The following is a 70,681-nucleotide window of genomic DNA, read 5'->3' on the forward strand; positions in this document are numbered from 1 at the left end:
CAATGGTTGCCTGGGCCCAGAAGCAGAGAGGGAGAATGACTGCCGAGGGGCACAGAGGAGCTTTTTAGGATGACAGAAACTTGTATTGATTGGCGTCATGATTATTAACTGATGCTTGCATCTGTCAAAGGTATGAACAGTACATGTGAAATGACTGCAATTTACAAAATCTAAATTATACCCCAATACAGTTGATTTTAAAAACAAAAACAAAATATCAGTGTCAAGAACTGAGACAACGGGTCCATATTTAAATAGTCTAAAGAGCCTTTATAACCAGATGTGATGAGAGAAACTTGGTAAATGTGGGCTTGAAAAAAAATGAACAACCAAGACAGGTGCTTTGGGAATAACTAGGAGAATTTACACAAGACTGGGTATTAGATCATACTGAACACTTTTCAAAATTTCATATGGTTGTGTAAGACAATATTCTTATTATTAGAAGATGATTACTGAAATATTTAGGAGAGGGGACTTCCCTGGTGGTCCAGTGGTTAAAACTCTGCACTCTGCGATCCCTGATGAGGTAATTCAATCCCATTCACCCCAACAAAGAGTAAAGATCCTGAATGCTACAACTAAGACCCAGCACAGCCAAATAGATAAATAGAAATAGATAGAAGTAAACATTTTTTTTAAAGATCATATGACTCTGCTACTGGAAACTCTTCAATTGACCCCCACTGCACTAAAAATAAAATGCAAATATCCTCCCAGGTCCTTCCTGATCGATGTCTTGCACCACTCTTTCAGCAGTTCCCTGGCCTTTCTGCTCCTCGAACATGTTAAATTTCTTCCTCCCTGAGGACCCTTGGAATGTTCTTCCTAAAGATCTGCACATGACCTCTCACCCTTGTCGCACAGGTGGAGAGGTCTGACAGAATGTGGTCCACTGGAGAACGGAATGGCAAACCACTTCAGTATTCTTGCCTTGAGAACCCCATGAACAGCATGAAAAGGCAAAATGATAGGATACTGAAAGAGGAACTCCCCAGGTCGGTAGGTGCCTAACACGCTATTGGAGATCAGTGGAGGAATAACTCCAGAAAGAATGAAGAGATGGAGCCAAAGCAAAAACAATACCCAGCTGTGGATGTGACTGGTGATAGAAGCAAGGTCCGATGCTGTAAAGAGCAATATTGCATAGGAACCTGGAATGTCAGGTCCATGAATCAAGGCAAATTGGAAGTGGTCAAACAAGAGATGGCAAGAGTGAACGTCGACATTCTAGGAATCAGTGAACTAAAATGGACTGGAATGGGTGAATTTAACTCAGATGACCATTACATCTACTACTGCGGGCAGGAATCCCTCAGAAGAAATGGAGTAGCCATCATGGTCAACAAAAGAGTCCAAAATGCAGTACTTGGATGCAATCTCAAAAACGACAGACTGATCTCTGTTCGTTTCCAAGGCAAGCCATTCAATATCACAATAATCCAAGTCTATGCCCCAACCAGTAAGGCTGAAGAAGCTGAAGTTGAATGGTTCTATGAAGACCTACAAGACCTTTTAGAACTAACACCCAAGAAAGATGTCCTTTTCATTATAGGGGACTGGAATGCAAAAGTAGGAAGTCAAGAAATACCTGGAGTAACAGGCAAATTTGGCCTTGGAATGCGGATGAAGCAGGGCAAAGACTAATAGAGTTTTGCCAAGAAAATGCACTGGTCATAGCAAACACTCTCTTCCAACAACACAAGAGAAGACTCTACACATGGACATCACCAGATGGTCAACACCGAAACCAGATTGATTTATATTCTTTGCAGCCAAAGAGGGAGAAGCTCTCTACAGTCAACAAAAACAAGACCAGGAGCTGACTGTGGCTCAGATCATGAACTCCTTATTACCAAATTCAGAATTAAATTGAAGAAAGTAGGGAAAACCGCTAACATTCAGGTATGACCTAAATCAAATCCCTAATGATTATACAGTGAAAGTGAGAAATAGATTTAAGGGCCTAGATCTGATAGAGTGCCTGATGAACTATGGAATGAGGTTCGTGACATTGTACAGGAGACAGGGATCAAGACCATCCCCATGGAAAAGAAATGCAAAAGAGCAAAATGGCTGTCTGGGGAGGCCTTACATATAGCTGTGAAAAGAAGAGAGACGAAAAGCAAAGGAGAAAAGGAAAGATATAAGCATCTGAATGCAGAGTTCCAAAGAATAGCAAGAAGAGATAAGAAAGCCTTCTTCAGCGATCAATGCAAAGAAATAGAGGAAAAGAACAGAATGGGAAAGACTAGAGATCTCTTCAAGAAAATTAGAGATACCAAGGGAACATTTCATGCAAAGATGGGCTCGATAAAGGACAGAAATGGTATGGACCTAACAGAAGCAGAGGATATTAAGAAGAGGTGGCAAGAATACACAGAAGAACTGTACAAAAATGATCTTCACGACCCAGATAATCATGACGGCGTGATCAATCATCTAGAGCCAGACATCTTGGAATGTGAAGTCAAGTGGGCCTTAGAAAGCATCACTACGAACAAAGCTAGTGGAGGTGATAGAATTCCATTTGAGCTATTCCAGATCCTGAAAGATGATGCTGTGAAAGTGCTGCACCCAATATGCCAGCAAATTTGGAAAACTCAGCAGTGGCCACAGGACTGGAAAAGGGCAGTTTTCATTCCAATCCCAAAGAAAGGCAATGCCAAAGAATGCTCAAACTACCACACAATTGCATTCATCTCACATGCTAATAAAGTAATGCTCAAAATTCTCCAAGTCAGGCTTCAGCAATACATGAACCGTAAACTTCCTGATGTTCAAGCTGGTTTTAGAAAAGGCAGAGGAACCAGAGATCAAATTGCCAACATCCGCTGGATCATGGAAAAAGCAAGAGAGTTCCAGAAAAACATCCATTTCTGCTTGATTGACTATGCCAAAGCCTTTGACTGTGTGGATCACAATAAACTGTGGAAAATTCAGAAAGAGATGGGAATACCAGACCACCTGACCTGCCTCCTGAGAAATCTATATGCAGGTGAGGAAGCAACAGTTAGAACTAGACATGGAATGGCAGACTGGTTCCAAATCGGGAAAGGAGTACGTCAAGGCTGTATATTGTCACCCTACTTATTTAACTTACATACAGAGCACATCACGAGAAACGCTGGACTGGAAGAAACACAAGCTGGAATCAAGATTGCCGGGAGAAATATCAATCACCTCAGATATGCAGATGACATCACCCTTATGGCAGAAAGTGAAAAGGAGCTAAAAAGCCTCTTGATGAAAGTGAAAGAGGAGAGCGAAAAAGTTGGCTTAAAGCTCAACATTCAGAAAACGAAGATCATGGCATCTGGTCCCATCACTTCATGGGAAATAGATGGGGAAACAGTGGAAACAGTGTCAGACTTTATTTTTGGGGGCTCCAAAATCACTGCAGATGGTGACTGCAGCCAGGAAATTAAAAGACGCTTACTCCTTGGAAGAAAAGTTATGAGCAACCTAGATAGCATGTTCAAAAGCAGAGACATTATTTTGCCAACTAAGGTCCGTCCGTCTAGTCAAGGCTATGGTTTTTCCAGTAGTCATGTACGGATGTGAGTTGGACTGTGAAGAAGGCTGAGCGCTGAAGAATTGATGCGTTTGAAGTGTGGTGTTGGAGAAGACTCTTGAGAGTCCCTTGGACTGCAAGGAGATCCAACCAGTCCATTCTGAAGGAGATCAGCCCTGGGATTTCTTTGGAAGCATTGATGCTGAAGCTGAAACTCCAGTACTTTGGCCACCTCATGCGAAGAGTTGACTCGTTGGAAAAGACTCTGATGCTGGGAGGGACTGGTGGCAGGAGAAGGGGATGACAGAGGATGAGATGGCTGGATGGCATCACTGACTCAATGGACGTGAATCTGAGTAAACTCCGGGAGTTGGTGATGGACAGGGAGGCCTGGAGTGCTGCGATTCATGGGGTCACAAAGAGTCGGACACGACTGAGCGACTGAACTGAACTGAACTGACAATATACAGTCTTGATGTACTCCTTTCCCGATTTGGAACCAGTCTGTTGTTCCATGTCCAGTTCTCTCTGTTGCTTCTTGACCTGCATACAGATTTCTCAGGAGGCAGATCATGTGGTCTGGTATCCCCATCTCTTTAAGAATTTTCCACAGTTTTTTGTGATACACACAGTCAAAGGCTTTGGCATAGGCAATAAAGTAAAAGTAGATGTTTTTCTGAAATACTCTTGCATTTTCGATGATCCAACGGATGTTGGCAATTTGACCTCTGGTTCCTCTGCCTTTTCTAAATCCAGCTTGAACATCTGGAAGTTCATGGTTCACATACTGTTGAAACCTCGCTTGGAGAGTTTTGAGCATTACTTTGCGAGCATGTGAGATGAGTGCAGTTGTGCAATAGTTTGAGCATTCTCTGGCATTGTCTCTCTTTGGGACTGGAATGAAAACTGCCCTTTTCCAGTCCTGTGGCCACTGCTGAGTTTTCCAAATTTACTGGCATATTGAGTGCAGCACTTTCACAGCATCATCTTTCGGGATCTGAAATAGCTCAACTGGAATTCCATCACCTCCACTAGCTTTGCTCATACTGAGGCTTTCTAAGGCCCACTTGACTTCACATTCCACAATGTCTGGCTCTAGATGAGTGATCACACCATCGTGATTATCTGGGTCATGAAGATCGTTTTTGTACAGTTCTTCTGTGTATTCTTGCCACCTCTTCTTAATATCTTCTGCTCTGTTCGGTTCATACCATTTCTGTCATTTATCGAGCCCATCTTTGCATGAATGAGCAAAGTAATGTCTCTGCTTTTAATATGCTGTCTAGGTTGGTCAGGGATCAAACCCATGCTCCTTGCATCCCTGCATTGGGAGTGTGGAGTTTTTTAACCACTGGACCACTAGGGAAGTCCCGTGAACTTACTTTAATGAGCAAACTTATGGATTTTGCTTAGTATCTTACTCAAGCCTGGTGCAAAATCATAAAATTGCCTTCACTTTATAATTTTTAAAAAATAATTTTATTTATTTATTTTCAGCTGTGCCGGGTCTTCGTTGCTGCCTGTGGGTTTTCTCTAGTTGCAGCCAGCGGGGGCTCCACTTCGTTGTGGTGCACGGGCTTCTCATTGCAGTGGTTTCTCTTGTTGCAGAGCATGGGCTCTAGAGTGCGAGCTCAGTAGTTGTGGCAGAGGCGCTTAGTTGCTCCACAGCATGTGGGATATTCCGGGCCCAGGGATCAAACCCATGTCCCTGGCGTTGACAGGCAGACTCCTGTCCACCGCGCCACCAGGGAAGTCCAAAATTGGTTTCATTTTAATGTCACACTCCTGTTCATTTGTTGACCTTATTTTCTAAAGCTACTGGGTGACTTTCATTTCCGAGTTTTTAAGGTTACTATCCATCTGTATGCCTTTACAGAAGCAGTGATACTTTCTGCCTAAAGTACCCTTGCTACTTGTTCTCTGGTCAAAGAGTGCCTCCTTCATCAAGTTCAGCCTTCTCTGCGAAGCTTCCTTTCTTCCTTTCCAGAACTTACACAGGACTGGGAAATAGACTCTTGGAGGCACAACAGAACCTTGTGCACCAGAACCCAGGGGAAAGGAGCAGTGACCCCGCAGGAGACTGTCCTGGACTTGCCTGTGGGCGTCCCAGAGTCTCCGGTGGAGGCGTGGGATGGTGCTGGCCTGCTGCAGGGCTAGGGGCACTGATTGTAACAGTGCATGCAGGGATCTTTTGAAGGAGGTCACCATTATCTGCATTACCTCCCCCACAGTTTGAGTGAGTGAGAGAAGTCGCTCAGTCATGTTCGACTCTTTGTGACCCCATGGACTGTAGCCTACAAGGCTCCTCTGTCCATGGAATTTTCCAGGCAAGATTACTGGAGTGGGTTGCCATTTCCTTCTCCAGCGGACCTTCCCAACCCAGGGATCGAACCCTGGTCTCCCGCATTGCAGGCAGATGGCCCCCAGGTAAATAGCAGGGAGGGAACACAGCCCCAGCATCAACAGAAAATTGGATTAAAGATTTACTGAGCATAGCCCCGCCCATCAGAACAAAACCTAGTCTCTCCCTCAGTCAGTCTATCCCATCAGGAAGCTTCCATAAGCCTCTTATCTTTCTCCATCAGAGGGCAGACAGACTGAAAACCACAACCACAGAAAACTAACCAATCTGATCTTGTCTAACTCAATGAAACTATGAGCCATGCCGTGTAGGGCCACCCAAGATGGACAGGTCATGGTGGAGAGTTCTGACAAAATGTGGTCCACTGGAGAAGGGAATGGCAAACCACTTCAGTATTCTTTCCTTGAGAACTCCATGAACAGTATGAAAAGGCAGAAAGATAGGACAATGAAAGATGAACTCCCCAGGTTGGTAGGTGTCCAATATGCTACTGGAGAACAGTGGAGAAATATCCCCAGAAAGAATGAAGAGACGAGCCAAAAGCTGCTTTTATTGCACCTTAGATCTTGGGAATAACCTGTGGGTAAGGAATTCTTTTCCCTCAGCAGTCTGGAGATGTCATTAGGTAGCTGCTGGCATCTGCTACGCTTGCTGTCAGTCAAAGTATCCTTGTTTTTAGGTACCTGTCTTTCTGGTGATGCTAGGCTGCTGATATTCTGTGGTTCTCCCTGCTATGTCTGTGTGAGGACATATTTGTATCTATTCTGCATAAGACTGGGTGTGTCCCTTCAATCTACATGCTCATCTTTTGTTTTCCCTTTTATTACTGTGACTGTATCCTACATTCAAAACAGTGCATGGACTGTACCGGTACAGTTCAGTTCAGTTCAGTCGCTCATTCGTGTCTGACTCTTTGTGACCCCATGAATCACAGCATGCCAGGCCTCCCTGTTCATCACCATCTCCCGGAGTTCACTCAGACTCACATCCATCGAGTCCGTGATGCAATCCAGCCATCTCATCCTCTGTCGTCCCCTTCTCCTCCTGCCCACAATCCCTCCCAGCATCAGGGTCTTTTCCAATGAGTCAACTCTTCTCATGAGGTGGCCAAAGTACTGGAGTTTCAGCTTCAGCATCATTCCTTCCAAAGAAATCCCAGGGTTGATCTCCTTCAGAATGGACTGGTTGGATCTCACTGCAGTCCAAAGGACTCTCAAGAATCTTCTCCAACACCACAGTTCAAAAGCATCAATTCTTCGGCGCTCAGCCTTCTTCATAGTCCAACTCTCACATCCATACATGACCACAGGAAAAACCATAGCCTTGACTAGACGGACCTTAGTCAGCAAAGTAATGTCTCTGCTTTTGAATATACTATCTAGGTTGGTCATAACTTTTCTTCCAAGGAGTAAGCGTCTTTTAAAAGTAGTGAAATAAACACCTGGAGCCACCAACCAACTTAGGAGACAGAGCTTCCTCAGAATATCAGAAGTCCCTGTGTGCTCTCCCTGACCACACCCCTCTGCATCCTCTAAGAGGTATTTGTACACCTGACTTTTACATCAACAATTCCCTCGTTTTTCTTGAAGGATACACCACAATCGTATGAGTTTCTACTCAACACATCGTTTAATTTTGCCTATTAGTCTGGGACTTCCCTGGTGGTTCAGTGGCTCAGACTGTGGTCCCAATGCTGGGGGATCTGGGTTCGATTCCTGGTCAGGGAGCTAGAACCCACAAGTCACAGCTAAGAGTTTGAATGTCAAAACAAAGATCAAACTTCCTGCGTGCCACGACTCAGCCAAATAAATAAATAAAACTAAATTTTTTAAAAAGTTTCAACCATTATTCTACTCTGTATTACTATAATCATATATTCTCCATGCTTCTGTGACTCTTTACATTCAGCATAATGCTTTTGAGATACATTCTTGTTAATACAAGCAGCTGTAGTCCACTTAAACTACTGTGTGGTATTCCATTATATAAATATACCAGGAAATAAATATTTATGTCACAAATAGGTATATGAATAAATAAATTTACCATTACACACAGCCCTATTCTGATGACTAAATTTTGCTCTCAACATCCATTTTTGAAGGAGGCAAAGATTTCCTAAACAAGACACAAAAACTTTGGTAATAAAAGAAAAAAATGACTTCAGTTGGAAAATATTAAAATGAAGACTCCCATTCATCAAAGAGACATTATTAGCAGATTAAAAATAGAACCTACACATTGGAAGAAGCATTTATAATATATGCTCAACAAAAGACTCACATTGTGAATAGGGAAAAAAAAACCTTCAAATCGATAAGGAAAAGAATATTTCATAGAAATAATAACAAAAGACTTGAACAGAAACTCAACAAAAGAGGATAGCCAATAAATATCTGAAAAGTTCTCAACTTCATTAGTCACCAGGAAATGCAAACTATAATTTTAATGTGATATCATTATACACCTACCAAAACAGCTAAAGGGAAAAATACTAAATATTGCAAGGATACAGAGCAACTTAAACTCCCACCTACTTCTGATTGGTATGTGAATTTGCAAAACAAGTTTCAGAAAACTGAACATAAACTGAATAAAAGCTTAACATGCTTTCTCCACAATTCAGCGATTCTACTGCTAGGTAGAGATAGGTAGAGACCCACCAAAAATGTATAGAAAGATTATATTCAACACAATCTCACTCAAAGCACCAGAAGGTTATTTTGTAGATATCAACACATCAATTCTAAAGTCTATATGGAGAGGCCAACGACTTAGAAGAGCCAACGTGAGGTTTAAGGAGAACAGCAGAATTGGAGGACCACACCACCTAGATCTGAGGCTTATTATAAAGCGGTAGTAATCAAATAGTGTGCGCTTGGTGAAAAGATAGACAAAAAGATCGATAGAACAAAACGGAGAGCCCATAAAGAGACCCACACAAATATAGTCACCTGACCTTTGGAAAGGGAGCGAAGGCAATTCAATGGAGAAAAGACAGTCTTTTCAACAAACGGCGCTGATCAGCGGGACATCCACACGTAACACAAACAAACAAAGAATCTAAACCCAGACATTATACCCTTCACAAAAATTGCCTCAGAGTGGATCATATACCTAAATGTAAAATGCAAAACTATAAAACTCCTAAAAGATAGCATAGGAGAAAATCTAGATGACCTTGGGTTTGGCAATGACTTATAGATTCAACATCAAAGGCATAATCCATGGAAGAAAGAAAGGTAGTTGAACTTCATTAAATTTTTAAAAATAATTTAAACATTTTGTTTCCTGTTAGAGTCCAGCCAGTTAACATGACTGTGATAGTTTCAGCTGAACAGTGAAGGGACTCAGCCATGCATATCCTTGTATCCACTCTCTCCTCAAATCCCCTTCCATCAGGCTGATCAGAGTTCCCTGTGCTATATAGCAGGTCTTTGGTGGTTATTCATTTTAAACATAGCAGAGTGTACATGTCGGTCCCAAACTCCCTAACTATCTCTTTCCCCTATCCTTCTCTCCTGGCAACTATAGAACTTCATTAAAATTTAAAACTTCTGCTCTGTGAAAGACACTGTCATGAGAATGAGAACATAAGCCATAAACTTGGAGGAAACATTTGCAAAACACATATCTAATAAAGAACTGATATCTACAGTATGCAAAGAACTCTTAAAACTAAATAAGAAAACAAAAATGAATGTCAGCTATGCAAAAGGGAATTGCCTGGCAGTCCAATGATTAGGACTCACTGCTGTCACTGCTGGGAATTTGGGTTCCATCCTGATTGAGAAATTGTCCCACAAGCCACTCAGTGTAGCCAGAAAAAAAAAAAAACTTGAATGAAAGATCTGAAAGGACACCTCATCAAAGAAGACATATTAATATAAACGGCAAATAAATATATGAAAATACCATCAACATCATAGTCATTAGGGACTTGCAAATTAAAACAACAATAAGATATCACTGCACACTATTAGAATGCCTAAAACCCCAGCTACTGATCACCCCAAATGCTGGTAAGGATGTGACGTGACAGGAACTGTCACTCACTGCTGATGAGAATGCAAACTGGCTCAGCCAGGGACTTCCCTGGTGGCCTGGTGGTCAAGAATCTGCCTTCCAATGAGGGTACAGGTTGGATCTCAGGTCCACAACTAACAGTCCATGTGCCATGCAGTGTGGCAAAAAAACTGTTCAAGTCCATGAGCCTGTAAAATTCATTTGTTTAAATCATCTACAATGATTTAGCCTTCTCCCAAGACTGACTTGGAAAATTGCCTTAAATTAGCGTTATTCTCACTGTTTCAATTGTTGTTTTAATCACTTCAGTCGTGTCTGTCTGATTCTTTTGTGACCCCATGGACTGTAGCCTGCCAGACTCTTTTGTCCATGGGATTTCCCAGGCAAGCATGCTGATTGCTTTTTTGTATTATAAAGTCATTTTATCTCAGTTATGATTTTATTTTCATTTTAATGCTATGACTTTGTTGCAATTTTCTGAAAAAGCTAATTTCAAACAAGGATTACTTTCTCATTTTTATAATCATGTTCTTATATCCTGTAGAAAAATATTGTCTGAAATGTGAAGAAGTCTTTTCTGATCCGAAAATTTAAGAAAACCTTTCTTTCTATAAAACGTTACATGCTTGAGCCAAAATCTCTCAGGACCCACTTTATTCTCTGTGGGTAGCAAACCAAGAGAAGTTGCATTTTCTGTCTTGATGCTGTGTCTACACAATTTGCAACTGATTAAAATGAATAAGCACTCGTGTGTGTGTGCGTGTGTGTGCGTGTGTGTGTGTGTGCGTGTGTGTGTGTGCGTGTGTGTGTGTTAGTCGCTCAGTCATGTCCAACTCTTAGGGACCTAGTGGACTGTAGCCCACCAGGCTCCCCCTGTCCATGGGATTCTCTAGGGAATAGCATATACTTTGGGGAGTTTTTCATCAGAATTAGTAAATTGCATTCTGTTATCCTCATATAAGGGGCTTCCCTGGTGACTCAGACAGTAAAGAATCTGCCTGCAATGCAGGAGACCTGGTTTGATCCCTGGGTTGGGAAGATCCCTTGGAGGAGCGCATGGCAATCCACTCCAGTATTCTTACCTGGAGAATCCCCATGGACAGAGGAGCCTGGCGGGCTTCAGTCCATGGGGTTGTAAAGAGTCAGACATGGCTGAACGACTAAGCACACATATCCTCATATAAACCTTCAAAAAGACACCATAGAAACAAGCGTTTTGTGAGTGATAAATGGGAAAAGGCAGAACTCCCTGCCCAGTCCATGTTTAAGATGAACAATGAATGATAAAAAATGATAATGTGGAGTGATAAAAAGGGAAATCATTTTGTTGAGGAAAATTTTGGGTGGAGCAGCAGATCTGACAACTAGGACAATTGCTATGTGATTTTGCAATTCAGTTCTCATTCATTTCTAAATTTCTTTTCCTCTGTCTCTCTCTCTCTGCAGGATGTGTAAAAGTGTTTCAATAGCAAGAAAGAGTCTTTTAAATAATTGAAGCAAAATGACACCTGTGCCTCTTTGCGATTCATCCCACTATCATCTGTGTCTGTCTTTGTTATCTCTGGAAAGACAAACACCATTCAGGAACTAAGCCCGGGTTTGGAGAGCTCCAAGGATAAGCATCAACATGCCTGAAGTTATCAGAGAAAGAAAACACAGAGAGGGGGCCTCACACTGGCCACCAGCATATAGATTTGAGGTTTAAATCTACTGCTCACTTCCCTGGCATTTCCCCAAGCTGGCCCTTTGAATAACTGCTAAATAAGTCCAGATAATTGTCAGGTAACATGTTACCCCATACCTGATGGCCACTGTTAGCCAACTTTATATTTAAACAGACATATGGAGAAGGCAATGGCAACCCACTCCAGTACTCTTGCCTGGAAAATCCCATGGACAGAGGAGCCTGGTGGGCTGCAGTCCATGGGGTCACTGGGAGTCGGACTTGACTGAGCGACTTCACTTTCACTTTTCACTTTCATGCATTGGAGAAGGAAATAGCAACCCACTCCAGTGTCCTTGCCTGAAGAATCCCAGGGACAGGGGAGCCTGGTGGGCTGCCGTCTATGGGGTCGCACAGAGTCGGACACGACTGAAGTGACTTATCAGCATGGTAGCTCAGCTGGTAAAGAATCCACCTGCAATGCAGGAGACCCTGGGTTAGGAAGATCCCTGGAGAAGGGTAGGCTGCCCACTCCAGTATACATGGGCTTCTCTGGTGGCACAGATGTTAATCTGACTGCAACGCGAGAGACCTGAGTTCGAACCCTGGGTTGGGAAGATCCCCTGGAGGAGGGAATGGCAACCCACTCCAGTGTTCTTGCCTGGAGAATCTCCATGGACAGAGGAGCCTGGTGGGCTACAGTCCATGGGGGCCCAAAGAGTCGGATACGACTGAGTGACTAAGCCCAGCACAACACATAATGGTTTTTAAAACAAAGTGTTTTCTTCACACAGAAAGAAAAAAAGATATTCAACCTTAATTATCTGGGTTCTGGCAGTCCCCAGGGACTAGGAAGCAGAGAGGGGTGGGGCCGAGAAAACACCCTCAACCCTCAAGTCCAACACGTGGCTGGAGTTTCAGAGGTTCCCCCACCCCTGGCTCCAACACTGACAACTGTCAGTGGGGAGTTAGGAGATTTCACCACCTAACAGGCTGACGGACCGTGCACATCATGGGTCTGTCTGCTCAGACCCAGTGTCTCCTTGGATGACTCCCTGCTCACTTCCCCTGTCACAGCCTCGCCTGCTGCTGTGCCCTCCGGTGCTATGCCGTCATTCAGAGCAATTAACAGGGCATCTGACGCACCGGGAAGATCACGGGGAGTGTTGTCAGGCAGAAGCCCCATCAGCTGCCAGCAGCTCTGCTCTGCTGGGAGGGTTGTGATTCACGAGGGAGGGCACCCAGCCTGGCTAAGAGAACTGGGAGTCGGTGTGTTTGCTCTGCTTTCCACTGCACAGGAAACAGGGGCCATGCCCTGCTGCCCCAGCCCCCACCCCCGCCTGGCACACAGGCAGGCCTTCCCTTCCCCGGAGGAGGAGGCCCAGGGCTCTGCCTCTGCACTCCTGTTACTACCCCACTCATCCTTCTCTCCATTCCACCTCTCCCTCCAATATGAGGGTAGAAAAGTGGTGTGTGGAGGAGCTGGGAGGCTTCGAGCAAATGCTGAAAATGTATTTGCTCCACTCATGACGAAGGTTGGAAGCTGGAAGGAGCATAACAAAGGGTTATGAGCATTCACCGAGTGCCTGAAGCTGGTAATGGATAACGAAGTGTTATACGCCCGGCCTTGAGGTGTTCGAAGGCTTCATTCTGACCACCTGTTTCTGAGAGCAAGGACTGTTGTTTCATGATAAGACTCCCTTTAGAGTTTCCCCAAAGCTATGTTATGGCTTGGGCGATGGGAACTGTATTTTATGCTTGAATGCTTTAATGTTTACCTGGAATGGCTACGTGCAAGTCTGCCTTATGCTCTATTCCCTGAGAATTATAAAACTGTGCAGTTAGATAATAAACTTTGTCAGTCCACTAGAGGCTGTCCCTGAGTGTCCTTTGCAGAGTGCGGTTCTCCGAGCCTTACAGTGGTGTCTGCCTGCAGCCCTGGGAGCTTTTGTTGGAAGGGGCCGGGATTGGAAAGTGTTCCTTCTAGCGCATGTCCAGTCCAGCAGTCCTCACACTCCTCCCCATCAGTCACAAATTCCTTCTGAAATTCCTCCAGGCTGGAGCAAGACCCAGCAGTGTCCCCCAAGCAGAGTCACTGAGAAACTACAGAGCTTCTTCAAAAGGCCAAACCCTACGCTCCCGAGAAGGGTTATGCCTCCCCAGTACTTTCCTGGTGGTCCAGTGATAAAGACTTCATGCTTCCACTGTAGGGGGCGTGAGTTCAATCACCAGTCAGGAAACTAAGATCCTACAAGCTGCAGGGTGAAACCAAAAAAAAAAAAGAGGTGGAGAGACCTAGATGCTAGCCAATTGTTCAGTCGCTCAGTCATGTCTGACTCTCTGTGATGCCATGGACTGCAGCCTGCCAGCCTTCCCTGTCCTTCACTAACTCCTGGAGTTTGCTCAGACTCATGGCCATTGAGTTGGTGATGCCATCCAACCATCTCATCCTTCTCCTCCTGCCCCCAGTCTTTCCCAGCATCAGGGTTTTTTCCAGTGAGTTGGCTGTTTGCATCAGGTGGCCAAAGTATTGGATCTTCAACCTCAGCATCAGTCTCTCCAATGAATATTCAGGGTTGGTTTCCTTTAGGATTGGGTTTGATCTCCATGCAGTCCAAGGGACTCTAAAGAGTCTTGCCCCTTCTATTTTTCCTTAGTGACAGAACTACAGTATCACTAGGGGTGCCAAAGACACCCAGAGAAAAGTCTACACTTCCCAGCTTCTCTTGAAGCTGTGTGTGACTGAGGAGATACTAATGCAAATATTGTGTAGGACTCTGGGAAGATTCATAAATGAAAGCTAGGTCATGTGGGATCCTCCTTCCTGCTGCCTGGAGCTTAGATAGCTGGTGCTCCACACCCATCCTGGACCATGAGGGAGACCCCGAGGGTGAGAGGTACATGCTAGCTAGAAGGGCAGAAAGAAAATGGTATCCTCAACTCAGATTAGCAATAGAACTACCACCCCAGCCCAAGGTATCCTACACTGGACTTTTTTTGTTTTCATTCATTGGCTTCGTTTTTGAACAGTGTTAGGTTTACAGGAAAAAATTGAGCAGAAAATTCAGAGAATTCCTCCTACCCACAGTTTTCTTGCTTAAATCAGAATTTTGCTTGAATCTGGTACATCTATTACCCTCAATGAAGTAATATTGATACGTTATTATTAACTACAATCCATGGTTTACATCAGGTTCACTCTTTATGTTGTATATACTGTAGGTTTTGACAAATGAGAATGGCAGGGATCCACCATTCCAGTATCATATAGGATAGTTTCACTGTCCTAAAAATCCCCTAGGCTCCACCTGTTCATCCCTCCCTCCCTTGGAATCCCAGACAACCACTGATCTTCTTACTGTTTCCATAGTTTTGCCTTTTCCAGTCTATGCTTAGATAATCTGTAGCCTTTTCAGACTGGCCTCTTTCACTTAGCAATATGTGCATAAATCTCTCCATGCCTTTTTGTGGCTTGAAAGTTCACTTCTCTATTGCTGAATTAGTATTCCGTAGCCTGGATGAACCGCAGTTTATCCACTCATCTCATAAAAGATGCCAGATTGCTTCTAAGGGACTTTTTAAATATGAGAAGAAACTTCCTGTTTATTGAAGCCACTGTCATTTTGGAGTTTCTATTGTAGCCAAAAGTAGTACTCCTAACTGACATGCTTCCATTTTAAGAAAGACTCAACCAAGTTCCAACTAAACCTATGCAGCCCCTTCCAGCCAGGCCGTCCCCCTGCGCACAGTGTCTCTAGACCCCAACTCTGCCTGGGGGAGGAGGGAGGAAACAGCTAAACTTAGAATCCCAGTTCAGCAGAAGCTTGTGGGGAGGGAGACTTTTGGGGAGAGAGGTTTGTGCAGAGGGGACTTCGAAGGAATCCCGTGATGAAACAACAAGTCCTGCTTGCCCTCCTGGGGCAAAAGTGAAGTGTGAGTCACTCAGTTGCGTCTGACTCTTTATGACCCCATGGACTGTAGCCCGCCAGGCTTCTCTGTCCATGGGCTTCTCCAGGCAAGAATACTGGAGTGGGTTGCCACACTCTCCTCCAGGGGATTTTCCCGACTCAGGCAGGCAGATTCTTTACCATCTGAGCCACCAAGAACTTCACTAAATCATAACCAGGACAAAAAAGATGACTTGCTTTCTCCAAACCTGGATTCGTCACCTCAGGGAAGAAGTGAAGTGAAAAGAAGCCCTGAAATATATTTTCCTAACTGGTCAAGAACTAATCTAGCCAGTGTCTGCCCCTCCCCTACCACATGCCTTGCACAGTTGTGGGTTGGGTGGGCGTGTTTCTTCTGGTGTAATCTTCACTTGTGCAAGGCACTGAACAGTGTTTTCCTGGAGCACCTGCTCGCCCTCTGGCAGGTCACTTGCCAGGTAGGCAGGTCTTTCCGTTTCTTCTCCTTCTTGGCTAATGGTTCCTGTCGTTCAGGGAGGAGTCCTTGGCTTCTTACCCGGTCAAGGGATGACCTCCCTGACTTCTAGGTGCTGGTGCTTCTCATTTCTTCTCCAGCTCATAACCCCCAACCCTCCAGACCCTGGGCACCTCTCCAGCTCTGACTGGTACCATCTCCTCTCGAGTGTTTATTCCTGGCCTCGTTTCCACTGGCCTGCCTGGCCCAACCTCGTGTCCTCGTCTCACCTGTCACACCTGACCGCACCAATTCAGGCCGCACTCTGGATCTCAACCTCTGTTTCATCTCAAAGATTGGCTTGTTGAGTCCAGCATGAACGAGGGCCACTTTCCTCTCCAACCAGCTTCCATGCTTACTGCCCAACCCTCCTGAACTCAGACCATTGTCCTATATCATCCTGGAACCAACAGTGTGTCTATACAAGGCAAGGAAGAGCAACAGGTAAAATATTTGGGAAAATAACACTGGTAGTCTCTGCAAGACTTTTCCCAGCAAGGAGGGGAAAGGATGCCAAATGAGAGCAGACACTCTTGGAAGGGATTCACCATCATTTATCAATGTCCTATTCTATTTGATTAAGCTCTACACGACAGCCAAGGGATAAAACACATTAGAGCATAAACGATAGATATGAAGACAAGCAGAATCATTTAAAAGTTAATCTCAACAACAATAAAAATGCAAATTTCTTGGACACCTACTTTGCGCCAGATGCCTGTGCATTTACGCATCACTTCACTTACCCCTCACACAAATTGCTTGAACCGAGGGCGGAGAGGCTGGGTTCTTTGATCAAGTTATAAAGTGGTGGAGTGGGAATTCGAGCCCAGATTTATCTAATCCGAATGTGGGCTAGTTGCTGAGTGACTGAAACCAGCAAGAGGCCCACAGAACAGGGGGACTTTCCTGGCTCAGTCTCACTCTGATCGGCTCTGTGCTCCAAGTATCCAGAGCCTGTCTACAGAGGAGACAACTGGGATGCTTGTTAAGGAAAGGAAAGATAGCGCTAAGTCAAGTCCGACTCTTGTGATCCCATGAACTGTAGCCTGCCAGGCTCCTCTGTCCATGGGATTCTCTAAAAGCACATCAAATGGAGCTTCCCTGGGAGCACAGTGGATAAGAATCTGCCTGCCAATGCAAAAGACACGGGTTTGATCCCTGGTCCAGGAGGGTCCCACATGCTACTAAGCCTGTGTGTCACAACTACGGAGCCAGTGCTCTAGAATCCGTGCTCCACAACAAGAGAAGCCACTGCAGGGAGAAGCTAGTGCGCCCTAACTAGAGAAAGACCACACGCAGCAACAGACCCAGCGCAGCCAAAAACAAAATAAATGATTTCTTTAAGTTAAAAAAAGAGCACTCTAATGAATGAGAATGTCTGGTGTTGGGGGTCCATGGATCCAAGTTGAGAATTTCTGGAAACTGCCAATGATGGAAATTTCAAACTGTTATTTCTCCAGACCCCAGTGGAAATGTAGACAGCTGTCCTCCTGATTCAGAGTGGCCAAAGCATCCAGGTGATGCTCAGGATGCGATGGCACAGGGCCCCCCAACTTTCAGGGTCCCTCTGCTGCCAACTACTGCCTGCCCACCCACTCCGGCTTCCATGATTGAAAAAGGACAAATGTTTCCCATCCCTTGGGATTCCGTCCTGGAGGCTTCATTTCCACTGACTTCTCTGACTGTGCCACCTCTCCCCCTGCCTTCTCAGTGGGGTTTTATGTGATACGGGCTTTCTCCTTTGTGAGGGGCACCCCAGTCGGCCCCCACTGGTCACTCATGCAGACTGAGAGGAGCTAGCTGCAAAGGACTTGTACATAATTGCAGACTGAGAGCCGAGGAGTCACCTCTAATCCTGTTTATCCTAGCACAAAACAGAGGTTGGGGGAGGGCTTTCCAAGATACTGAAAAGACACAGACTAGACGCCCTCTCTGCCTTGACCCTCTCTCATGTCAGCCTGCAGAGGGTCAGCTCCTCAGCTCCCAGGGTGAGGTCTGCCCATATCCCTGCCATCTGCAGCGGGAGGTGGCGGCACACGCATGCACACGTGCACACACATGCATCACACACACGTGCATGTCTGCACACACACTTTGGGGATCCTGCTTCTGTGCTGGGCTGATGCCTTGGGGCACATCAGCTGCTCTGCTGCCCTTCCACATGGTTCTCAACTCCACTGCAATCCACAGCCTCCACTGGACATTACCCAGGGAAGAAGGAGTCTCAGCACTTGTTATAAACCATTGTTAGCTATGTTTTTGGTACATTGTGAGTGCTATTCCTTTCCTTTGTGTGACATGTTTTCTGCTATCTCCCCAGTCACTTTGAGCACTATTGAAATTCCTCCTTTGTGAAACTAAATAGCCGGAATTAAATTACTTGAGGTGCTCCTGTTACAGGCATTGATCTGGGACTGTAGAAGATGTTTTGCCCAGGGGTCCCTGGTTTCACCATAGTCATTGTCAGTTTGCACCAGAACAGTGACTCCCTGACTCAAAACCAGCTGGGAGCTTGAACACCACATCACATTTCATGCATTTTACTGAAGCCTAATGTGGACCTGCTAAACATCCATTGGCAATACAACAGGAAGGTGTCTACTGGGTCAGAGTCCTCAAGGGACTGAGCCAGGAGGCATGACTATTCCCTGGGTGAATTCAGCTTGTTCAAAAGGCTGTTTGAACACTGCCAACACTTGAATATTTTGGAATTGCTTTCCCAACTGGGTGAAAAAGAAGAACCCAATTCTGTAACTATACACAAATACTACTCCCTGGGTTTACCATAAGATCTTTGGTTTCAGTGGTAAAGGACCCACCTGCCAATGCAGGAGACATGGGTTTGATCCCTAATCCAGGAAGACCCCACATGCCGTGGGGCAGCTAAGCCCGTGTGCCCAACCACTGAGCCCAGGAGCTGCAACTGCTGAAGCCCGTGCACCCTGGAGCTCGTGCTTCACAACGAGAGAAGCCACTGCGGTGAGCAGCCCACTCCCTGCAACTGGAGAAAGCCTGTGGCAGCAACAAAGACCCAGCACAACCAAAAATAAATAAATAAAATTATTTTTTAAAAAGACCTTCGGTTTGAACTCAAAGTCAGATTCTAGACTCGATAGGTAAGTTTTTCTTGCTAACCCACGTGACGCTGGGATGTCCCCGGTGGTCCAGTGGCTAACACTGTGTGCTCCCAGAGCAGGGGCCCAGTGTCAATCCCTGATTAGGGGTCCAGAACTCGCACGCTGCAACTAAGACCTGACCGCCACACAAACAAAGACAAATGAATAAACTACTCCACATCGCCAAACGAATCCATATGCCAGAAGAGAAAAGACTCAAATCAACCTCGGTCTGAAGAAAACATTCGAAACAGCTTGTATAGAAAGTAGTACAAGTGGTGAGCTACCTTTGGGTGTGTGGGTGAAATGGGGTGGATAGGGACAGAATGAAGTGAAGATATTCAGATTTCCACTTTATGCTCTTTTATAGTTTTACATTTTTCTGAACTACATAATACACCTGTTTCAAGAAAATAAAACTGGAAAATTCTGTTCCACCAGGTATATTTGACTCTGGCCATCTACATACATGTGGTAATAGTGGTAAAGAACCCACCTGTCAATGCAGGAGACAGAAGAGACACGGGTTCAATCCGGTTAGGAAGATCCCTGGGAGGAGGAACTGGCAACCCATTCCAGTGTTCTTTCCTGGAGAATCCCATGGACAGAGGAGCTTGGCAGGTTGCAGCCCATAGGGTCGCAAAGAGTCAGACACGCCTGAAACAACTTAGCATGCAGATGCATGATATACTGCTATCATCACATTATAGCACCCAATAAGCCAGCTTAATGCCGATGACTGAACATCGGATGGCACAAAGCTCTTATTGTTTGCACAAGGTGGTGTGTAGAGTGGAGAGAGCGCGGGAACAGTCATTAAAACAAGGCTCTGATTCCCGTGCTGCCACATTCTAGTTATGTGGCCAAAACTGGTAGTCTTTCTGAGCCTCGGTTTCCTCCCAAAAGTGGAAATAATAGCTTCACTGCCTAATTTACAGGCTCCCTCGATGGCTGAATGAGGCAGCAGCCATGAAAAATGTCTGCAGGCTCCAGAAAGATACACCAAAGCAAAGGTCAGTTACTAACAGAAATCCCTCACTTCTAAGGAGCTGGCATGTGGGCAGCCGGTCAATGACACGGGAGCCCAGCTCCGTCAGTCCTGAGGCTCCTGCTCCCCTTCTCTCCTGCCCGGTGGTCAGCAAGGAGGGATGAAACAAGACCACGGATGGCAGAGAACATTCAACCAGCTGCAGGGGTGGGGGAGTGGTGGGAGGTGGCATGGCCCCAGTGACATGGACCCTGCACGGTAGGGCCTCATGGGATCCGAGCAGGTCGGTTTGGCCTCTGCCACAAGCGTGTAACACTTGGATTGCCAACCCTCTTCCGGAAGAACTTATACAAACAACCTCTATCCTTAATGCTTGCATTTAAAGGAATATTTACAAACATCAGACTTCTGATTCCCGGACAAACTCAGCATCAGCAAGATCATGTTCTTGTCAGGGCCAAGTGGCCTCATGCACTCATCTCTATGTCCAGTCTCCCAGCACAAACAGAATAAGAACACATAAAACTCAAATAAATTGAATCGACCCTTGGCAACCGTCTACTCTCCTGTGACCTGGGTAGTCCCTTAGCCCACTTGTGCTGTAATTTCTGTGACTCTAATCAGCGTTACTAAGAGTAATGGAGGCAATGAGCAGTTCAGGTTTCCCCCTTCATTTGCTCAACTCACTTCAGAGTAACAACCAAGCACCTACTATGCTTGGGGCCCAGGGAGGAGGCATGAAGGGGTCAGAGGAGGCTCCACGGAGGAAGGAGAATGTGTGTCTTCTCTTGCAGGCAGGCTAGGACCTTGATGGGCTGGAGTTCCACGTGGAAGGAGCACACGAATGTGGGCCTGGAGACAGAACAGACAAGCCATGTTTAGGGTCGATGAATACACAAGGTCTGGTAGGAACCAAGAGAAGATTATGTCAGGATACACAGATTGCCACTCTAGACGGGCAGGTAAGACTCGACCGTGACTGACAAGGGAGGACCCCACCGCCTTCGATAGGCTTGAAGTCAGCCTGCAGAGATCAAGCAGGGAGGCCCAGCGGCCTTCCTCCCAGGGGAGAGGGTGGAGGGAGGGAAAAGAACGATGCTGACGGGCTGCTCCGACGACAGTCTGCACACGTTTTCCCCCATCTGGAGTCTTCCATGGCTCCGGATCCTGCCCATCCTTCCAGTGGGCGATCGGATGTGTGTGTCAGTGTGAGGAAAGTGATGCCTGTTTTCGAGCATCTAAATCTGTCACCAGCTGAATGACTTCACTTGGAATCCCTTCATGGAATGAGTATTGTTTTTACTCACACAGATGCTCCTTTCAAATGCCGGAATGGCTGGGAGAAGAGAGAAGCTGACTCTGGGGCCAGTGATGGGCCTCTGAGACCTGAGCATCTGTTACAAGCTCCTCCTCCTAAAATACAATCACAGGTAAACATGCTGGCTTCTTAAAGTGCACTGGGGAATGCGGACAATGAAGAGGGGGAATGAGGAAGGGGTGCTCCCAGACTGCACCCATGGGGTGTCGTGAGGACTCATGAGTTAAACTCTCCTCAGTCCTAATTGTCTGATACAGCCGGTCATTCAAGCAACGAGGGCCTTTCTGTTCAAAATTGTTGGTCAGGTGCCTCCTTCTTGCTTGTTCACGGCACTCAGGGTTTTCAGCGCACCCGGGAAAGAGAAAAGGGAATCTTGTAAAATGTTCTTTTTTTTTTTTAACCTTCTGAAGCATGAAATTAAAAAAAAAAAAAAGTGGTCTGCTTTGCGCCAAAGGAACCACGCCTTCAGAAAGATTCAACGATGCTGTTCAGGTGGTCATGTTGAGAGTCTGAAATGCTACTGAAGTATGTTATTTTCTAAAAGTGACTTTGCCAATAAATGTTGGGCTTTGGACAAAAGAACCTAAAAGTATTAGAGCTGGGTTAAAGGAGACGGGCAAGACATGACAGCTGAATAACATGATGCGACTGGATCTCCTGCCACAGGGAAAAGACGCCATAAAGACATGACTGGACGCTAACTGCATCCTGGTCAGAATTGCAGTGAGAGGCCTCTGCCCTGGCGGTTCACACGCCTCCTCGGGAGCTTCCTGGGTGAAGTTGGAAGAAAGAGACAGACACCTCAAACTGGTAGGCAGCAGGTTTAATAAGCAAGGGAACTCACATGGAGTCTGGAGCGGCTGCAAGACAACAAGATCTCCGCCCTGCCCTCGAGAATCTTGAAAGTTTACCCAGAGGCCTCAGCTGGGTGCTGGCAGACACAGTCCGTTGGTCTGGACACATCACTGTCTCAAGGCTAAGTCCCCTGCAGCTTCTGGGAGGAGGGAGGACAAGCAAAGGGCACATTCCAAGGACGGGGGCGGGGTGAAGGACCTCCAGTTGCCCAGGGCCAGCTGTCGGGTCAAAGCAGAGGTCACATCTTCCTGGGGACCTCCTCCAGAACTGCACCCTCGTGATCAGCTCTCACAAGCTCTCGTGCCCTCTCTCCCACAGTGTGCCCTGCACGGTCAGTGAGGGTCCCACTAACCACAGGTGGCTCCTCTGGAGGCAAGCCGGCAGCTTTGAAGGCAGATGTCACTGCAACCATGCAGGCACGTGCAAGAGAAAGCACGGATTAAGACAGTCATTGCTGGAACTTCCCTGGCAGTCCAATGGCTAAAACCCCATACTCCCAATGCAGGGGACCTGGGTTCAATCCCTGGTTGGGGAACTAGATCCCACACGCTGCAACTAGATCCTATGTGCTGCAACTAAGACTCGGCACAGCCAAATCAATCAATCAATCAATATGGCCTTGGCCATCGTCACATTTACCTTTAAGGTGGGAAACCCTCTGCACGCTCAGTCACCATTCAGTGGGTGCAGGGGCTTTTGCCACCTCGGTGTCAGAACCCCTACCAATGTCTGGAGTGAGCCTTCACCTCAAAGGTCTGGGTGGGACGCAGGGACCACCTGCCAAAGCAGATGCTGAAAACGCCAGATATTTTCTTGGCCTCTGTCTAACTGTGCAGCCCCCGTGGTTCTTCTCTAGCTCACCCAGTGATTGTGTGAGTTACTTAAAAGCCTTTTAATGCATCCCTGCCAGTGCCACCTTTTTTTTTTTTTTCCAATCAGCCAGAGTCTTTTCTATTGTTTGTAAATGAAAACCTTGACGGGTGTACCATGCAATAGTCAAGGTCAAATGCTTCATCAGGAGGATGGTAGCAGCTTCCAGGGGTGCCTGCAGGGGGATGATTGGCTTTGAATGAAGTACAGTACAGCCATTTTCAAACCAGAAAGACTTGGACTTGACTCTCAACTGTGCCACTCTACCTGCTGAGAGGCTTATGAGAAAGTTAATGAACTTCTCTGAGCCTCATTTTCCTCATCTGTCAAATGGGGGTGAAAACAATGAGTTACTCTAATAGAATCATTGGGAGGATTGAATGAGTGAGTGTACCTAAATTTCTATATGTGATTAGCTAAATTTCTCTATGTGTCAACTTGACCAGGCCATGGGGTATCCAAATATTTGCTCCAGCATTATACTGGGTGTGTCTGGGAAGGTGTTTCTACATGAGATTAACATGTGATTCAGGAAACCGAGGAAAGCAGATTGCCCTCCTTGGTGTGGGTGGGCCTCATCCAATCAGTCGAAGGCCTAGATAGACTAGAAAGGCTGATCCTTCCTGAAGTAAGAGGGAACTCCTTCCAGCCTGACTGCCTGGAGCTGGGACATTCATCTTTTCCTGCCTCTGAACTCGGACTGAAACATTTGCTCTTGGATCTTGAGACTGGCTGTTTCAGGCTGGAAACACACCATCAGCACTGCTGAGGTCCCAACTCGCTGATGGCAGAACTTCTCAGTCTCCACTATTACATGAGTCAGTTCCTTGTAATAATAGTCATGAGAGGGACTTCCCTGGTGGTCCAGTGGCTAAGATTCCATGCTCCCAGTACAGGGGGCCTGGGCTGGATCCCTGATCAGGGAACTAGATCTCACATGCTGCAACTAAGAGCTTGCATGCCACAGGTGAAGATCCTGTGTGCCATAACTAAGACCCAAATAAATAAATATTGAAAATTATGATAATAAATACAAATACATCTTTATCTTGTTGGTTCTGTTTTTCTGGAGAACTCTAATACCATAATACATGGAACACAGTGCATATTCAGTAGTTATGGTAGGTAATTGTTGTTTATTATCTTATTATCATGCTACAAAGATATAACCAGCACACAGATCACTGATGGCCTCTCAAACATTGGGGCAGAAGCCTCATGTTTTCTCCATCTGGAGAAATGCATTGGCCTTTCTTTTTAAACCTTTTTCTTTTCCCTCTTTCTTGCCCCCCACCCCAGCAAGTACACTCACACTGAGTTGGGGCGGGGAGGCACTCTTAGCCCCCACTGTGCACTTTGAAGCTCTGCTCCAGCAGTGAACCACTCTGCAGTGACCCACTCATTGCCACAGCCCCTGGAAGGTGACCTTCAGCTCGCCCCCTCCTCCTCTGCAAGGTGCTAACCTCCCGCCTCCTGGAGAAAAGAAAGCACGTGAATCACCAGGGCTGCTGTGGAGGTATCTCCTCCAGGTGCCCGTCAGAGAAGAATCTGGGGAGAGAACACAGCCCTGGGGCCCACACATGTTGGCCATGCCCATCACCCTGGCTCCCACCCACGGCCCGAACCCCCACCCCCACCCCTATAACCTTCAAAGCAGCCGCTCAGGCAGGAGCTCTCAAGGGAAGGGCAGTCCTGCCACCTGGATGCAGCACCAGCCTCACCTGCCTCACCAGCCACAGCACCAGGCCAGTCCAGCCCCCTGCTCCTGTGACACCCCTGTCTTCCCTGCTTCAAGTCTGACTTCCCTGGTTAAACAGGAAGCCTGGGGTGGAGTCCAGGAGTCCGGACTGGGATCTTGCTCAGAGCTTTCAAACAGGAGACAGCCTCAGGACTTCAGGGTGCTCGTGGAAATGCAGATTCCTTCTCCAGGGCTTAAATACTAAAAACAGGGTCCCAGGGATTCCCCCAGAGGTGACGGCAGGCCCTACAGAAGGGCAGGGAAGCAGCCTCCGAAATTCTTTCTTCTTCCTGGAGCCAGGCTTCCTGGTTCCTGGCTTAAATGAACTGAGGCCACTCTGTGACTTCTCTGAGCCTCAGTTTCCTCATCTGAAAGATGGGAATGACCATAACAGTACCCAGAGGATTGTGGAGGAAATTAAGGTGCTAGCACATGGTAAAAGATCAAGAATTGTTAGGTATTATTATTGATTGAATAACTGCCCCTCAGCAAACCTTCTTTTTCCCAGATGTGAAGTGGGAAAAGTCACATCGTTCAAAGCAACTACTTATACCTTGTAGAGTGTTCAAGTATGCCCTTTCCTAAAACAACTTCAAAATAATAGTAGTGACAGGGGACTTCGCTGGTAGTCCCCTGGTTAAGAATCCATCTTGCAAACCTCAACATGAATCAGCCATAGGCATACATATATCCCTTCCTTTTTGAAGGTTTAACAGAAAGCAACAAAATTCTGTAAAGCAATTATCCAATTGAAAAATTGAATTAATTAAAATTAAAAAAAGAAAAAGAATCCGTCTTGCAACGCAGATGATGCAGGTTCGATCTCCAGTCTAGAAAGTAAGATTCCACCTGCCACAGAGCAACCAAGCCTGCCCGACACAACTCTTCAGCCTGAGGACCACAGCTCGAGAGAGTCCAAGCACGGCCGCCATGAAAGATCATGCAGGATGCAACAAAGATCCTGCATGCCACAAGGTCTAATAAATAAGTAAAATAAATAGTTTTTAAAAATTAAAAAAAAAACATAAAACAACAACCACAACTGAGTACCTCGTGTATGTCAGACTCTGACAACAACTCTGCTCGACGGGTAGTGTTAGCTCCATTTTAAGGTAAGGAAACTCTTCTTTTTTGCACTTTGCCCAAGTTCCCAGGGGATCCACGACAAGGCAGGGTGTGGAGTTGGTCTCACTCAGGAGCCCACCTGTGCTGCCTCCTTAAGGCAGCTTGGTAACTGTTCTTTGGCAGGAGCTCCTGAATCTTCCCAACTTTTCCTGAGTTATAAATCCATGTGAGTGTTTCCAGGCAAAGTAATCTCTGCTGTTTTTAACACTGTTGTTCTAATGTAAATAGAGTGCTGGTAAGAAATGGTAGCCAGTGTTTTTACAACTTTACGCATTAATCCTCATGGAACAGGAAAGGATGCTCAAAGAAGATGAGTCTTAGTCACTCAGTCGTGTGCAACTCTTTGCGACCCCATGGACTTTAGCCCACCAGGCTCCTCTGACCACGGAATTCTCTAGGCGAGAAAACTAGAGCCGGTTGGATTTTTAAATGAACTTTTTGCCCAACCCAATATATAGGGTGGATAAACAACAAGGTCCTACTGTATAGCACAGGTAACTAAATTCAGTATCTTGTGATAATGGGACTTCCCTGGTGGTCCAGTGGTTAAGACTTTGTCTTTCAGTGTAGGGGACTCAGGTTTGATCCCTGACCAGGGAGCAAAGATCCCACATGCCTCACCCTCAGGACCAAAACAACAAACTATAAAGAAACAGAAGCAATATTGTAACGAAGTCAATAAAAGACTTTAACAATGGTTCACATCAAAACAAATCTTTAAAAAAAAATAAATCCTGTGATAAACCATAGTGGAAAAGAACATGAAAAAGAATGTATGTATGTGTGTAACAGAATAACTTTGTTGTCTAGCAAAAAGTAACACAGCACTTACCTAGTGGCTCAGATAGTAAAGAATCTGCCTGCAACGCAGGAGACCTGGGTTTAGTTCCTTGGTCAGGAAGATCCCCTGGAGGAGGGTATGGCAACCCACTCCAGTTTTCTTGCCTGGAGAATCCCATGGACAGAAGAGGCTGGCAGGCTACAGTCCATAGGATCGCACAGAGTTAGACACAATCGAAGCGACTTAGCACACAATGTAAATCCACTATACTTCAATTTAAAAAATTACAACTTTTTTTTAAAAAGGATGATACCTATTTTGTCCAAGTAGACCTGCTCTGGAGAACATTTTCTTTCCAATTCACCAGAAGAGACACCTCTGACAGTTTGATGGAGGGTGCCCAAAATATCTTTTTGGAGGGTGCACGGGAGACCCTTATAGGTGCTGTGGGGCTGAATTCAATGATGATGACCCGTCCAGTCCTGAGAAAGCTGCTTTTCTACTGGGGTGGAGGCACCTGACGGCGTTCAAACAGGCGATGACTATGTTTCATTTGGGGCCGGCAAATTTCTACTCTGCTGAAATGTCTGCTCTCACAACCCAGTTACCACTTTCGTCCGTTCACTTGCCTTGAGCCCTGGCTAACTTAATGGTGTTTGAAAAAATCATTGTTTGGGGATTTTTTTTCCCCCTAGATCATATCTTTCAAAGTAGCTTGAGACAAATTTCAGCCAAGTCTTTCCAAGTCTCCTTTTGGAGACAGATCAAATGGTAAGGATAAACTATTAACCACACAAAGTATCTTCATGTTTTAAATTTGAATTGGTAACTTTGCATCATGAGCAGTTAAAATTGCAACACATACCAGGGAAAAAAGTTACTCAAGCCCCACATTCTTGACTAAACAGTCATCTGGTCTCTCCTATTTGCTCTTTTGTTCACTGCCGCCTTCCATGGCTATTTACTTTAATCCATTTTCTTGAAAAGGATATTAATAAACTCCAGAATGTCTGTGGTGCCCTTCATCTCAATACGAGCAAACAAATTTATTTTCTTCTGTTCTAATTGATTTATCTTCCCATCATTCAAGTTTGCTTTTTTCATAGGTCGCATGTCAAGTACAGAATGTCTGCAGGATGTACAGCTTAGCCATTTGGACTCTGTCCCGTCCTCCAGAACCTCACTGATAGGCATGTTAATTAAATCATTCTGCAGTTTAAGGGCAGAATTAAAGTCGAAGCTTGACCAGAAGGAGGATGATTGGTGGATAGAGAAAGTGCCAGGAGTTTCAAGACAGTTATGATGGGGAGGGGTGAAGAAGGACCAAGGATGCTTAGGTCCTCCTCCCTTGTGAGGGTGGAGGTGGCCCCCCTAGACTGATGACGACACTTTGGAAGTAAGGCAAACCTTACAAATGTGCATAGACTGTCCTGTCCTCAGCCACCCAAGTTTTCAACATTCTGCCAAATGTGTCAGGAATCCTAACCTCGTCAGCAATATTTCCTCTCTGCCACTGCTAATAAAGAACCTTCAACCATTCTGTACACCTCTTGCCCTCATTCTGCAGAAGTGACATGTTGTTTCATCATCGTCTGCCTTGATTGTCCTGGGCACCAAAAATAATGTAGTCACTCATTCATTCATCAAATATTTACTGCAGCCCCCCCCCCCCAGCCTATATGAAAGGTTTTGGGAGGAAGGAGTAATGAATCTGGAGAGGTGGTAAATAATCCTGATTCTATGCCTCATTATTTTATCCAGTAGATAAGGGGAAACTAGCTGAGTTTTTTCAATCACAGAAACAAGATGATCAGGTTTGGTTTTAGTAAGTTTGTCTGGGTGCAAAGAAAGAAACCATTCTGCCAAGAAACCAGTCTTGTCCACATGCTTGCCTGCCAATCCAGGCAAGAGCTGCAAAGGCTAAATTAAGACAAAGTGATGCTTTAGAGAAAAATAGGAGAACAGACAGACCAGGTGCCCCACTGGTGAGGGTAAGGGAGACAGAGAGGGATGGAGAATTTTCAAGCAACTCCAGGGAGCGTGCACTTACATTGTCAGCGCACTTACATGTCTTTGGCAATACTCAAAGGGAGATTGCTTCTCTAATATGAAGGAGAGGGTAAACTTCCATTTGAATCAATAAATGATAATGTTATTCATGTCATAATTTTTTGGCATCTATGTGCAAGGAACCTCTCCCCTTGAAAATTACCTGGTGTCAATTTCATGCCTGGGGAAAAGTGCCCTAATCAAAGATGTGTGTGGGAGTGCAGGCTCAGTCAAGTCCAGCTCTTTGCGAACCCATGGACTGCAGCCCTCCAGGCCCCTCTGTCCATGGGATTCTCCAGGCAAGAATACTGGAGTGGGAGGCCATTTCCTTCCCCAGGGGATCTTCCTGATCCAGGAATTGAACTCGAGTCTTTTGCATCTTCTGCATCAGCAGACAGGTTCTTTCCCAGTTGAGCCATCCTGCAGCTATCCAAATCCCATTCCTCCTCCACAGACTCTTCTTTCTCCCACAGATTCCTTCTAAACCAATCCCACACTGCGGAAGCCACCAATCAGAGTTCAGACCCAGGGCAAGCTCAGAGCAGTTCTGGGCTCTGGTGCAAGTATGATTTCTATAAAAAGACATTTAAAAACAAGGAGCAAGGTTGCCATTTGCCTTTAATGGAAAAGTGGCTAGCTGTTAGTTTTTAAAAAATCTTTTATTAAAAAAAAACAACAAACAATCTTTATCCAACTTCTAGACAATCACTGTTTGAATTTTCAGAAATACATATACACTTGAAAACCAACAGTCTGTATAAAAATAAACTCTGAGTGTCTGATTAAAAAGGGGGGCCCACCCCCCGCAGTCTTCTCAGTAGCACGAATGCATGGGTTAAAAGGAGACGAGTCAAGCAGCAGTGGTGCTGTGTCTATCCCAGGGTGGGGGCAGAGGGGGCCTTGGCCTTGGAGGACAGAGCCTGCTTGAAGCGCCTCTTGAGGTCCTGCATGTTGGGTGAGCGTGGCCGCGGGACGACTGAGGCTCTCCTCCTCTCTGACCCCAGGCTGTGCAGCTTGCTCACTTCTCTGCATAGATGTCGGAACGCATCACACACGTCTTCATAGTTCTCGCTGGTGGAAACTTCCAGGAACAGGCTGCCCAGCTCATTGGCCAGCTGGACGCCCTCTCGGGTCTGCACCTGCCGGGCATGCAGCAGGTCCCCCTTGTTGCCCACGATGACGACAGGGGCTCTGGAGTCGGGGTGGACCTTCCGGATGTGCTGGTGAAGGGGGCGGATGGCCAGGTAGCTGTCATAGTCCGTGATGGAATAGACCAACAGGAAGCCGTCTGCCCACTGCACGCACTTGGACAAGGGGTCACCCGGCTGCGTGAGGCTGTCCTGGACCTGAAAAGAGCGAAAAGAGCCCGGATCTAGGAAGGCCTCGGTGGGAAGGCACCAAGAGAACATCAAAGCTACCCTTGGAAGAAAAGTTTGAAAGAGAGATCACTAAATATAGTTTTCAGATGCTACCTGGCTTCTGCAGCAGGCTTTTAACATGGAAAGACCCGATTCTCAGGCAGGGTCCCCGCCTGGGTTATTTTCTGAGCTGTTACCCATGCATCACTTTTAAGCTTGGCAGGTTGTCTGTGATGAACCCTGGAGGACTGACTGAAGAAGGACTTCAGTGAGAACTTTCAACTCAGGATGGCGCAATTTTTAGGGAACTAACTTCGAACAAACAAAACTTTGAGCATAAGCCAAGATAAATATCTATTCCCAAACCCATAAAAATATTTTTAGCATGTCCTTCTTGAGAATGTTACAGAAACAAATTCCTTCTTTCAGATCTTCCCTCCCTAGGACAGACAGCAATTAGTAACGTTAATCAAGTTACATTCCTGACAGCTTGCCCAGGGGTTATCTGAATGCAGGTACTGCAGAAACAGCTAGAAACGGGAGCGCTTCGGGGGTCCTCCTGGAGAGAAGACCCTCTCCAGAGTCCCACCCCACAGTTTTGTTCAGGCTCCAAGACTGAGCTCTTACAGAATTCCTGGGACCCCTGTAACCAGTGATGCCCGGGCTATTGCTGCAGAGAGAAGGTAAGCCTGACTCCCCGTTTCTGAGGAGGTGGCCGACAGGAGGGGACAGCCTCTAACGACCTCCTCTCCCCCCTCCCCTCCCCCTATCGTGGTCGGTTTCTAACACTCCAACGACTGGGCCCCACCTGGGGAAGGCCCACCCCTCCATCTCCTGCCACGGCAGGCGGATTCTTTACCACTAGCGCTACCTGGGAAGGCCCCTGCATCTCAGTGCACAACCGGCTCGCGTAGACACCTGGCTCCGCCGTCTGCAAGCGCGTGGGCCGCCGGCTCCCCGCAGTCCTTACCTGGATGCCCCCGGGGGTGTCCTGGATCTGCAGGGAGACCTGGTCTCCCTCCACGTACACAAGCCGCGAGTACAACTTGCCTGGAGGATTAAGGAGACTTGGGTTTTAAATTCTCATACTCTCATCAAGAAAAAAAAAACAAACAAACACAAATATCCGAGCACGCAGCCCCAACAGCGCGAGAGGAATCTAACCTGTATTCGGCTCATAATCGCCGATGAATCTCTTGGTCAGGAAGCGCACGATCATCGCTGAAAAGGAAAGAGGAAAATTCAGCTGCAGGACTAGGGCGAGACTGCCAAAGCCGACCGGCTCAGGAAAGAGGGCGTGACCGGCCGCGGAGCCGCGGGTACAGCGCGCATCCTCAAGGCTCCGCAGAGCCCAGGGCGCGGCCGTGGCCTCCGCAAGTTCTGAGGCGGGTGCGGCCGTGGGTGTGCTACGGCCGCACCGGGCACCACACAGGTGCCCACTGGCTAGGGCCCGGGCATGGATGCTCCGGGGGAAGCCGCGGGAAGCCAGGTGAGCGGGGCGGGCGGCAGGCCTGCAGGCGCGCGGACACGAGTGGGTCTCCCCTGCCCTCCCCCGCTCCGCGGAGAGCCCCCCTTGTCCCCGGGGTACTCACCACTCTTGCCCACGCGGCCGGCGCCCAGCACGGCCAGTTTGATGTCCTTGGGCAGGAGGTAGTCGGAGGAGGACTCGGGGATGGGCGCGAGGAGAAAGTGCCCGGACATGGTGGGCGGCCGCACGGAGCGCGTGCTGGAGCGCGGGGACACCGGTGCGCGGGGACCGCGGCGGCCGGCGCGGCAGGCCAGGCCCGCGGCTTTTAAAGGGCTGGGCGCGCTGGGGGCGCTGCGGCCTCCTCCTCTTCCCGCCCCTTCCCGCAGCGGCGGGCAGGGGGCGGAGCCGGAGGGCCCGGGCGACCGTCACCACCGCGCCGCTGCCTGAAGCTCCGCGCCGGCCCCCGGGCCCTGGAGACCCCGCCTCCACTGCGCCCGCGTCGCCCGGGCGGCCCCTGCATCCCGCAGAGGCGAGCCCTGGGTCACTAGACCAGTGGGTGAATCTGAGATCAGAGTTACGAGCTGGGGCACGAAAGGAAGAGGAAAAAGGCGATCGGCCAGATGTTTCCGCATCAATGGGAAGGATAAACTCCTGTCCAATGTTGCCATTTGTATCGTTGAAAGATGCTGAGGGGCGGCATTATTAAGGAGAAGTGCCCTGACTGCCAGTGGAAGGGAGGCGCGGTCAGTGTGACCTCGCTCCAGATTTGTGAAGGCCCCTTGGGGAAGCGGTCGTTCACAGCTCAGCCTCCAGACCCAGCCTGGCTGCTGATGCCGGCTGAATTGACTCTTTAGCGACACTCAATCAGCGTCCCATCCATTGAGAGCTCTGACTCCGGACTAATTCTCCACCGGATCCCGTCCTAGGACCTGAGTCACTCGTTCGCTTCGTGATACAAGTGCTTACTTCTAGGTGTAAAGTGGAGTTTAGGGTGGGCGTGGAAGGGGGAGGAGGAGGACACAAAAGCAAAAGCTGTCTTGGGTTTCCGAGCCCACAGTGGCCAGGCTGAAGAGCCTGGCTCTCAGTTCTCGCCCTTGAAAGGCCTTGACTCTGACCCCTCTCACATCTACATGGGTTAATCGCCAAGTTTCCTCATTTCTTGGGCCTCTCAGTCTCCTGGGGTCTCCTCCGCTCCCTCCCTCCTGCTCGCCTGGCTTCTTGCCTGAAGAATCTGGGAGTGGACTGGTGTCCTTCCTCCTCCCCCGGCGTCGCTTCCTTTGATCTCTGTCATCCCCAGCCTTGTACCCCAGTGATGAACTCTCAGGGCACCCTTGGCCAGCTGTCATTACTGCCTGGTGGAGTGTTTATTTCATGTCTGTCTCCCAGAATGCAGGGCCTCTAGATTGGTCTTGGGTGCCCAGCACATAGTGGTATCTTGGGAGGCCATTAATAAATGTGAGTTCACTGACTGACTTTCTGAATGAATGGGGTCTTCACTGTGTAAACTGAAGAAGACAGAAGTCACATGTGTAACCTCATTCCCCAAACCCTGGTTTTGAGGTTAACTTACTCTCAGGAGAAAATGTTCCAAGAAATACCCTGAGAGGGATCGCCTTATGTCAGCTGAACTGGCTTTTGGCTCTGCACAAGGCAGTTCCTTTCCGTGTACCCTCAGTCTTACTGGAGAGACTTGAAGCCTGGACCCTCCTTCCCTGACCAGGGAAAAATCCCACAAAGATGGTGGTGACTTACAGAACCACCTTGAAATCACCGGGTTCAGTGACAAAGACCTGGGCTATTGCCTTTCAGGTTCTCTTGGCCTCTGCTTCTTGAGCACAGAATGGCTCCTGCTTCACCAAACATCAAGTACTCATCCAAGCCAAAAGGGAAGGAGGGAACCCTCTGTCTCTTTTTATTATGAAATAAAGTAACTCTCAGAAGAACCCAGTAGGCTCTCTTACATCCCGGTGGCCAGAGCTGAGAAGCTGGGAATGAGTGTTTCCAATGCCCAGCAGAGAAGACCAGGACTAGCTTGAGTCAGTTCTTCCTGGAGGTGACACAAACTGCTACTATGCTAGGAACCCAGCAATGGAAGAGGGGATACGTGCTGAGCAGCAGTCATGGGCTCTGTCCACACACCCTCACTCTTCTGAGGCTAAAATGTAGAACTTACAAGGGGCAAGAGAGCCCTTTCTTGGCTGAATCGTGGGTTTTCTGTCATGTATATATGATCGTTGTGGGTTAAGGTCGCCCCATAGGGAAGATTCCTAAGACTGTTCTCTGCCCGGTGGCAGTTACGTTCTGTCTGTACTTACACTGCACCTTTGCTCAAAGAACTCGAAACGTTACTCCATTCTCCTTGGAAAGCTCTTTGCATTTGCAAACACACAAGATCACCCATGACCTTTCAATGCAGATGTGTACCTGAACAGTAGAATTATAAATAGCCTTGCCTAAACTGTAGGTGCTTGTCTTCTATTTCACTTGAATTTCTTTGTGTCCAGAGTTATGTAATATGGTGGTGCAAGCAACATATCACAGGCATGCTGAAGTGGTTTTAAAAAGATAATAGAAGTGTGTAGGCACAGATATGAATATACAGATCCGTGGGTGTTGAGAAGTGTGAAGAGTAGATTTGGTAATACGCAAATAGCAGGCTCCAGATGCTATTAACCTTCACCAGCCACAGGAAGGAGCTTGATTTCCAGCCCTAGACAAAACTTTGCCAGGAGTCCTCCTGGACTTCAAGAACATCTCTTCCAGCACCATCACCCAATGTCAGCTACCTTTCCTATGTATCCTAAATTCCCCAGTATAAAAATTAGGCTCTGTCCTCTACCCACTCCCTTATTTCAGCTCAGCAGTCAAATGATTGAAAATCTACTCTCAGCAAAGCTGCTAAGTGCTGGTACAGAACACAGAGAACAGCTTTCTATTATCAAACATTTACCAAGAGGACAACAATGTGTAAGACACTCTCACCTGCCTTCACAGACAGCCCCATTGTGAAGTTAATTAAGAACTGAAGTGAAGTGAAGTGAAGTCGCTCAGTCATGTCCGACTCTTTGCGACCCCACCAACAGCAGCCTACCAGGCTCCACTGTACATGGGATTTTCCAGGCAATACTGGAATGGGCTGCCATTTCCTTCTCCAGGGGATCTTCCCAACCCAGGGATCGAACCCGGGTCTCCTGCATTTGCAGACAGATGCTTTACTGTCTGAGCCACCAGGGAAGCCCGAAGTTAATTAAAATAATTATTAAATTATCATTTATATATTATTCTTGAGTTTACAAAAAATTCTAAATTATCTTCAGTTCAGTCGCTCAGTCATGTCCGATTCTTTCCAACCCCATGAATCGCAGCACACCAGGCCTCCCTGTCCATCACCAACTCCCAGAGTTCACTCAGACTCACGTCCATCGAGTCAGTGATGCAATCAAGCCATCTCATCCTCTGTCATCCCCTTCTCCTCCTGCCCCCAATCCCTTCCAGCATCAAAGTCTTTTTCAGTGAGTCAACTCTTCACATGAGGTGGCCAAAGTACTGGAGTTTCAGCTTTAGCATCATTCCTTCCAAAGAAATCCCAGAGTTGATCTCCTTGCAGTCCAAGGGACTCTCAAGAGTCTTCTCCAACACTACAGTTCAAAAGCATCAGTTCTTCAGCACTCAGCCTTCTTCACAGTCCAACTCTTACATCCATACACGACCACTGGAAAAACCATAGCCTTGACTAGACGGACTTTAGCCGGCAAATTATCTTAATTCTCCCTTAATCTTAATCCTGTGAAATGGGTAAAAAAAAATTTTTTTTAAACATTTTGGCCATGCTGAGAGGCATGTGGGATCTAGTTCCCTGATCAGGGATCAAATCCACACGCCCTGCAGTGGAAGCATGGAGTCTTAATCAACAGGACCACCAGGGAAGTCCCTTTAATAACTTTTAATGGAGTATAATCTATAAAAGTATTGGAACACTAGGCTGTGCACTTAATATAAGTCAGGATACTTAAAAACAAACTCATGGATACAGAGAGGAAGGCTGGTGGTTACCGGAGGGGAAGGTTGGAAGGGAGGCGAAAAGAGTGAAGGGGGCCACCTGTATGCTGATGGATCGTTAACTGTAACTTTGGCGGTGATCGCTTTGCAATGTACACAAGACGCTGGTTTATAATGCTGCACACCTCGACCTTATGTTAGAAATATGAGGTGGGGGTCAGGTTATCAGGGAAAGCTACAGGGAGAAAAGACTGGTCTCTGGGCATATTGGATAGATGGAAACACAAGGTTAGAGACAGGTTTTATCTAGTTGGGGGAGCTGCATGAGCAAAACCAGGAAGGTAGGACGTGGTGGCACATAGTCTCAGATCAGATGCTCTCTAGCATCTTCAAGCTGTTTGCTTACTCATCTCCTGTGAGAAATTAACTGGAACTCTTGCTCTTTCTCAGGAGCAGACACTCAATCACGTCTCCCCTTGAGCTAAGCCATCATCTCATTTGATAGACAGCAAAGAGTACCCTGTGGCATCCCTTTTCTAACCTGAATGATTTCCATAAACTGCACTCTTGCTGGGAAAGTTCTGTGAGGATTCTCTATGCTTTTTTCATGCGGGACTCTGAGAGATGGCCCATCCGTGGCTCCTCACCACATGGCTCCTGCTGTTTGAAAAGACCCACAGTAGAGTCTTGGATGGTTCTTCACGCCTCTGTACATTCTCCATCTCAGCATAATAGCTGCAGTTGCTGCCTCACTCTTCTCATAACCAAGCAATCTACCTAAGATTCTATGAAGATTTCTCGCTTGAACAATACTAATTTTTCCCTTTTAAATAGGGCTGGGATGAATATGCTATAAACACTCATATCCCAAACAAATCAAATTCAGCTTGAAATTCTCCTGTGCTCAAAAAAATAAGATAAACCTGTTATATTATAGTGATGCTTATTGCTAAATTTTAGCAATTGTTTATATTTTAGAATCTTTCCTATCCTAGTACAGAGAAAACTGCAAATCTACGCTAATGGGAAAATAGAAGAGATATGAAACTGAGGGTTTTTTTGTTTTGCCAAACATTTAGAAGGTAATTTCAGAGGTATAGCTTATTCAACCCTTCAGATTGGGTTCAGCTGAACACGAACATAAGGCCTTCAGTGATACCTGGCTAGATCAGAAGAGAAAGTCCAAGAAGCCACACAGCCTCAATCACGATTGTGGCTCTTAATAAGAACAGGGTAAAAGTTTTATAGTTAGAATATTTTTTTCATTTTCATTGGTATGTGTGGAAAAAAGGGAATTGTACAGTAAGGGATTCATTTATAAATGCATACTTTGTGATGGTTCCTCATTAAAGGACCTGCATTTCAAGGCAGGCACATACTTTTATCAGCACACACAAAGCTCAAGGGTTTCAATTTAATTCATCTCTCCACTAATAAAACCTTCCAAGCTCATCTGTAAAATAGTTGCACTAAACGAGAGATGCCCAAGAGTTGGAAATACAGATGTAGAGCTTCAGAGAAAGTGAGCTCTGAAATTGTCTCGAGTTTATTAGAGACGGCTGAAGATAAATCTAGTGGATCTCACATTTGAGAATACTGCTCAATCATCCAGGGAGCTTGTTTCAAGTGCCAGGCCCCACCCCTAGAATTTCTGACTCAGTAGCTCTGGGGTAGGTCTGCATTTTTAACAAGTTCCTAGATGTGGATGTCGCCTCTGGGGCACCATACTTGGAAGAACCACTGCTCCTAGAAAGAACTTAGGAGGGACAGATGTGGAACCTCAAGGAAGATCCAAAATAAAGTGGCCGAGGGAGTTAGACAGGCAGGGAACTTGGTGAAAGGATGATGGCAGAAGGGCCTTCCCAGGTGGCATCGTGGGAAAGGACCCACCTGCCAATGCAGAAGATACACACATGCATGACGGCTGAAGCCTTTGAAAGGAAAAAAACTTCCTGGCTCTGACAAATACTAGGGAGATGAAGCCAAATTGGAAAACTCTCCAGATTTAATTAGCAGGTGTTTGGTGACCTTTAAGAGTATTTCATTAGAGTGGTGTAGGTGGAAGCCAGATTTGAGTGGGAGACTGGGAGTTGAAGCTACAAAAGAAATGAGACACAGAAGCTGTTTGTTTCATTTGGGGCTCTCAGCAGTCCATAAGCTGAAATGAAGGCAGCAGCAGTGGAAAGGGTCAACGAACAAGAGAAACCAAGAATAATTGGTAAAAACAAGGGCCCTGTGTCAATGCACCTCTCGAAGCCTTATTTTGCCTTGATTTAAATAGGATTTCTGATTGGACTCCTTCTCCTAGGTTGTAACCTCCTTACGGGTGTTTAACCTCCTTTCAGGGTCAAGTAGGGGAGGTGACAGTAACCATCTCCTGACTTACTGAATCTGACTTTGGCTGGAAGTGGTACAAGATGAGGTCAGAAAGGGAGGTAGAGGCCAGATGATACAGGGCTTTGAATGTGAGAATAAAGGTCAGAAAGACAGGAAGGTCCAGCAGAGATGGCAGTGGAGGCAAAAGGAAACCAGGTAAGTGGTCCAGAAGCTAACGAAAGCCAAATTCAGTAATGCAACATTTTCTCCCACCAGATTAGCGAGGACTAAATTACAATGGGGCTTCCCTGGTGGCTCAGACGGTAAAGAATCTGCCTGCAATGCTGGAGACCTGGGTTTGATTCCTGGGTCAGGAAGATCCCCTGGAGAAGGAAATGGCAACCCAGTCCAGTATTCTGCCCTGGAAAATCCCCGCGGACAGAGGAGCCTGGCAGGCTATAGTCCATGGGGTCAGAGTCTGACACAACTGAGCGACTAAGCAGTGACAAATTAGCAACAACTGGGGAGTGAGAAGACAAGCATTTCACTCACTCAGTGGGCAGACTGGTACTACCCTTTAGGAAAGCAATCAGTATCAAGAATCTGAAATTCAGTACTGTGGCTGAGGATGCCGATTCAGTGTCTCACCATTGACAGCAATTTATAAAACTGCTGTACTGCACACCAGACAGAGGAGTTCCCATTTCCTGGTGACCTCCCCTGAGTGGCCAGTCCCATCTGCAGCCCTTTCTCCGGTCTAGCCTCAGCAGCCCTCCAGCACTGAGGTGTCCTATGATCCTCCATTTCCTTTTTGACAAGTCAAATTACACTTCATTTAGTGAGTTAGTGGAATCACTCAAAGCACACAAAGGACTTCTAGAAAATCCTTTGGTCCAGTCTGTCGGACTTGCAGACAATCCTCATTTTACAGGAGCAACACAAAACAAGGTTAACATGACTTGCTGGAGCATAAACAAAGGTTTGAAATAGCCTGATGTTTCCACGTTACATGAAATACTTAATAACCCCAATTACTCCTGAGCAACATGGTTGGTTAGCCCTCAAAACTCAGAAACACTGTAGGTTATAAGTCACTATAGTCAATAAATGCTCTTCAATGAGAAAAGCACTGCCTTTTAAAACAAGTAGACATCTCCTTTAGGTTGATTTTCCTGTAGTTTATAAAGTCCACAGGAAAATAAAACCACCTAAAGTATGTCTACTTCAAAAAAAAAAAAAAAAAGAAAAAAGCAGTGCTTTTCTCATCCAAGAGCATTTATCCAGGACTTATGTGCCAGGGGCTTCCCTCATAGCTCAGTTGGTAAAGAATCCACCTGCAATGCAGGAGATCCTGGTTCCTGGGTTGGCATGATCAGCTGGAGAAGGGATAGGCTACCCACTCCAGTATTCTTGGGCTTCCCTGGTGGCTCAGCTGGTAAAGGAAGTGAAAGTCGTTCAGCAGTGTCACACTCTTTGCAACCCCATGGACTACACAATCCATGGAATTCTCCAGGCCAGAATACTTAAGCTGGTAGCTTTTCCTTTCTCCACAGGATCTTCCCAACCCAGGGATCAAACATCTGTCTTGAGAACTTTTTTTTTTTTTGGGGGGGGGGGGCGGTGGCGGATTTCATTCCATCAACCTAAACCAGATGGTATTTCCGATTCCAAGCACTTTCATACCCTTCCTTAACATGCTTTTATCAGGGATGGTTCAACTATGATTCAAGGTAAATGAAGGAAAAGCAGAAATTCCATCAAATGAAGAAAGTCAAGTATGGGTGTTTTGGGCCAAGGCAAGTGTATGTGCAGAACTGGGGCAATGCACAGAATTTTCCTAATAGAGCCATCATGTAGGAAAAGAATATTTAGTAGGACCTGGACTTCAGTTAGAGTTACAGACAGCTGTTTTAATATTCCTGCCCTGGATGAAAACTGCAAACTCAACAGATCACAATGTTGCCCCCAAACACTATGTGACACCATGTTGTGTGTTTTACATGGCTTCCAATCAATCTCCACAACCACCCTGGAGGGGGAGATCTTTCATTCCTCTTTGCAAAGGCAGCAGAAGCGACACAGGCTAAGCAGTATGCATTGTAAGAAGAGGCTCAGCAAGTGTGAAGTCTTGAAGCTACTCTAACAGTAGCTGCAAGAAATGAAGAGAAAGTGAGACTAAAAAGGCAGGAATGAAGAAATAGCTGTGAAAGACATTCATAAAATAGAATTTTCAAATAGGCAAAGTGACTTCAACTGGTGCATAAGCGATACCATCAACTTACCTTGAAAAACACAGAACAGGAATGCCAACAGATGCAATTCATTAAGGTTTCATTTTCTGCAGTGGTGGTAAACAATTTCTTTTGCCCAACAGTCATGTTTAAACATAACCCTCCACCACCAGGTGCGCATCTTTAAGGGCAATTAATAACCTACCACAGTCACTGTGTTAGGTTAGGAATCCAAGACTCAGTGCCAGGTTTGCTGGACTCCAAGCAGACCTACGACCATCCTGCCACCCCAGATAAAACCAAAGGCCACCAACACCAGGTTTTCACTCATTCACAGCATTTACTAACATCATATACAGGTTCTTGTCTCTAACAGTGGGGAGAGAACACCCTTTAAACAAGCTTGCTACAATACTGAAGGCAAGGGAGTGGGGTGGGTCAAGCCCCTACTGGGTGTTTACCACATCCAATTAATAATACCCAGCAAGTAACAGAACCCAAAATGTGCTCCAAAGACACTAAGCAGCTTTAAAATCTTATTACTATGAAGCAATAAACCCTTGCCCGACCCTCCCCCCTCATTACCTTGGCAACTTACTTGATTTGTGCCTCTGCTTCCTTTCATGCAGAATGGGCAAAACTGAACTTATTCCAAGTTTTTTGAGCACATTTTGTTAAGTGTTTAGAAGGCCACATCAGTTTAAATAAAAAAGGTCTTCCGGTTTTTAACACTCTACTGAGCACTGCTGCATGAATGGTCTAAACAGCTCAGGCTTCAAAGTTAAGTTCCTGATCCTCAAAATACATCTATTTATGATGCAATTAGGAATAATCAACTTTTCCTGAATTTAACTATAACGCAACAGATAATCTTAATTGTTCATTCATTATATCCCCCCCCAACAGGGATTTAATAGGCTATTTTCCAAGAAGTAAAAATACTTTATAAATAATATCTGGCAGTTTATTAAAAAAAAACTGAACAACTATCTTACACCTTTCAGGAAGAAAAAACACTAAATTTGAAAAGACATTACCCACTGAATTTGGACACAACAACTCTACTCAATTAAGAGAAACATTTGTACAGTCCAGGTCTTTATTTTTACACCTATCAGGCCATGAATTCATAGGGGATGGGCTCCAACAGTTCGGGTTCCTTTCCATTGGTCCTCACAAAGTGTGCTTCTCTAGGTGGAGCAGGCTAAAAAAACACAAGGGAATAATTATATAAAGTACTGTAACTCAATTTTAAACTGCTCCCAGAACCAATAACACACTCAACACCAAAAAACCCTGCCAAGTACTCACCTGGCGCTTCAGCTGAACCCAAGTCCCTTTCTCTTTGGCTTCCTTCTTTTTCTGATCATTTTCCTTCACACGTTTCAGGAAGCTATCTCGGCTCTTAGAGTGCTTAATATGCTCAATACGCACATTAATTCTCTTGGCAAGAATCTTGCCCCTGGAGAAAAAAGAGCCTTGTAAGTGCTTCATCAAAAACACAGCCTAAATTCAGAGAATCCTTTCACGGGTTTCCCTCTAAACCATGAACCTCTACCCACAGACAGGATAAACCAACAAGATGATAGCAAATTTACAATCATTTATTAAATCTTGCTGAATTGGGTGTTGAGGCAAACATCCCCATTCATAACCTCTCTTCTGTGAGATGACAGACTGAAATACCAAATAATTTAAGCAAAACCAGACCACTAATAAAATGTACAACTTATTAAATTCTTACTTTCTGAAAACTCTAACTACTTAATTAACATACTGCATAAGACTTTAACACTGAAAGGTGCAAACTAAGTTTATTACAATGTTTCCTCTGACAGGTTACAAGACAAACACCCAGTTTGCCTGAGTTTTAAAAGGTTGTTTCCTTTGCCCCACTTGAATGACCAATAAAGACATAAGTCCAATTGGCAAAGTGAAAGGGGGTGTGAGGCAATACACAAATTGGACCTTACTTACTTAACTTGTTTGTTTACAATGATGCCAACAGCATGCTGGGTAACATTGTAGACTCTCCCTGTTTTGCCATGGTAACATTTGTGGGGCATTCCTTTTTGAACAGTACCCATTCCCTGTTTAGAAAGGAAATCAATGTTATACCAACAATTTCCCCTCTCCTTTTAAGCCCAAAGTAAGATATTTTAACTTTGTTTTTTCTTTAAAAGGCAACTCAAGAGCTCTCAGAGCCGGTGAAATGTCATTTTCACGTTGCTTTAAGCAATCAAAAAGACAATCATCATTAAGCTCTGGAGTGCCAGGACACAGACACTCAAGTTCTTATGATTCCCCCCCCCCCCAACACTTTTCCACTAGCTGTTAAAAACAAGTAATGAGAAAATTCTTAAGACTCAAAAATAGCATTTTAAAAGCTTGTTTTTGAAAGTGAAATTACAATAGCGATTCCACACTCTAAGGAGCTCCTTCTCAGTAAATGGAATGGATTTCCACTCAATTAGGAAGATAAAAAAGATGTAATACACACTGTTCAAATTTCAATATTAAACACAACTTTTCTAACTTCTAATGTTATTCTGTGGTTAATTCTCCAGTTTTCTAATTTACCTTGATATCTACAATATCACCCTTCCTGTAGATTCGCATGTATGTGGCCAAAGGAACAACTCCTGCAAAAAGAAAAAAAAGTCAATATTGAGAGTAAAAGAAATACTTACTATCTTCAACACACTACTTTTTGGCTTTTAGAAGTACTTTATCTTGATAGCCAACAATTTAGAAATTATATATAAAATGCATGTTTTATATTTATTAAAAGGCAGATGCTGATTAATCAGTGTCATTTATTAAGAACACACTGTATGAACTGCAACACACAGGCAATAAACCAGGAGGGCAGCTCCACTCACCATGTTTTCTGAAAGGCCTGGAGAACATGTAGCGGGTGCCCCGCCTCTTTCCCTTTGTGTTGGTCATCTTGGCGAATCACTGAAACCAGAAAGCACAGAACACTCAAACACGGTGTCAACATTGCCATCTTCTCCTTTAACCAAAAAACATGTAATTACAAATGCACTCATTTCAGTAGCAACATCAGAATTAGGCAACCATCTACAAGGTTAGCTCACCAATCAATAGCTCTTATAAAAGGGGAAGCAGCAGTAATTTTACCAAGATTTTTGCCAAAATCGCCGAAAGTCTAAGAAGCAGAACTGGATTTCAGAATCCAAACCAGCACTTTCCCTACGAGAATATAAAAACACAACAGACCCTGGCATACTATTTCTGAGACTGCCAAGAGCACTGGAATTACTAGAAGGCAAAGCACAAAACTCAGTCTTTTATTTTTGCATATTGGATAACCCCCCCTTTCAACCTACAGGTTTCTCTTATACAGCATCTATCAACTTATCAAAAATCTCTAACTCACTTCACATATCTAATTACTCAGTTGTTTACCAGGAAATGTAAGGTTTATCTACATGCTGTTTAACTTTTCACTGTTTCCCAAAAGGTCAAAATAATGGTTTTAATTGCTTCAGATCACCCAAGAGAACTACCATTGCTGGCAACGACTCCTACCACAAGGAGATCACAAGTTAGAACACAGTGTTCTAACCTAATCAATCTCTCAATGTTACCATATCTTCAAAAGAAGTGACTCCCAAGAATCTTTTTCATATGACTTGCCTGGCAAGAAAGCAGAATAATGTTTTAGCTAACCCATCAAAGTTAAACCACTGTGCACACTCTTACTTCACATTCTACTAATTACTCTGTAATGGTCTATATGGGAAAAGAATATTTAAAAAAAAGACATATGTATATGTATAACTGATTCACTCTGCTGTACACTACAAACATAACATTGCAAATTGACTGACTATATGCCTATAAAAACATTTTTAAAAATTCACAATGAAAAAGAAGGCCAAGAAGAATCTATCAAGCCCCAAAACGCTTCAATTCTCAACTCTACATTTGCACTAAGTTCATATAAACTCGACTTACGTTCATAAACAAGGAGACATGCTCTGTGGGTATCAGTAATGTAAGTCATCTCTTGACTACTGAGCCTACTAGTTAGAAATCCATTCACAACCCAAGACACATGACTTGCCTTTCCCAAAGTCAAAATGAGATCCACTACGGAACGCATCTCGCAGTTTGGGCAACTCTGGCAACTGGCTGCTACAAACTAGCCTGCCAGCTTCCTCTGTCCTGGGACTTCCCAGGCAACAATACTGGAGTGGGTTGCCATTTCCTTCTCCAGATCTTCCGGACTCAGGGATTGAACCCGGGTCTCCCGCATTGTAGGCAGACGCTTTACCGTCTGAGCCACCAGGGAAGTCCACAAAGTAGACAAAAAGACACAAAAACTAGGGCTAAGTGGTTTCTTACTTAACTCCGCCTCCCCCCCGGTCCCTCCAAACTTTTCAGAACTAAAGCGTCTGCCTACAATGCAGGAGACCTGGGTTCGATCCCTGGGTCGGGAAGATCGCCTGGAGTAGGAAATGGCAACCCACTCCAGTATTCTTGCCTAGTGAATCCCACGGACAGAGAAGCTTGGTGGGCTACAGTGCACGGGGTCGCAAAGAGTCGGACACGACTGAGTGACTTCACTTCACTCAACACTTGCTGCCCTGCATTAATAATACACCGGTAGCCAACAAAAGCATTTTCCCTTTGTCCAACTGGGGCCCCAAGACAACATTTAAACGACCCGAAATCACTCCCTCTGTATGAAAGACTAACGGCCTCGGTTTCTTGGTCCAGGTGGACTCTGGGCACCTCTGAGGTTCTCCGACCAGGACCCCAGGCTTACACACACGCCTCGCCAACCCGTTCCTACCACACTGAAGCCCCTAGCCGGCAGCACGTATACTTCAGCTTCTGCAACGAGAATAAGAATGCCACCCTGAAGGCATTCGAAAAGAAAGGGTCACGCGGCCTCAGAGCCGGTCCGAGGAATCCCAGGTCAGCGAGGCTGAAGCCGTGCAAGCGCCGGAAGAACCAGTTCCCTTGCCCCGACAGACTCGAGTCATGTCACCCAGGGGCCGCGGCCCCGCTACTCCGGGGTCCTTCCCCTCAGCAGGTCGTGCCTCGGCCCAGTCCCGGGGCCGCGGTCCCGGGTCTGGATGGACACGGCCCCACCATTTGAGCCAACGGCCCCCGGAGAAGCTAGACAGCCTTTCTAGGGCTTCATGCGCGGCCTCAGCCGCCACAGGGTTGAAACTCACGCCTGAGGGGCCGGGGGAGAGACGGGAGGCGGCGGGAACCACGCGTTAGCCTTTACCTGGAAGATGGCGGTTCCGGCCGAAAAGAAGGAGGCGGGGCCGCGCATGCGCCTTTCAAGGGCCTGTGGGCTGCCCACTGCGCTGCCTGAAGAAACGCCGATCGACAGCCATTCTTTCCTGGGGAGTGAGGTCATCGTCCCTGAGGACGAGGAGAGCCTGTGAGGATACTATCCCTTCTTGCGAAAAAGAGGGCGAGGTAATCGACCGACACAGGCTGACACTTGGCTCTTGCCAGACAGCCCGGAAAGGGGCCTTCAAGGGGGTCCAACGGGCGCCGACGTCCCTAGCGTGCTGACGTCATCACCTGCGTCAGACGCCACGCCGGGTGCGGGCGTGTGCGTGCGTCTTCGGGCAGCACCCGGGCGCGCGAGGTTATAGGTCTGTACTCCCTGCTGCAGTCTGTGGGGATGGCTATATGTGCAGAAAAGCCAGGCTATAGTGAAGAAAGCGTATTGTCCGGTTTGTACGTGTTTCAAACTTTTTTTTTTTCTTAATGCGTAAAAGCATACTACACATCTGGTAGGTTCGTGCGTGTTACAACCACTTTGAAAAGCCACAGGGCAAAATCTAGTGAAACGGAAGATGTAGGAATAATCAGATTCCGGGGATTTCCCTGACGGTCCAGTGGCTGGGACCCCCGCTTTCCCAATGCAGGGGTCCCTGGTTCCATCCCTGGTGGAGGATCTAGATTCCCATCTGCCGCATCTTGTGTTGCAACTAAAGATTCCGCAGGTTTCAATAAGGATCCTGCTAAGGCCCTAAGATGGAGGAGGGGGGGGGTGGTATTTTTAGTTGTTGGCCGTTACAATCACTCCCTTCCAGCTCCCACAGGTCATCTTTCCTTTCTTACGATTTTCCTTGCTAAGGCTCCTTGGATAAACGCAGCCTCTGCCGTCTCCCTGACCGCATCTCCACAGTTGAGCGTCGTCCTCGGCTGCACACAGGCCAACTGCAGTCACTATAATAAGTCATATCTGGGCTGTAGTTTGCACACACGGACTTTGTTTTGTTTAACAGATAGCAGTGTTAAGCCATGTGGCTCAGATGGTGAGGAATCTGTCTGGAATCCGCCTGCAATGCGGGAGGCCTGGGTTCGATCGCTGGGTCGGGAAGATGCCCAGGAGGAGGGCATGGCAACCCACTCCATTATCCTTGGGTAGGGAATCCCATGGCGGACTAGAGTCCATAGGGTCACAACTGAGAGTTGGACACTACTGAGCGACTAGCACACGCACCCACACACATACACACGATTTTAGTTAACTTAAAAAAAAAAACAAAAACATCCTGGGAGTTCCCTGATGGTCCAGTGGTCAGGACTCTCTGAGTCCTCTGCAGGGGGCATGGATTCTAACCTTGGTCTGGGAACTAAGATCCTGCACTTCAGTTTAGTCGTGTCCAGCTCTTTGATACCCGATGAACTACAGCACTCCAGGCTTCCCTGTCCATCACCAACTCCGAGAGCTTGCTGAAACTCATGTCCATCAAGTGGGTGATGCCATCCAACCATCTCATCCTCTGTGGTCCACTTCTGTTCCCACCTTCAATCTTTCCCAGCACCCTGGTCTTTTCCATTGAGTCAGTTCTTTGTATCAGGTGGCCAAAGTATTGGAGCTTCAGCTTCAGCATCAGTCCTTCCAATGAATATTCAGGGTTGATTTCCTTAAGGATTGGCTGGTTTGATCTTGCAGTCTGAGGGACTCTCAAGAGTTTTCTCCAACACCACAATTCAAAAGTTCCGACAAAATGTGGTCCACTGGAAAAGGGAATGACAAACCACTTCAGTATTCTTGCCTTGAGAACCCCATGAACAGTATGAAAAGATCCTGCAAGCTGTGAAGTAAAAAAAAAAAAATCCTTACTTGTCATAGTAAAATTGTTCTATGTCAGATTTCTATTTTTTAGCAGATCCTGTTATTTATCTCATCAGTGGATCTGGACTAAGGGTAACATGGTATTACTCTTATCCTAAGAAAAACATAATTAGTATGAAAATAGTATAACAAAATGAATTCCAAAATTAAATGTGTTCTTGCTGTGGCCTACAGTTTTAGACTTTGTACATATGTATTTGTGCATATGTATGTATATATTATATATCTTTGTAACGTGTGTACATATGGGTGTGTATATTATATATATATCTGTCTATATACATATATTTGGGTAGGGAGGGAGAAACTGAGATAGAATTTTTAAATATATATACCCTGAAATGCACAGATCCTAAGTGTTCATTTGGATGATTTTTGACTAATATATACAATCTACTATATATAATTAGTATATATACTTATATATACAATCTTATAACCAATATCTCCAAGCAAGGTTAGAACATTGCCTGTGCTTCTTCCCAGGAAATCCCCTCCCCAACTAGAATAATCCAATATTCTGATTTTTATAACCATAGATTAGTTTTACCTATTCTTAAATTTCACATAAATGGAAATGTACGTACAGTATGTACTCTTTGTTGTCTGACTTTTTTTTCAGCTTAGTGTATGTTGTTGCTGGTATCAGCAGTTGAGTTTATTTTTTATTGGTAAGTAGTCATCCACTGTATGAATATACCACAGTTTGTTTATATATTCTTCTTTTAATGGAAATTTGGTTGTTTTTTTTCCCCTTGATTTTATGCTGTATGAATAAGTTTTAGTCACTCAGTTGTATTCGACCCTTTGTGACCCCATGGACTGTAGCCCGCCAGGCTCCCCTGTCCATGGAATTTTCTAGGCAAGAATACTTGCCCTTCCCTTTTCCAGGGGATCTGGCTGACCCAGGGATTGAACTCAGGTCTGATGCTGGGAAAGATCTAAGGCGGGAAGAAAAAGACGACAGAGAATGAGATGGTGCTGGAAGTTGGTGATGGACAGGGAGGTCTGGTGTGCTGCAGTCCTTGGGGTTGCAAAGAGTCGGACACAACTGAGTGACTGAACTGAAATATTCTTGAGAATATGTTTTCTTTTCTCTTGAGTAAATACTGAGAGCATTGCTTGATCATAAGGTATGTCTAACTTCGAAGAAAATTACCACATGGTTTTCCAAAGTGAACCCTTTTTTTATTTATTTAGCATTTTCCTCTGAAGAGAGACTACAGCGTTTATTTTTAACACAGGCTTTTAAAGTAGGTTTGTGTCATTAGCTCCATTGTACAGATTCGAAAACCAAAGTGGTTTCCTAAATGTCTGATGGTCAGTTTATCCCATTTGAGATCATTAACTGTAAAAAGAATAAGAAAAGGCTTGAAACTTAAAAAGAAATGTGAAGTAAATTAAATGTAGAAAGTAGAAAAACTCAAAATTCATTCAGTATTTATAAGCATCTAGATTAAAACAGGTACCGTTCTGAGGGATGGGACCATAAAAATGAATAAAACATGATCCTTGCCCTCAAGGACTCCAAAGAGCTTGGTGGAAGAGGGAGGCCACAGACTGTTCTAGGTGTACTAGCCGAGGACACGGAGTGTGAGCAACACAGGAGTTCTGTGGCTGATCCACTGTGCCAAGGTGAGCGGAAGGGGTGGGATAGAAGAGTCCCTGGGTGAGAAAGGAAGCTTCGCAGAGAAGGCTGAACTTGATGAAGGAGGCACTCTTTGACCAGAGAACAAGTAGCAAGGGTACTTTAGGCAGAAAGTATCACTGCTTCTGTAAAGGCATACAGATGGATAATAACCTTAAAAACTCGGAAATGAAAGTCACCCAGTAGCTTTAGAAAATAAGGTCAACAAACGAACAGGAGTGTGACATTAAAATGAAACCAATTTTGGACTTCCCTGGTGGCGCGGTGGACAGGAGTCTGCCTGTCAACGCCAGGGACATGGGTTTGAACCCTGGGCCTGGAATATCCCACATGCTGTGGAGCAACTAAGCGCCTCTGCCACAACTACTGAGCTCGCACTCTAGAGCCCATGCTCTGCAACAAGAGAAACCACTGCAATGAGAAGCCCGTGCACCACAACGAAGTGGAGCCCCCGCTGGCTGCAACTAGAGAAAACCCACAGGCAGCAACGAAGACCCGGCACAGCTGAAAATAAATAAAAAAAATATTTAAAAAAATAATAAAATGAAGCCAATTTTATAATTTTGCACCGGACTTGAGTAAAATACTAAGCAAAATCCGTAAGTTTGCTCATTAAAGTTCATGGGACTTCCCTAGTGGTCCAGTGGTTAAAAAACTCCACACTCCCAATGCAGGGATGCAGGGAGCATGGGTTTGATCCCTGACCAATCTAGACAGCATATTAAAAAGCAGAGACATTGCCTACAAAGATCCATCTAGTCAAAGCTATGGTTTTTCCAGTAGCCATGTATGGATGTGAGAGCTGGACTATAAAGAAAGCTGAGCACCGAAGAATTGATGCTTTTGAACTGTGGTGTTGGAGAAGACGCTTGAGAGTCCCTTGGACTGCAAGGAGATCCAACCCATCCATCCTAAAGGAAATGAGTCCTGAATATTCATTGGAAGGACTGATGCTGAAGCTGAAACTCCAATACTTGGGCCACCTGATGTGAAGAACTGACTCCTTGGAAAAAACCCTGATGCTGGGAAAGACTGAAGGCAGGAGGAGAAGGGGATGACAGAGGATGAGATGGTTGGATGGCATCTCTGACTTGATGGACGTGAGTTTGAGCAAGCTCTGGGAATTGGTGATGGACAGGGAGGCCTGGCGTGCTGCAGTCCATGGGGTTGCAAAGAGTCAGACACGACTGAGCGACTGAACTAAACTGGGGAACTAAGATACCTCAGGGTGCGTGGCTCACTAAATAACAATAAAAAGTAGCTCATGTCTCTCTTTCTTGTGGGAAGATACTAGCAATGTGTACATTTTGTTTTATTTGGGTTTTCAGAAGACACTGGCAGTGTAACTCCAGCCTGGCAAATTTTCTAAGCTAGGAGAAAGCATGGATATATCCTCTTATGTGTGAGACCTAGTTGAAGACTCCAGCTGAGTATCAGTAACTTCCATCGGATTTGCCGTTGTCTTGGTGGATTGGCACAAGGACAATTTCAAGAACTGATGAGTTTCTAGTATGAAAAGCATATAATGAGAATTCTTGTCTCCGGGAGAATGTCACTGTAATGATAGCCAAAGTAATGAGGCAGAAATACCATGAATAATTGAAAAACACATGGTGAAGAATAATTATGCAAAATTATCTTTTTTCCATTAAAATTTTCATTTGAGATCTTGAGAAGAAGAAAAAAAAAAATGAACAAGATAAGCTCCTTTAAAAAGAAAAAGAAATCAAGTAAGACAGGACTTCCCTGGTAGTCCAGTGGTTGGGAGTCTGCCTGCCAGTGTAGGGGACATAGGTTCGACCCCTGGTTTGGGAAGATCCCACATGCTGCAGGGCAGCTGAGGCTGTGTGTCACAACTGCTGAGCTGACAGGCTGCAACTACTGAAGCCTGCCTGCCTGGAGCCCGTGCTCTGCAACAAGAGAAGCCCCCGTTCGCCACAACCACAGAAAGCCCACACAGTACGGAAGACTCAGGGAAGCCAAAAATAAAATTTGATTAATTTTTAAAAATCAAGTAAGACAAAGAGTGTACCCTTTTAGAATTTGATTCTCTCCATGAAAAAGGCATAAACAAGCTTGTGTCCGTGGGATTAGGCATTTAAACTGAATCTCAACTTTCTCTGCATCTAGATTTTTCTGTTCCCAAATCCTACTTCTTCCTCCAGCTTCTAAAATATCTTCAACTGCCCTAGACGTTAAGGCCAGAGCACCATGAGGAAGAACTGAATCAAATATCAGGAGCCTTGAGGCAGAAAGTGTATTGAAGGGAAAGTTGGGAAAGCCATTGCGGTGATTTATGGAGACCTAGTTATGCTTTGACAGTAAGGCACAACTTGGAAGTGTGCAAACAGATACAATGTAGGGTTTTCTAGTTTGCAGGAAGCATCTAGGAGATTGTCAGACTTGTAATAAATTCAAGGAGAAAACTAGTCAGTTGGAGTCAACTTATTCCTAATGATTACATTAGTTTTTCCAGGTAACACCATCACTTGGAGCCATTCCCATCTCTTCCAGGCAAACTTACTTTTTGTATTTGTAGAGAAGGAAGAAAGAGACTATCTCTCTGATCCTATACTCTTGCTTCCTAATAATTTTGAATAGGGCTGACAGACCAATTTCATGTCTATTGTTAGCCCTTATTGACTATGATTTCCTGGTCCTGCATTGAGAAATTTCTTCTTCTTTTTTTTAATGACCTCATTCAATGCTCAAAGCAATAAACATAATATCGAGTCTTTTATTTCACTGCAAATTTCAAGAATCTAAGTTGAAAATCAGTTGGTCTTTCAAGGCCCAAGCTTCATTCATGTGGAGAATTAGAACTTACTAGTTCAGAGACAAAAGACTGTCTTAGAAAGGTTCAAAAGATTTCTTGGATAATAAATGGGTCTTACAGAATGCGTTTGGATGAGTTAAGTGTAAATGAATCAAGCACAATGGATTAAGTTATCCTTAATTTATTTCATTTCCTATTTATTTATTTAGAAAAATGTTGCACTTCGGTGACTTCCCTGGTGGTCCAGCCCTTAAGATGCTGCACTTCCACTTAGAGGGTCCAGGTCCCATCCCTGGTCAGGAAACAAAGATCCCACGTGCTGCATGGCATGACCAGACAAGGTGAAAGAAAATGTGACGTTTTGACTCCTTTCACCCCTTTCTCCCATCCTTCATCCCCCTCCATCTCTGGCAGCCACCAATCTGATCCCTGTATCTTGTCTTTTTTTTTTAATTTTAGAGTCCACATGTAAGAGATTTCAGGCAGTATTTCTCTGACTTTTACTTAGCTTAATGCCCTCAAGGTCATCCATGTTGTCACAAATGGTAAGAATTCTTTCCTTTTTTATGGCTGAGTAATACTCTATATTTTAGTAAGTAATACATATTTTTTTCAATCTGTGTGTGTATATACACAAATAAACCCTAAAGATATGTCAATAAACTGTTAGAACTAATAAATGAATTCAATAAGTTTGCAGGATACAAAATCAATACATAAAAGTCTGGTATATTTCTATATATATACATTGCTAACTATCAGAGAAATTAAGGAAAATTCCCATTTTTAACTACATCAAAAAGAATAAAATTCTTGATAATTTTAACCAAGGAAATGAAAACCTATATACTGAAAACTACACCCCATTAAGGAAAGAAACTGATGAAGGTACACCTAAGTGGAAAAATACTCCATTTTTAAGGAATGAAATGAAATTAATACTGTTAAAGTGTCCAAACTGTTTGAAGCAAGCTATAGATTCAGTGCAATTCCTATCAGAATTCCAGTGGCAACTGTACAGCTGCTGAATTGCCTTGAACTGACTTGGATTTTTAATTTATACTGTAATTAGGCTGATTTTGCTTCACTATTATTCTGTTATGTCTGTAAATTTCCAATGAAACTGCTTGTTAGGTCAAATTTCTGGGGAAATCACATAAATACGGAACTAGCAGTTGATGAGACTTGTTAAAATTTCTCTTGGAGACACTTTAAAAAGAAATCCACAGACGTTTTCCCAAAACAGCCTTTCTGGTTGTCAAGTGAAATAGGTGAGCAATTAGGCTTTGGTCCTCTGAGTAGACTCAGAATTTTCTGCTGACTGGCCGTGTCCTGTCTCCACCTCTCTGCTATCATTCAGGTCCTTGGCTGTACTCTCAGGGAATAAAGAAGAGTTTGTGGTTGAAATATTTTGACTACAGTACTTCCTGACAAAAGACTAAAACCTTTTTAGCCATTAGAAAAATTACTTGGGCTACAGTTTCATAATGCCAGGAATTTCTGAAATAGAATTTTTTGGAAAACTGACAGTAACTTTAACCATTGTAATGAACCACAATGACATCAAAATGCTTCTGCAAAATGACTGATACAAAGTGGTTTTGAAAAATTTTAGCGCTGGAGTTTGTAGCTGAAGCAAAAAGTGTTATGTGAACAATCTTTGTCAGACATTATTTTAGTGCTGCTAATTTTCACAAAGCTTTCACATTTTGCAAATGCAATCCCACTGCCAACTATTTTCTTCAAACTAGTTTTCAAGCATCTGTGATACTTAACAGTTGGTTTCTGTAGTATTTGAAAGCTGATTTAGGTGCATGAAATTGGTAAGGCTCAATTTAAATAATTTGGTAAAATTCTATTTGTTTTTAGTTGATCTAGGAGAAGATATTTGAAACTGGAGAATAAACTGGATAGGAAACTTATTAGGGTAGTGGTCTGATTGCTTTGGCAGAGTGGATTCCAAAAATTTTAAATGTAAGTTTCCCATGGGTAAGGACTTAGTCACTTTGTATCCAGTGCTTAGAGAGTGGAGCATGAAGGTGGCTCAGTCCTGTCCGACTCTTTGTGACCCCATAGACTGTAGCCTACCATACTCCTCTGTCTGGGGGATTCTCCAGGCAAGAATACTGGAGTGGGTTGCCATTTCTCCAGGAGATCTTCCCAACCCAGGGATCGAACCCAGTCTCCCACATTGCAGGCAGAAGCTTTACCATCTGAGCCACCAGGGAAGCTCAGGTAAATGCTTAAGACATAATTGGAAATAGAGATGGAAAAAATGGAACTGGATGGGGGCAATAAGATAGCCCAATTGGTTCAGTGTTACTGTGGGTGATTTTAGAAAATACTGATTATTTCGCTGCATCAGGTCTTAGTTGCTGCACGTGGGATCTTCCTTGGGGTCGGCAGGCTCAGTAGCTGTGGCCTGGTGGGCTTAGTTGTCCCACAGTATGTGGGATCTTAGTTCCCCAACCAGGGATTGAACCCACTTCCGCTTCATTGGAGGGCAGATTCTTAACCAATAGATCACCTGGGCAGCCCCTGGGCACAACTTGATAACACTTTGCTAGTTGAATGTTCCCATTTCCTGTATAACTCAACAATTCTATCAGTAAGTACCCTACAACTGCTTCTGCACATGGACACAAGGAGACATCCATAAGGACATTCATAGCAAGATGAAAATGGCATTTCCACCTTCTTTTCTGCAAGCATTGAATAGATGCAGAGTCTATCTCTGTGGATGAAGTGACCTAGAATTTTAGTTATATGCGTAACTCATTAGGGAAGTGCTTAAAAATAAACAGAAGATTTTCATAGAACTACACATTCCTTTTTCACTCTGGGTAATTTTAACATGGCATCAGACTGGCAAGTCACCTCTAATAAAATGTAAACTGAAAACAGATTTTTTTTCCTTCATTGTCTAGACTATTTAATTTTGTTCTCCTTTGCTATTTTGTCTAGTTTCAAAAGGAGCGGCTTCATGTGAAATTTGTGGGAAGGCTGCTATTCAGAGTTTAATGCCATTATGTAGTAGCCCCATGAAAATCCAGCAGGAAGAATGTAGATACTTCTAGAAGATGCTGAAAACTATTTGAAAAGTGAAGAATTCATAGATATAATTTCTCTAAAGTCATCGAGTTGGAGATTGAATAAATGGATAATTGAATGAATGAGTGATTCAAAATACATCATTAATGAATTGGAAGTAATCAACTATGTCACCTGGTCCTAAAAATATTCCTGAAAGGGCTTCTCTAGTGATTCAGATGGTAAAGAATCGGCCTGGAATGCTGGAGACGTGGGTTCAATCCCTGGGTTGGGAAGATCCCCTGGAGAAGGAAATGGCTACCCGCTCCAGTAATCTCACCTGGGAAATCTCATCAATAGAGGAGCCTGGCTTGCTACAGTCCATGGGGTCACAAAGAGTCGGACACGACTGAGTGACTAACATTTTTTTTTTCCCTAAAGAATGAAGCATGTGATAAAGCCATTGAATTCCGCGGTCAAAATCCCACTGGCAAATGACAGCCTCTGTAAATGCATCTCTTTACAGCATTGTGGTGATAGAGAAGACAGTCTCTGAGTTCGGGAATGCTAGTGCTGGTGGAACTCCTAGGGGGCAGGGAGGGCAAGCACATGATTGGAGCAAAGGTCTATCCCACTGAGGCTGATTCTGCTGGAGGGGTCTCCTGCTGACCCCTTGGGGCATGGTGCCATCTCAGGGTCTCAGTGTTGATCAGATGCCAGCAGGTTGGACATTCAGCCCCTGCAGAAGCCACACCAGAGTTGAGGGAATAGGCTACTGGCATGTACAGCTTCCACCCCGCCTCCTATGTCCTTTGTTCCTGAGCCCCTGGAACAGGCTTGTAGGTGACGAGGAAAGACTGACGCAGGTCCACAGGTTGGATCAACTTGACCGCCTGGTTTTTGCTAGGGGCTAGGTTTTTCCCTCCTCATATCCATGAGTTTATGTATTTGGAGAAGGGCCTTAAGGGAGATTATTGTTGTTGTTTAGCCAGTAAGTCGTGTCCTACTCTTTGTGACCCCATGGACTATAGCCCACCAGGCTGCTCTGTCTATCGGGATTCTCCAGGCACAAATACTGAAGTGGGTTGGTATTTCCTTCTCCAGGGGATCTTCCCGACCCAGGGATGGAACCCATATCTCCTGAATTGGCAGGAGGATTCTTTACCATCTGAGCCACCAGGGAGTCCCCTTAAGGAGATGCTGCTGCTGCTGCTGCTAAGTCAGTTTAGTCATGTCCGTCTCTGTGCGACCCCACAGACAGCAGCCCACCAGGCTCCCCCGTCCCTGGGATTCTCCAGGCAAGAACACTGGAGTGGGTTGCCATTTCCTTCTCCGATGCATGGAAGCGAAAAGTGAAAGTAAAGTTGCTCAGTCGTGTCCTGACTCTTGGTGACCCCATGGACTGCAGCCTACCAGGCTCCTCCGTCTGTGGGATTTTCCAGGCAAGAGTACTAGAGTGGGGTGCCATTGCATTCTCCCTTAAGGAGGTGATTCAAGTTAAATGAGGCCCTACAGAGTGGGCACTAATCCAACAGGACTGTTGTCCTTAGAAGAGGAGGGAGACTAAATGTTCATTATAGCTCAGTAGAGCTGGAAGAAATGTGAATAAACAAAAGTGAGGAACAAAGGGGAAAAAAGACAAGGAGACCTCAAAGAGCTCTCTCACCAGTGGCGCTCAGAGGGGAGGCCCGGTGAGGACCGAGAGAAGGCCGCCTTCTCGTAACCAGGAAGAGAGGCTTCACGGAAACCAGCCCTCGTGGCACCTTGCTGTTGGGACTTTTAGCCTCCACAACATGGGGAAAGAAATGGCTATTGTCTAAGCCTGCCAGGCAGTGGAATTGTAATCTGGCCACCTGTACAGATTCTGTACACATTCCAAAACACATTCCAGCCACACGTCTCTCCCATGCCTTCCTGCCACTAAACAGTTTATTTTTTCCAAATCCCCGATCAGCGTGGTGAACCTGCTACCACTGCCCAGGAGTCAGGTGGTCATTCCTCAGATGTCCTTCCCTTTTCTACAGTAAAGCAGGAGGACGCTTCTTGCAGGCCGCCCCTACTCGTTGGCTCATCCCTGCTGTCTGGTTCCATCCTACCATGTACATCCATGAATAAATCCGGCCAGTTTCTCCTTCTCTGCAAGTGGCTGCAAGGAGCTTTCCATCGGTCCACCAGTGTGTGTGGAGAGGGGAGCAGACAAGCTGCAGGAAGAGGTGCCATGGAGTGTGGACCGCCTGATTTGAGGTTTCTAGACCTGCAGAGCCTGGTCTCAGTACATCACGCACAGCACGCTGCTGGGCATGCCCTGGGTGTGAGGGCCAGTGGGTCAAATGGTCAGTCCCTCTGGGGCCCTCAAACTGTCCAGGAGCTGCTTTTCAACTGCAAAAATAGTTATCAGCAGGACTACTTCCCTGAAGGACCACTGGTTAAGAATCCGCCTGCCAGTGCAGGGGACATGGCTTCAACCCCTGGTCCGGGAAGATCCCACGTGCTGAGGAATAACTAAGCCCATGCTCCACGACTACGGCAGCCTGTGAGCCTAGAGCCTGTATTCAGCAATGAGAAGCCACCGCACTGAGAAGCCCCGCTCATTGTAACAAAGAGTAGCCCCCACTCATTGAAACTAGAGAGAGTATCCGCTCACAGCAACAAAGAATCAGTGTGAGTAAAAACAAAAAAGTTACTGAAAAAAAAGTATTTATCAGCAGTTGGCTTTACTTGGCTCTTATTGGGTCTTCCCAGGCCCTCCCCACCCCCAATCCCACCCCCATAGCATCTCTGCCACAGACTCTCCCAGGCCATTGGATCTGCAGCTCACAGGGCTTGTAACACAGCCTGGATTTGTTTCAGAACCTTTCATACCCTGTGCCCATTCAAAATGGGCAGCCTGGTAGGTTACCCAGTGAGTCGGTCAGAGGGGCACACAGCAACACGTGGTTGAAGCCGCCTCTAATATCTCAGTGCTGTGTCTCCCTGGGGGTGTGGGGCGGGGCACAGCAGCTGTCTCCCACTTGCAGAAGAAGACATCCCAGCATGCCCCAGGCCCCTGGAACCATCACTGATGCCGCGGCCCCTGGACTTCCCAGGGGGTTAGCTCCTACCCCCTTGGCACGTGTTTTGCCAACGCACCCAAGGCTCCTGCCCCCTCCTGCTCCCCGGATCCAATTAGCATAATGCCATCAGAGTAATGGACCAGCATGATGTTCTGCAGAGTATCAGGCAAACAAGCGCCCTCCTGATTGTGTCCAAACAACAGGATTTGATTTAGTTCTGAGGCAGAACAGTTACGATAAACTGTTGTCCTTGACACATGGAGACAAACTGCTTTTAATTTTTTTGCTGATAGAGAAGGGGGGTAGTGAAAGCATTTTACAGATAATTTGGTGCATACTAGGTGCCAGAGAGTTGGACTGTGAAGAAAGCTGAGCACTGAAGTATTGATGCTTTTGAACTGTGGTGCTGGAGAAGATTCTTGAGAGTCCCTTGGACTGCAAGGAGATCCAACCAGTCCATTCTGAAGGAGATCAGCCCTGGGATTTCTTTGGAAGGAATGATGCTAGAGCTGAAACTCCAGTACTTTGGCCACCTCATGCGAAGAGTTGACTCATTGGAAAAGACTCTGATGCTGAGGGGATTGGAGACAGGAGGAGAAGGGGATGACAGAGGATGAGATGGCTGGATGGCATCACTGACTCGATGGACATGAGTTTTGGTAAACCCGGGAGTTGGTGATGGACAGGGAGGCCTGGCGTGCTGTGATTCACGGGGTCACAAAGAGTCGGACACGAGTGAGCAATTGAACTGAACTGAACTGAGGTGCCAGAACAATGGAAACAGTGACAGACTTTATTTTCTTGGGCTCCAGAATCACTGCAGATGGTGACTGCAGCCATGAAGTTAAAAGATTCTTGCTCCTTGGAAGAAAAGCCATGACCAACCTAGACAGCATATTCAAAAGCAGAGACATTACTTTGCCGATAAAGGCCTGTCTAGTCAAAGCTATGGTTTTTCCAGGAGTCATGTATGGATGTGAGAGTTGGACTATAAATAAAGCTGAGTGTTGAGGAATTGATGCTTTTGAACTGTGGTGTTGGAGAAGACGCTTGAGAATCCCTTGGACTGCAAGGAAATCCAACCAGTCCATTCTAAAGGAAATCCGTCCTGAATATTCATTGGAAGGACTGATGCTGAAGCTGAAACTCCAATACTTTGACCACCTAATGTGAAGAATTGACTCACTGGAAAAGACCCTGATGCTGGGAAAGATTGAAGGCAGGAAGAGAAGGGGAGGACAGAAGATGAGATGGTTGGATGGCATCACCAACTCAATGGACATGAGTTCGAGCAAGCTCCGGGAGTTGGTGACGGACAGAGAAGCCTAGCGTGCTGCAGTCCTTGGGATCTCAAAGAGTTGAACATTACTGAGCAACTGAACTGAACAGAGGTGACAGAAAGTGTTGCCTTTGGAGCAGCCAACCCATAACAACCCTGATGAGGAAGCCAGGGTTATAAACATGCCAGCCAGTCTCCAAGCTCCTGCTGGTGCCTCCAGGTACTCAAATCCAAATAAAATCCAATCCTACAGGTTAGACTGTGGGACAGGAGACAGAGCAGAGAAGGCAGAGACTGGGTCAGAGATGCAAATGGAAACCAGCATGACATAGTGCACGCTTGATAAATGAAGTGAATAATTGGATTCTGACGTTAAAGGCTTCTCTGGTGGCTCAGTGGTAAAGAACCTGCCTGCGATGCAGAAGACCCAGGTTCCATCCCTGGGTTGGGAAGATCCCCTGGAGAAGGGAATGGCTACCCACTCCAGTATTCTTGCTTGGGGAATCCCATGGACAGAGGAGACTCCCAGCTGCCACTGCCTGTTTTGAGACCCATGACCCAGGTCCCACTCGGCACTAACTCTTTCTTTTCTCTCTCTTGCCCTCATAAGTAATTGTCTTATTTCTGAGCCATGTTCTATCTATTTTTCTTTTCTCTGCGTATATTTTGTTTGGCATTGCTTAACATCTGTAGAGGATGAAGGGCATCCTGACTGGAAAGCCAAGCATTATTATTATACTTTGTATCTTAAATCATGGAAAATTCATTCCTTTCTCCTTGTAGGGTCTGTTCTGCAATACACTGACATTGTGTCTTTCTTACTTTTCATGCACAGCAAAACCAGAACTTACCTTTCAGATCATCACAGTATCCCTTTTCTAAATTCGGAAACATAGTTATTCCATGAGGGAAACAGGCATGGGAGAGAAGACCTTTGATGTTCAGGGGCTTCACCTGCTGTCTCTACCTGCCCCCAGCCCCGCCTGGGAGGAGGAGCACATGCCGAGGTCATGTGTAATCTCCACTTGCAGAATTTAATGCCGCCTTGTCAGCACGTTTCTCCTTACGAGTCACCCTAAGTCACTTTTGCTTCCCCTTCCTTCTCTCCAGTCTCAGTGGAAATGAACAGCTGGCTGGCCATCCTTGCTCCCCTCCTCCCCTCTCCTCTCCTCGGGAGCAGAGTCCTTTTGTAGCAAGAGATCATTCTTTAGTCACTCTGGAGCCATTTCTCTCCCTGGATGACTCATATCCCTTTCTTGAAAGTCCGACCTCGGTTTTATCATTCTGAGCGGTTAGTCATCAGATGGCTTTTCTTTGAAATCCTCCCTAAGCGCTTTTCCTCGCTAAGCGCTGAGGTCCGAATGAGTTGGTTACTCTTTTGCAGAGCATTTCCAGGAGGGCTGAGACCATAATCCTTTTCATAATTCTTAGGATAAAAACATAAAACCCAATGAAGTAAACCACTAACAACTGTGCCCTGACAAATAAGGAAGCAAATACATGGAGTTGGGGGATTACCCTCATTTCTCTTAAATATTCCGTTATGTTTCTTGCTCTGAACCAGGTCCTTACCTGCTAGGCTGCTGTCCTCCCTGATGTCCATTTTCTCCTTTGTAATCAAACCCTTAGTTATTGGCTGGACAAGAGACCCCTCAGAGTAGGGACTCTTTCTTAGGCTCCTTCCTAGCTCAATGGGACTGTGATCAGCAGAATGATATAGGAAATGTTGCATGTGAGTACTGACAAATAATTTTAAAGGGTAAGCACAGGCCCTGTGACCCTTTCTCCCTTCTCCTTGCCTGGAAAAGGAGATGAGATGGTAGAGACCAAGCACCTTCAGGGGCCACAAGGATGCTGTCTGCAGAGGAAGAGCTGTACAACTATCGGCCTGGACCCAGATGATCACGTTAGAGCGGCCTGGGCTGCCTACCTTCTGGCTTGTTTTATGTGTGAGAGATATTCATTTCTATTTTCATAAGCCTCTTGTGTGTGTGTATCTCTGTGTGTGTATGTAGGGGCAAGAGTATGTATTTATTTCACGCAGCTAAACTTGACTCAATGGGCCTTAGGAGGTGTTTATATGTGTTTTGTTTTGTTTCACTTGCAGAGAATGATACAGAAACTATCCAGCTGGTTATGTTTTCCTCTCCTCTGTGTAAGAAGAGCTCAAGTGTACCAAATGCTTACTAGGCTTCCCAGGTGGCTGAGTGGTAAAGAATCTGCCTGCCAATGTCAGAGATGCAGGAGATGAGGGTTCGATCCCTGGATTGGGAAGATCCCCTGGAGGAGGAAATGGCAACCCTCTCCAGCATTCATGCCTGGAGAATCCCATGGGCAGAGGATCCTGGTGGGCTACAGTCCATGGGGTCACAAAGAGTCGGACATGACTGAGCATGCACGCACACTAAATGCTTTCTCTCTGGCAGGTATCTGGTATGCCTTGATATTAATCCTGACACACATGCTTCTACGATGCTGCTTTTATTTTCATTTTCAATGAAAGTACACTGACACCGAGAGGCAAATAACATGCTCAAGGTCACACAGTTGGTTAAGAACGGATACAGGATTTGCATCCGACAGCCTGGCCCCAGAGCCCATCATCTTGGTACTTCATATAAATGTGGATTCTGTTCCCCAGTTCAGTTCAGTTCAGTCGCTCAGTCGTGTCCGACTCTTTGCGATCCCATGAATCACAGCACGCCAGGCCTCCCTGTCCATCACCAACTCCCGGAGTTCACTCAGACTCATGTCCATCGAGTCAGTGATGCCATCCAGCCATCTCATCCTCTGTCATCCCCTTCTCCTCCTGTCTCCAATCCCCCCAGCATCAGAGTCTTTTCCAATGAGTCAACTCTTTGCATGAGGTGGCCAAAGTACTGGAGTTTCAGCTTTAGCATCATTCCTTCCAAAGAAATCCCAGGGCTGATCTCCTTCAGAATGGACTGGTTGGATCCCTTGCAGTCCAAGGACCTATCAAAAAGGTGTTCATAATAGCTACCGTTCACTGAGTCCCTGCTCCATGCAGGCACACTGATGAGACAGAAAGCAAATTCTAGAAAGCCTGGACTGAACTGGGCAGAGGGGAAGCAGGGCAAGCAAGGCAGCCGGGAGCCCAAATGGCGCATGTTTCCAACATCAGAACACCTTTCAACAGTGCTGGGTAGCATAATTTTCCTCTCTTTCCACTGATGTATTTTGAAATTGTGATTGACAGATGCATTCTTTTTGATGCTCAGTGATCCACGACTCTTTCTTGTGCTTCTGTCTAAATTACTGTCTTAAATTGCTTCATCTGGACTCTCCCTTTGTTTTATGTTGAGAATACTGATATCATACAAATCTTATTCATAAAATGCTTAGATTAGCTCTGGAAAGTACTTACCCTGCAGTACATCTTGTCTTACTGACTCATATCCAAACTCATCACGAGACAAAAGAACATGAAGTATAATAAAAATACAGTAATTTCTCAGCTATTAACCCGCAGATATTAAACTACAAATAAAGTCAAATAAAAGATTCTTCGGTGTCACTTAATGAACTAACATTTAAAAATCATCCCCTTTTAGACTAACAACCTTGGGAAAATTCAATACTCAATATACTCAATAAAATATTGATTGATGCCACGTGAAAATAACCATTCTTTTTAAATTCTCCTTTAGCTCTTCTTTAACAGGAGAAAACTCCTCCGTTTGCATTTTGAACAATTAGTAAGGTGAACTTTCAGTCCAAATTAAACCATCTTTCCCCATGAAATTCTGTCATACATTTTTATGCTCCTCTGCTTCTTGAATAATCGATCTCACCATCTTTTTAATTGAGAGCTACATATGAAAGTGTGACTCATGAGTATAAATCCTACACATTGCAACTTTGAACCAATATTGCAAATTAAATTCTCTGAGCCTTTTTTTTATGCTGATGCACTGTAATGATACAAATAATATCAGCTGCAAGATATAAAATTTAGCTATTTGTAGCTAAGTTGGTTATAGGGCTTTGAACTACCCAACTAGTACTTGAATATGGAATCAGTATAACTTCTATAGTATCATGCAGTATACTGTAAGAGCAAATGGTGTAGCATAAAAACCACTCCTTGTTGTTCAGTCACTCAGTCGTGTGACTCTTTGTGACCCCATGGACTGCAGCACTCTAGGCTTCCCATCCTTCACTATCTCCTGGAGTCTGCTAAAACTTTTGTCCATTGAGTCAGTGATGTCATCCAACCAACTTAACCTCTGCTATCCTCTTCTCCTCCTGCTCTCAATCTTTTCCAGCATGGGGGTCTTTTCTAAACCACTTAAAAAGAGACAAACTCCATAGTTTTGATCACTATTAAAAAATAAAATTCTGTATTGCAAAAATGTGGCATGCGAAAAAGCAAACTGCAGATTTGCAAAATTAATATACAAGACAAAAATATAGAGAGCTCACAAAAATAACTTAAAAAACCATAGGACACCAACAGAAGCATAGGGAAAGACTACAGACACAAAATTCATGAAAGAAGAGGTATAAACAGCTAATAAACATAACAAAAGTTATTCTCAAAAACGAAGAGATGCAAATTAAAAGACGCAGTGATTTAAAATATCTCACCTGCGCAAACATGTTAAAGCAACGCTCGGTTAAATAGAAGCGGTTGGAGTGTGCATTCTTGCTCTGCTCTGATCTTAGGGAGAAACCCTTTGGTCTGAATCCATTAACTATGATGCTAGTTGAACATTTTTCATAGATACTCTTGATCCCCTTGAAGAAGCTCCTTTTTATTCCAAAATTCCCTTTTGTTCTCTAGTTTGCCAATAATGCTCAAGGTTGGCAACAATGTCACAAGACAGACACAGATTCTCTGCTATGGGAGTGTATGTTTGCGCACTGTCTCTAAAATCAAGTTAGCACTATGTATCAAATACATATGCCATATGTTTAATTTTTTTTTCTTTGGCCACACCCTGGGGCATGAGGGATCTTAGTTCCCTACCTGGGATCGAACTGCCTGCAGTGGAAGCTTGATTCCTAAACCCTGGACCACCAGGGAAGTCCCTGGGTCATATTTCATGCAAGTACTTTTGCTTCCACAAACCAGACCTAAGACAGTCATCTGATATATGCCTAAAGATTTATTTACAAAAATATTCTTTGAAATGTTATTCATAACAGTGACAAACTGAAAAATAACGTAAGGTCAGTATTAGGACAATGGTTAAGACAATTACGGCTGAACATAAAAGAGTAATATGCAACCATTCCTTTTCAATTTGCAGAGGCTTTTTAATGATTGAAAATGGGCGTGGGGGAAAGTATGATAAAGATCAGTTCTGGTCCAGGAATCTGGCTTCAGGGTCAAAGAGGTGAGATGAATGGATTTGAAGTGACAGGGCTCTGAGATCCTGACCAGGGACATGATTTGGGGACCAGAGACAGGGAAGACTTAAATTAGGGTCACAAGCCCACAGATCTGCGTTCAGTGGGGGAAGAAGTAGAACCCAGTGTACGAAAGAAGAAGCAGACTGAGAGTCACAGTGAGGAACAGAGCAGAGGAGACAGGGACCATGCTGCCAGTGCAGGAGATGCAAGAGGTGCGGGTTGGATCTCTGGGTTGGGAGAATCCCCTGGAGGAGGAAGTGTCAACCCACCGGAGTGTTCTTGCTTGGGAGAGCCCATGGACAGAGAAGCCTGGTGAGCTACAGTCTACGCAGTCCCGAAGAGTCAGACACTACTGAGCAACGAAAACCTAAAGCAACTAAGGTTCCAACAGAGAAAGGGGGGAGGAAGCCATGATTTCCCAGGGGGTAGGAATTATGTTTATCTTGTTCCCTACTGATTCCCTCGCTATAAGCTCATTCCTGGTTCTTAGTTGGTGTCCAGGAAACATTTATTTAACAAACGTTTGTGGGCAGGGTAAAGGGAAGAGACACATAATCAGAGTCCCAGCCAGGAGGAAACAGGTTTATTCATATAAAACCTAGTTTTCTTTGGTAGGAGGATAAGCTGCATGAAGAGGAGCACTGGGATTTAAATGGGAAAGTTATCTGTCAGGTCCAAGCGTGCTGACTAAGGAGCACACAGCAGATAATCACGACGGCGGACTGGAAATGTTCACCTGCAGTGGTTTTCAAAATCAATGAAATAGACCAAGGATGAAGAACCAAGTGTAAATCTATTGAAAGGGAATTGGGGAAATATAGATGCAGACTGGGTGTTTGGCAGTGCTAAACAATTATTGTTCATTTAGGTGTGATAATAATAGTTTGGTGATCTCAAAGAAATACAAGGAAATATTTACAGATAAAGTAAGAAGATATCTTGATTTTCTTCAAAGTCGTCCTGAGGTGTCCAGGGGTAGGGGTACAGATGAAACTAGCGTGGCTATGTATTGATAACTGCCAAACTGGGTGATGGCAAAGGAACTTTCTGGCGTGATGGGAAAATTCTTTCTATTGATAGAGTGTGGCAGTCAAACAAGTATATGCATGCATGCTGAGTTGTGTCCAACTCTGTGCAACCCCATGGACTATAGCTCACCAGACTCCTCTGTCCGTGGAATTTTCCAGGCAAGAATACTGGAAGGGGTTGCCATTTCCTCCTCCAGAGGATCTTCACGACCCAGGGATTGAATCCAAATCTCCTGCGTCTCCTGCATTGGCAGGCAGATTCTTTACCACTGTGCAGCAGGGAAGCCTCAAACAAGCATATGATTTATCAAAGCATATTGTACACTTAAAATCCATGCATTTTACTACATGCAAATTTTCTGTAGAAAAATTGGATGATGAGTAAATTGGGTTCTGTTTATTCAGTGGGTAAGTTGGGTTATATTTACCCAATGGGTAAATTGGGCTCTAAATTGGGTTACTATTCTCTCTGCTTTTTTAATATATTTGAAAATTTTCATAACAAAAAAAAGCAAAAAGGAAAGAAGAAAGAATCTACTGCAGTCTTGGCAGCAGGGAAATTATTTAAATTGGAGTAGTGGCATGGAAAGAAGGCAGAAAGATAAAGAGTGAGATCTTTTAGGTTCAAACAGGTGATTGGATTGCTGGATGGAGCAGGATTTGGCCTCCCTGGAACACTCACCTGGTGCCTCAGAACTGCGGTTGGTTTGGGTCGCTTTGAGCCAGACATTAGAACAGGAGAACACAAAAGAATTCATCTGGTATTTTCCAATGCAGTTCTTATTTTCTCCAACCAGCTTCATTACCTGCATCATCAAAATGCCCGCTTGGTATTCTCATCCACGGAACTGCTACTCCACCATCTCTCAAGGGAAGAAAACAAGAAAACAGTGAGAAGAAATTTTCTTTGATGTGCTTTGGTTTTAGGGTTGAGACTTTCTCAGACCATTTCATAGTAGAACCAGGAGGAAGGATATTTAGGGCTTTCCAGGGTATGCTTAATCCTAGAGATCCGGTACCTTGACTCTTTCCCTGGATGGCTTCTTCTGTTCGAACTATGTCAACAGAATAGATGATATTGCCATTTTCGTGTGTGTTGAGTTGTTTTCATTTTTATATTTGAATGCGAGCAATCTCTCTGGGGATATTTTCCTGAAGATCTGATATTCTAATTACTAACAATGACTATGAGTGGTGTTTGATGGAAGAGTTAGGGAGCAGGGATGGTCGAGGAAAGTTTTCAGGAAAAGGCTGGCAGGTCCTGAGCATGTAACTAGTGTGAACAGGTTCTAACATGGCATGTGCCTGGGCAGGAAGGCAGGGTATTCACCCAGAGCTTTACAATAACATTCTGAGTAACATTCAAACATACCGTTAAATGCATTGTTCCAGACGTATGCTGACAGGGTGGAAAGAAGACACTACCTGAGGCGGCTCTGGCCTGGAGGTGGATCGTTCCCCTAGTCCTGCTCCAGTGGACGCATTTACCTAGCCTCTCTTCCTTGCTTCTTCTCTTCTCCCTGTTTTTTAGAGCTTAAATGTTTTGTCTTCTGGTTCTGAAGATCAGAAGTCTGACACATGCCTCACTGGGCTAAACTCAAGGTCTGGGCCAGGCTGCATTCCTTTCTGGACACTCTAGGGAGAGGTCATTTCCTTGCCTTTTCCAGCTTCAAGGGACCACCCACATTCCTTGGTTTGTCCCCTTCCACCATCTTCAAAGCTAGCATCCTAGCATCTCTGTGAAACCCCTCTCATCATCACATTTTGCTTCTTCCCTTCTGACTGAATGCTTGCTTTGGCCAAAGTGGCCCTCATCCCCCAAACAGTCTCATGCCTCAAGGAGAGCTGACCTACAGAGCAGGTCTGGGGGCAAGCCTGCTTACTCAACCAGCAAATCCCACATCTGTACCCTGCCAGTGATCTGCTCAGAAACTAACTTGTGTCTGTTTTCTCCACTTAAATGTGGAGGAACTCCACGAGAATGTGGATGGTCATCTGCCTTGCCAAGAACTTGGAACAGTGTTGGGCACAGAATTCTCACTTAATGAATGAATTTATATTTTCCACTCCTCTTTGGCAAACTTTAATTGACCACCTACTTTATGTCAGGGACTCTTCTGAGTTCTGGGGATGAGAAGATATATAAGACTTAAGGATGGGTTTCCCAGGTGGCTTGGTGGTAAATAATCCATCTGCCAATGCAGGAGACATTAGAGACACAGGTTCAATCCCTGTGTTGGGAAGATCCCCTGGAGGAGGAAATGGCAACCCACTCCAGTATTCTTGTCTGGGAAATCCCATGGACAGAGGATCCTGGTGGGCTACAGTCCATGGGGTCATGAAGAGTTGGACATGACTGAGTGACTGAGCTCACCTAAGATCAAGGAGTTTAGCAGGGAAGACAGACAGTTCCCTAACAACGCACCATGGTAAACACTGTCATGAAGTCACACAGAGAAGGCCGAGTGGGCAAGGCTTCCCAACACCTCCAACAGGGAGCAGATCATGAAGGATGAAGAATTAGGGCAAATGCAGTGACAAAGTATCTTGTTGCCCAAACCAGGACACCGTGGAGAGTGAAAGGAAGGCTAGTCATAATTATACCGAACAACAGGTGTAAGCAGAGACCGCTCTGGGCAAACTACGCCATGTGCGCCTTGGCTGAAGCCCGCGGAGACAGGGAGATGTCTGTGTGCTGTGGTAGGGGAGGGGCCGGGCTGGCAGGTGGGGGCCCATGTGAGGGGTGTATTCTGGTGAGCAAGGAGCCCAGGCGTGTCCTCCAGGGTTGGGGCCTGTGGGGCTTCTTGGCAGGAGAGCAGCAGAATCAGATCTGCATTTGGGACAACAGCTCTGGCCATGACGGGGAGAAAGGTCTGGAGGGACACAGGTCAGAGGAGGGAGACCAGACCAGAGGAGGGACACAGACCAGAGGAGGGACATGGACCAGAGGAGGGACACGGACTAGAGGAGGGAGACCAGACCAGAGGAGGGACACAGACCAGAGGAGGGACATGGACCAGAGGAGGGACACGGACCAGAAGAGGGACATGGACCAGAGGAGGGACACGGACTAGAGGAGGGAGACCAGACCAGAGGAGGGAGACCAGACCAAAGGAGGGAGACCAGACCAGAGGAGGGACACAGACCAGAGAGGGACACAGGTCAGAGGAGGGACATGGACCAGAGGAGGGACACGGACCAGAGGAGGGACACGGACAAGAGGAGGGACACGGACCAGAGGAGGGACACAGACCAGAGGAGGGACACGGACAAGAGGAGGGACACGGACCAGAGGAGGGAGACCAGACCAGAGGAGGGACACGGACCAGAGGAGGGAGACCAGACCAGAGGAGGGAGACCAGACCAGAGGAGGGACACAGACTAGAGGAGGGAGACCAGACCAGAGGAGGGACACGGACAAGAGGAGGGACACGGACCAGAGAGGGACACGGACAAGAGGAGGGACACGGACCAGAGAGGGACACGGACAAGAGGAGGGACACGGACCAGAGGAGGGACACAGACCAGAGGAGGGACACGGACCAGAGAGGGACACGGACAAGAGGAGGGACACGGACCAGAGAGGGACACGGACCAGAGGAGGGACACGGACCAGAGAGGGACACGGACCAGAGGAGGGAGACCAGACCAGAGGAGGGAGACCAGACCAGAAGAGGGACATGGACCAGAGGAGGGACACGGACAAGAGGAGGGACATGGACCAGAAGAGGGACATGGACCAGAGAGGGACACAGGTCAGAGGAGGGAGACCAGACCAGAGGAGGGACACGGACCAGAGGAGGGACACGGACCAGAGGAGGGACATGGACCAGAGGAGGGAGACCAGACCAGAGAAGGACACAGACCAGAGGAGGGAGACCAGACCAGAGGAGAGAGACCGGACCAGAGGAGGGAGACCAGACCAGAGGAGGGACACAGACCAGAGGAGAGAGACCAGACCAGAGGAGGGACACAGACCAGAGAGGGACACAGGTCAGAGGAGGGAGACCAGACCAGAAGAGGAACATGGACCGGAGGAGGGACACGGACAAGAGGAGGGACATGGACCAGAGGAGGGACATGGACTAGAGGAGGGAGACCAGACCAGAGGAGAGAGACCAGACCAGAGGAGGGAGACCAGACCAGAGGAGGGACACAGACCAGAGAGGGACACAGGTCAGAGGAGGGAGACCAGACCAGAGGAGGGACATGGACCAGAGAGGGAGACAGGTCAGAGGAGGGAGACCAGACCAGAGGAGGGACACGGACCAGAGGAGGGACACGGACCAGAGAGGGACACGGACCAGAGGAGGGAGACCAGACCAGAGGAGGGAGACCAGACCAGAGGAGGGAGACCAGACCAGAGAAGGGACACGGACCAGAGAGGGACATGGACCAGATAGGGACATGGACCAGAGGAGGGAGACCAGACCAGAGGAGAGAGACCAGACCAGAGGAGCGAGACTAGACCAGAGGAGGGACACAGACCAGAGGAGAGAGACAAGACTGGAGGAGGAACACAGAATAGAGGGGGCACACCAGACTGGAGGAGGGATACCAGACCAGAGGGGCATGCTGAGGCTTGTAGCAGGATGCAAGGGCGTGTTCCAAAGGAAACATATTGACCAGGTGCTCCTGAGGTGGCCCTGACGGAGGGGCAGAGTGGGGAAGATAGAAATGGGTAACGCTCACGTTCCCAGCCTCAGAGACCAGTGGCTTCTGCTGGAGACAAGCAGAGAATGACCTCAGCTGCTTGGCAGACTCTGAAGAGTCATCAGGGAGCAGACACAGGAAGCTGAACCTTGCAAGGCCAAGTGCCCAGCCAAGCGGGCAATCCAAGGGCTGAGTCACTCCATCCAAGGGGTCAGCACAGGTGGAAAACAGGAATCAAGGTGACTCATGGGGCCCAGGGAAGCCCGTGAAGGAGAAGTGCTGAAGCAGATGGGCAGTGGGGCAGGAACTGAAGGAGGCCTGGTTTCACATTGAGCCACAGGCATGCCTGGTGTGTTTGTAGCCTCCGCATCCTAATAGTGATTCAGAAAGGAGCGGAGACCCCTGGGCAGACCCATGGGGGCACTCGAAGGCAGGCCATAGGGTGGGGAGGCATACGGGGTGGCAGAAGAGAAGCTGTAGGCAGGTCAGTGTGGG

At 45.9% G+C, this 70,681-nt stretch overlaps 2 protein-coding genes, 2 long non-coding RNA genes and 2 other non-coding genes across 12 annotated transcripts; 1 reads left to right on the top strand and 5 right to left on the bottom strand.

Annotated features, from left to right (window-relative positions):
* Positions 1-22,217: 22,217 nt before the first annotated feature.
* Positions 22,218-24,932, bottom strand: LOC114116690 (uncharacterized). 2 transcript variants are annotated; one of them, XR_003590541.3, is made up of 3 exons: positions 24,856-24,932; positions 24,447-24,607; positions 22,218-22,666 (listed from the first exon to the last, which is right to left on the bottom strand). It is a non-coding gene; the product is annotated as an uncharacterized LOC114116690 (long non-coding RNA). The 2 variants fall into 2 exon arrangements; XR_009595129.1 differs by having other exon boundaries at positions 22,218-24,607.
* A 4,495-nt stretch (positions 24,933-29,427) lies between these two features.
* Positions 29,428-31,952, bottom strand: RASL11A (RAS like family 11 member A). The gene is made up of 4 exons (XM_027973896.2): positions 31,778-31,952; positions 31,350-31,406; positions 31,156-31,235; positions 29,428-30,173 (listed from the first exon to the last, which is right to left on the bottom strand). The coding sequence occupies exons 1-4, from the start codon at positions 31,884-31,886 to the stop codon at positions 29,700-29,702; spliced, it is 720 nt and encodes a 239-aa protein (XP_027829697.1). The 5' UTR covers positions 31,887-31,952; the 3' UTR covers positions 29,428-29,699.
* A 9,316-nt stretch (positions 31,953-41,268) lies between these two features.
* RPL21 (ribosomal protein L21) lies at positions 41,269-45,499 on the bottom strand. Of its 6 annotated transcripts, XM_060394082.1 has the most exons (8): positions 45,469-45,499; positions 43,792-43,862; positions 43,344-43,415; positions 43,082-43,160; positions 42,780-42,841; positions 42,177-42,289; positions 41,511-41,661; positions 41,269-41,403 (listed from the first exon to the last, which is right to left on the bottom strand). In XM_060394082.1, the coding sequence occupies exons 4-8, from the start codon at positions 43,146-43,148 to the stop codon at positions 41,314-41,316; spliced, it is 483 nt and encodes a 160-aa protein (XP_060250065.1). In that variant the 5' UTR covers positions 43,149-43,160; positions 43,344-43,415; positions 43,792-43,862; positions 45,469-45,499; the 3' UTR covers positions 41,269-41,313. The 6 variants fall into 6 exon arrangements, with proteins under 6 accessions (XP_060250065.1, XP_060250064.1, XP_060250067.1 ...); XM_060394081.1 differs by lacking the exon at positions 43,792-43,862; XM_060394084.1 differs by lacking the exon at positions 43,344-43,415.
* On the bottom strand, positions 42,020-42,146 carry LOC114116764 (small nucleolar RNA SNORA27). The gene has a single exon (XR_003590584.1). It is a non-coding gene; the product is annotated as a small nucleolar RNA SNORA27 (small nucleolar RNA).
* LOC114116761 (small nucleolar RNA SNORD102) lies at positions 42,393-42,463 on the bottom strand. The gene has a single exon (XR_003590581.1). It is a non-coding gene; the product is annotated as a small nucleolar RNA SNORD102 (small nucleolar RNA).
* A 313-nt stretch (positions 45,500-45,812) lies between the features above and the next one.
* Positions 45,813-54,940, top strand: LOC105609570 (uncharacterized). The gene is made up of 4 exons (XR_003590542.2): positions 45,813-45,932; positions 51,977-52,108; positions 52,227-52,312; positions 54,732-54,940. It is a non-coding gene; the product is annotated as an uncharacterized LOC105609570 (long non-coding RNA).
* The last annotated feature ends 15,741 nt before the right edge of the window (positions 54,941-70,681 follow it).

The sequence above is a fragment of the Ovis aries genome, chromosome 10 (genome assembly GCF_016772045.2).
Source record: "Ovis aries strain OAR_USU_Benz2616 breed Rambouillet chromosome 10, ARS-UI_Ramb_v3.0, whole genome shotgun sequence".
NCBI classification, from domain to species: domain Eukaryota; kingdom Metazoa; phylum Chordata; class Mammalia; order Artiodactyla; family Bovidae; genus Ovis; species Ovis aries.

Excerpts from the sequence above, each read along its gene's own strand:
- RASL11A (XM_027973896.2), bottom strand. The coding sequence starts at position 31,886 with ATGTCCGGGCACTTTCTCCTCGCGCCCATCCCCGAGTCCTCCTCCGAC. Across the intron at positions 31,236-31,349 it reads CGATTATGAGCCGAATACAG|GCAAGTTGTACTCGCGGCTT; the intron begins GTTAGATTCCTC and ends TTAATCCTCCAG. Across the intron at positions 30,174-31,155 it reads ACACCCCCGGGGGCATCCAG|GTCCAGGACAGCCTCACGCA; the intron begins GTAAGGACTGCG and ends CGCTCTTTTCAG.
- RPL21 (XM_015098167.3), bottom strand. The coding sequence starts at position 43,148 with ATGACCAACACAAAGGGAAAGAGGCGGGGCACCCGCTACATGTTCTCC. Across the intron at positions 41,662-42,176 it reads ATTGTAAACAAACAAGTTAA|GGGCAAGATTCTTGCCAAGA; the intron begins GTAAGTAAGGTC and ends TTTTTTCTCCAG. Across the intron at positions 41,404-41,510 it reads GGGTTCAGCTGAAGCGCCAG|CCTGCTCCACCTAGAGAAGC; the intron begins GTGAGTACTTGG and ends GTGTTTTTTTAG.